Source organism: Ascaphus truei, chromosome 5, assembly GCF_040206685.1.
Source record: "Ascaphus truei isolate aAscTru1 chromosome 5, aAscTru1.hap1, whole genome shotgun sequence".
In the NCBI taxonomy this organism is placed as follows: domain Eukaryota; kingdom Metazoa; phylum Chordata; class Amphibia; order Anura; family Ascaphidae; genus Ascaphus; species Ascaphus truei.
The window spans coordinates 44,858,122-44,930,210 of record NC_134487.1 but is presented as its reverse complement, the minus strand read 5'-3'; the positions used below and the strand labels follow the sequence as shown (position 1 = coordinate 44,930,210).

Here is a 72,089-nt window from a genome sequence, read left to right as displayed (position 1 = left end):
GACCGCTGCCGCGCCGAACTGCTCGACCCCGCTCACGCATCGCGAGTCCTGCGGGAAGAACAACCTACGGATCCAGAGAGGGATCTCACCGAAAGCGAAACCTACGGGCCGATCGGAAGGCAGCAAGGAGAGATCTTCACATGCTGTCACAGATCCTCTGACGAGCCCAAGCCTGGTTTATAAAAAAAAAAAAAAAGTTTTAAAAGTTTTTTCCCAAGTTGTTGTTACCTACCGAGGTGCTGTTGCAGTGATTAAGAGGCCCGGGTGACAAGAGTAACCAGGATCTCATTTGCTGCGGTCTGGGAGAGGGGGGGAGAGTCTATAAAGCGGAAAAACAGCCGAACTGTAAGTAACTCTGCGACTTCCCTTCCCCCCCCCTCCCCCAGGAGAACCTGGAGATCACCCCAAAACGGGCATTGGAATCTGCCCCCCGGGCAGGCCTGGAGCTCAGTCAGAGCAGAGCCATAAAGCCCCCATAGATTACACTGGTGCGGGCCCGGGTTTGCACCGGGATAATAAGCCCCCCTCCCCCCATCCGTCCCCCCTGTTGGCCTGGAACTCCCGTGTTGCGGACGAGGGGGAGGGAGGGAGACAGCGGAGAGGAATTAACCGAACTGTGAGTGACTCTTCACCTCCCCTGCCCCCCCCCCCCCCCTCAGGAGAGTGTGGACCCAGGGTACGGTTAAAACTGAACTAAAAAACTCCCAAGGGCTCCAATGTTGCGGACCCATGTTTACAGAGTTGAGGAGCAAGGTCTCCCCCCCCCCATCCCCCCTATTCCTCACCCCCCCCATCCCCCCTATTCCTCACCCCCCCCATCCCTTAACCCCCCCCTCCCTTCCCCTCCCCCCCCCTCTCCCCCCTCCCTCTCCCCCCTCCCTCTCCCCCCCCCTCTCCCCCCCCTCTCCCCCCCTCTCCCTCCCCCCCCTCTCCCTCCCCCCCCTCTCCCCCCTCTCCCTCCCCCCCCTCTCACCTCCCCCTCCCCCCCTCCCTCTATATATGCTCCACAAGACTAAATCATAAGGTTTAAGTGTTAAGAATAATGGAATTGGTACACTAAATAAAGATGGGACCTCTCCCCCACTCCTCTTGAAAGAAAATGTCAAATGTTTCAAACAGCTGTCTCCATTGGAATTCAATAATGTGAAAGAGTGAAGTGATGACACAAAAATATATATGCCTAATTGCTAACTTAAAATGTATACAGTCAAAGGATGAACAGGCTCTGAACTACCTCCCCCCCCTCTCTCTTCTTCCTCCCCCCCTCTCTCTTCTTCCTCCCCCCCTCCCTATTTCCTCCCCCCCCCTTTTTCCTACCTCCCCCTCTCTCTTTCCTCCCCCCCTCTCTTTTTCCTCCCCTTCCCCCCCTTCTTCCCTCGCCCCTCCCTACACACCCCTTCCCCCCCCCTACACACCCCTTCCCCCCCCCCCTCTTCCCCCCCCCCAAAAGAGTTTATAAACTGCTGTTTATGTTGCCACTCAAAGGAGTGCAGGGGCGCAGAACTGAGAGGGGGGGGGGGGGGAATGGGTGTCTTTACTATAAATGAACGTTTCTACTGTATAATATGCCTGACTGATAACTGAGATTGTATGCACCCAGGAGTCAAACGTGCCTTGAAAGGATGTATCGTTAATCTTGCCCCTTCCCCCCCCTCCCTCCCGCCCCTTCCCCCCCCCTCCCTCCTGCCCCCTCCCTTCCGCCCCTCCCTCCCTCCCCACACCCCTCCCTCCCTCCCCATACCCCTCCCTCCCTCCCCTCCCTCCCTCCCCACACCCCTCCCTCCCTCCCCACACCCCTCCCTCCCCACGCCCCTCCCTCCCCACGCCCCTCCCTCCCCATGCCCCTCCCTCCCCACGCCCCTCCCTCCCTCCCTACGCCCCTCCCGCCCCCCCTCCCGCCCCTCCTCCCGCCCCTTCCCTCCCTCCCTCCCCCCCATCCCGCCCCTCCCTCCCTCCCTCCTGCCCCTCCCTCCCTCCCTCCTGCCCCTCCCTCCCTCTTCCCCCCCCTCCCCCCCCATGCCCCTCCCTCCCTCTTGCCCCTCCATCCCTCCCTCTTGCCCCTCCCTCCCTCTTGCCCCTCATGCCCCCCCTCCCTCCACCCCTTCTCGTCTCCCCTCCCCCCCCTCCCTCCCTCCTCCCTCCACCCCCTCTCGCCCCCCTCCCTCCCTCTCGCCCCCTCCTCCCCCCCCTCTTCCCCACCCTCCCTCTTCCCCCTCATACCCCCCCTCCCTCCACCCCTTCTCGTCTCCCCTCCCCCCCCTCCCTCCCTCCTCCCTCCTCCCACCTCTCCCCCCCCTCCTCCCCCCCAAAAAAGAAAACGGAAACTGTTTTAGTTAGACACTTAAGAGGTTACTCCACTCCCACAACGATATGGTTGTCTCTCTGAAAGGAGAAATGTTAGAATTACTTGAAATGTTCCTATGCCTTCTTTACTTCCCCCCACTTATGACCTGGGGATATATACAAAGTGGGTTAAGTAAATTCTATAGAGAGTCTGGACCCCGCTGACCACCAACGGTTGACGAACCCGGAACCACCCCCAAGGGACCCACCTGGTCCAAATGCCGGCCGTTCTTAGGGCTGGTAAAAATATGTTAAGGCCTTTTGTAGGCCTTAATACAACTTACCTCTATCTGCTGACTCTGTCCCAGCAGATCTCCGCCCCGCCCCCACCTACCCCTTCCCACGCCCCCCTCCCTCAGCTTAAGATACCTATCCTAATCGAAAAAAACGCACAACCTCTATACCCTCAGAAATTTAAACCAGAATCAGACTTACTAGACCATGGCCTCTCAAGTAGGAAAGAGAAGGCCTTAGGGTATTACCCCTCCCAAAAAAAAGAACCAAACTCGCAACTCCCACACCTACAGAGATATAAACTAGACCCAGACTTACTGAATCAGGGCCTCTCAAATGGGAAAGATGAGGCCTTACGATACCCTCTAAAAAAGAACCCAAATGGCTAGCCAAGCCACAATTAAATTCACCTCACTCAACGTGAAAGGCCTCCAGAATAACCGAAAAAGGAGGCTAGCACTCCAAGATATGAAAAGATCAGGGGGGGACATTATATTTCTACAGGAGACCCACTTCACGTCACAAGACCCCCCAAATTTATTCAAAAAAGTGTTCCCAATGTGTTTTTTCGCATCATTTACTAGCAAAAAAAGGGGTGTAGCTGTCCTGATCAGACAGGGCACCCCATTCAATCATATCAAAACAACTGTGGACCCAGAGGGTAGATTTCTAGTGGTATATGGCTCCTTAGCGGGCTCAGCGATCGCTCTTATCAATGTGTATGCCCCAAACGAGAACCAAACCGAATTCCTAAAGAAAGTACTCGAGGGCATAGACCCGGAATATCTGTCATCGATGATAGTGGAAGGGGACCTAAACATGGTCCTCAACCCTACCGAGGACAGATCGACCACAATGGGTCCCCCCCGTACAACCCCCTCCCAAATCACAGGGAAAAGGTTTAGGGGAATCCTGAGCGAGTTTTCACTGGTGGACATCTGGAGAACCCAACACCAGGGCCAGAGAGACTATACTTTCTACTCAGCACCTCACCAGACCTACTCTCGAATAGACCACTTTCTGGCCACAAAAAATGTGGTGGCGGCAACAACTGACTCCGACATAGGACCGATCACATGGTCTGATCACGCCCCGATTACCATAACCTTGACAACACCCTTCGAAAAGACAATAAATTACTCATGGAGGCTAAATGACTCACTACTCAACCATCCTGAGATAGAAAGAGAGATCAGAGCTGCCATTCGAGACTACTTTTTTTTTAACTCAGGATCCGTCTCCTCACCAGCAACCCTGTGGGAAGCCCATAAGGCAACCATTAGAGGAAAAATCATTTCCATCGCATCCCACAGGAAAAAAGCCCGCCAAAAACTAATAAAGGAGCTCACGGATGATATCAAAATAATAGAACAAACTCATAAAGCTAACCCCTCAAAAAAAATATATAAAACATTGACAACAGCTAGAGCAAAACTTAGACAAATCCAGCTGGAGGATGTTGAGAAAGCCCTCAAATGGACCAACCAACAATACTATGATAAAGGGAACAAGGCAGACAGACTTCTAGCGACTAAATTAAGAGGGGTGCATAAACGGTCCCAAATCACGGCGATCAAGAGTAGGTCTGGTGAGATACAACATAGTGACAATAAAATAGCAGCCGAATTCACAAAATTTTACACCGAACTTTATAACTTAAGATCCAAAAATGGCCGCCCCGAATCAGTAGCATCCGAATTAATAGCACAATACTTAGATAAGTGTCAGCTCCCCACACTAACGGAGGAGGAAAACACAGTCCTCAATGCTGAGATTTCAAAAGAGGAACTGGAAGAGGCGGTCAAATCATTAAAAATCACTAAGTCTCCTGGCCCAGATGGCTTCACTAATGTCTACTATAAGAGATTCTTGCCAGTATTATCCACGCATCTCCTAAGAATATTTAACGATTTTATGGAAGGAAATCAAATCCCTACGTCAATGTCCCTGGCCACCCTGGCCATAATACATAAAGAAGGCAGGGACCCGATGCAATGTGGAAGCTACCGTCCAATCTCCCTGCTTAATTGTGATCTCAAACTATATAGCAAAATACTCGCAAATAGATAGAATCCCATTTTACCAAGATTAATAGATAAAGACCAAGTGGGATTCGTAGCAGGCAGACAGGCCTCGGACAATACCCGAAAGATAATTGATATTATTGAACATGTCCATCTCACAGGGACCAAAGCACTACTCCTTAGCTTGGACGCAGAGAAGGCGTTCGATAGAATAGACTGGCTATTCATGGACCATGTTATGCGCAAATTCGGCTTCAAAGACGCATATCTAGAAGGAGTCCGTAGATTATATCAAAATCCATCTGCAACAGTAAAACTACCAGGGGGCAGTAACCAGAGATTTGAGATTACTAATGGAACTCGACAGGGATGCCCCCTATCTCCTCTTCTCTTTGCACTAACCATAGAACCCCTAGCAGCGGCAATAAGAACCAATAGAGACATCAAAGGAATAGAAATTGGACACAGGCAGCACAAAATATCACTATTCACAGATTATGTCATTTTAACCCTGACACAACCCCAAACATCCCTACCTAACCTCCAAAAAGAACTCCGAGATTTTGGAGATATATCAGGCTATAAAATCAATAACGATAAGTCAGAAGCACTAAATTTAAGCCTGCCAGAGCCAGAGGTGAAACTCCTCAAATTAAACTTTAATTACCATTGGAGCTCCTCGAGTATCAAATATCTGGGAGTAAAGATAGCGAGGAACTACCAATCCCTATATCAACAAAATTACCCGACCCTGTTCCGGAAAATTAAACAAGACCTAGCGAAATGGGGAGGATATCAAATATCATGGATCGGGAGAATGATCTCGGTTAAAATGAACATACTCCCCAGATTATTATATTATTTCCAGACGCTCCCGGTCCACATCCCTGGCTCAGAATTAAAGAACATACAAAAACTAATCTTCCACTTCATTTGGCAGGGTAAGAAACCCAGAACCGCTAGGACAGTTCTCCTGGCATCAAGGGGTAGAGGAGGACTTGGTGTCCCAGACATCACAAAATACTACCTAGCCGCACAATTGCGACAGGTGGTAGTCTGGAATGCCAACCCAAACCAATACTGTTGGCTAGATATAGAATCATACTACGCCGGAACGCCTTCACTACCAGCTTGTCTTTGGTCCCTGAGCAGGGAAGACATGCAGAATAGTAAACTTAAATTAGGCCCAATGAGACACACATGGGAGATCTGGACGAGATGCAAATATAAATTTAAGCTCACTTCGCCCCAATCCCAACTCATTCCAATTCACAAAAATCCGAAATTCCCTCCTGGTTGTGAGCCCAGACAATTTGACCAATTCAAAGCAAAAAATATTAGAGCGATCGCTGACCTCTTGAGTATTGGAGAATTCCTGAGCTATCAAAATCTACAAACCAAATATGAAATAGCAAGGTTGGACGTGTTCAAGTATCTACAAATTCGGCACTTTATTCGAACCTTATCCCCAACGTTGAAATTTCCCCCTCTCACAGTTTTTGAGCGGCTCTGTCGAGAAACAGGCCACCAGAAAGGTCTTATAACACAAATTTACGCAGAATTGGAAAGGGCTATAGAAGCCCCCACACATGACTATATGCTGCATTGGGCAGCAGAATTGGGAATAGTTATAGACCGAGAGGACTGGGAAAGAATTTGGGAGACCGCCTCAGGAACTTCCATATGTACCACAATCAAAGAAAATATATATAAAATACTGTTCCGCTGGTATCTTACCCCAGTTAGAATAAATCAAATCTACCCCCAGGCGTCCGATCTATGCTGGAGAGGTTGCGGTCAAAAGGGGGACATGGCACACATCTGGTGGACATGTCCGGAAATTCAAAAATACTGGGGAACCACTCAAAAATTAATAGAAGAGGTCACCGGCCTCAAAATCCCTGTTGACCCGCTGACCTACCTGTTGGCCAGGCCCCTAGAAAATGTGGACCGACCAACAGGTAAATTAATCTCCTTCATCCTAACAGCGGCTAGATGTGCAGTGGCGGCCGCCTGGAAGAAAGTGTCTCCCCCCTCAAAACAAACGATAAAAAAATAGGATACAAGAGGTAATGAACATGGAGAAACTATCGGCCTTTTTGAAAAGATCCACGGACTCCTTTAATAAAACATGGGACCCGTGGTTAACCCACATGGCACCCGCACGTCCCTAACCCAAAAACGAAAAGTAAACAGAACGAGTCTAGAAACTCCAATAGAAATATTCTGAGGACGCGATAAGCAACAGGTATCCCCCCCCCCCCACCTTCCCTTCTCCCCCCCTTCCATACACTTACTCTCTGTTTCCATACTCGCGCCCCCCTCACAACCCCAGGAGGGTCAGGGGGGCGATGAGCTTTCCTCTCTCTTTCTGGTTTCTTTAACCAAAAAATGGAGAAAACTTGTATTAGGCTGTATTAACACATATGACATGTACAATGTGAAATAAGTATTTGCCTAATAAAATTTTTTTGAAAAAAAAAAAAAAGATAATACTGACTGCAATTTTTTGTTTCTCACTCTCCCCATCCTCTCTCTCAACATCCCTCCTCAGCTCTCCCCCTCATCATCATCACCATTATCATCAGATCTCCCCATCATCATCATTAGATCTCCCCCAGTCCCCCTCATCATCAGATCTCCCCCAGTTCACCTCATCATCAGATCTCCCCAGTTCCCATCTTCATCAGATCCCCCCAGTCCACCTCATCATCAGATCTCCCCCAGTTCCCATCATCATCAGATATCCCCCAGTTCCCATCATATCTCCCCCAGCCCCCTCATCATCAGATCTCCCCCAGTTCCCATCATCATCAGATATCCCCCAGTTCCCATCATATCTCCCCCAGTCCCCCTCATCATCAGATCTCCCCCAGTTCCCCTCATCATCAGATCTCCTCCCAGTTCCCATCATCATCAGATCTCCCCCAGCCCCCTCATCATCAGGTCTCTCCCATCCCCCCTCATCATCAGATCTCCTCCAGTTCCGGTATTTTAGATGTTTTTCTTTTTCATCTTTTCATTTTTCCTTTGTAAGCAAAATATATTGTTCTAATATTTTAACATTTTTGTGGGGGGGGGGGGGAGGGGTGTTTGACAATGGTAATGTTATTCTAGCTTTTGATATTTTATTTTTAGATTGTATTAAGATGTTTTGGATTTGTTTCTGCCTCTGTTCTTTTTGAATCATAGGTATTTATACCAGACTATGTGAAGCTTAAAGAATTTGAGACTGTACGCTGAAAACCCCACAAGAATAAAGCTAGTGCGTAGAATTGTATGAACAGATGTTCTCTACAGCGCTTGTTAAATGTTTAGAAAAAACTATCTTTTTATTATATAACACATACAAATGCAGATTAAATCGGAAAAAGCACAGAAATATAGAAGCATCATGAAAGATCTACCCAACACATAAAAAATGACATGACACCTATTTCAGTTGAAACTCAGAAAATGATGCATATGTATTTCGATATCATACTGTATGTGCACCAACACTCTAATCTGGTAATACAGATGTAGCAAGACTCACTGTTTTTGGGGCCACGGCCACCCGCGGTCCCAACAACAGTACGTTTTGAGGTCCATGAGGATTAATGCTGCAGGGTCCATGCTTCTGAATAGGACACTGCAATCTCCCAGTTCATCACCATTATCATCAGATCTCCCCATCATCATCATTACATCTCCCCAGTCCCCCTCATCATCAGATCTCCCCCAGTTCCCCTCATCATCATCAGATCTCTCCCAGTCCCCCTCATCCCCCATGCCTACCTGTGGTTGTGGAGATGGTTGTGCGGTGGCGGGCCCCCAGTGTTAAAGGATAAGCAAGCCGGTAGAAGAATCAGCATCAGAATCTGAGGCAGAGCAGGACAACACGTGGTGAGGAGAGCCCTCTAACAGCAGACACCGGGATTAAGACTTCTGGGTCAGACTGCTAGAGCGCGCTCCTCTCCTGCCGTCCTGCTCTGCCACTGCCTCAAGTGATGATTATTCTATCGGCTTGCTTATCCTTTAAAACCGGGGCCCGGCGCCGCATACCCTCTCCCCTGCCTGTCTCTAAAGGGGGTGGGGGGGTTGAGTGGGAACCCCAAGAGCGCAGGCCCCCAGGCTATCGCTACGCCACTGCCTTCAACTGAGATTTCAAAATTCTTCCTATTCCATGTTTCTTTTAATCCTCTCTTTTGATACCCACAGTATTCCTTCTCCTAGTAGATTGTTGTCATCTTTATGACTCCTCGTTCCATATTTGTTATTGCCGTGGAGTTCTTGCTCCTCTTCTTCCTCTTCTCTAACTTCCCCATTGAGGTGGCTGTTACGGTCTGGTTAATTGTTTGGTTTACACCTATTCTTTGTATTTAATATGAACTTTTCCCTTTATCTTTACTTTATCTCCACTTTTCCACCAAATGTTTCCTTTTTGATACTTATCATTATAAACATTAAAACAACAGATGACGTATCAGTGAAATGGATATCTAATACACATTTCTCTAGCTACATTTCCAAAGAAGGGGTGTGTCAATTGTAATTAATAGAACATAAGCATGCATGGTCTATGCTGCATACAAGGACCCTGAGGGCAGGAACATTATAAATAAGGGGGCGATTGAATCCAAAGAGATTACAATAGCAAATTTGAATTCTACAAATGTAAATACCAATAAATTCATTAAGGACCTAATATCATTTATTAAACAAGTCACCCTCTGGGGTGCTTATCATGAAGTGATTTCAACACCATCCTACACTCCTGATGAAGCCGCTAACAGTGTCTACTGGGCGGAACGCGTTGAGTGGAGGAATTTTGGCTACCCAGACGATCCGTATCCAGAATTGCCTGCAGTGCGACCGAGCTGGCTGTAACTGTGCTGAGATGGAGGGAAGATATACTCTGTACAGAGATCTCCCCAGCTGATCGAAAGTGCCGGCTGAGAGCACTAAGGACGGGGGACATTCACAGCTGATGTGGGTGACCCCACACATTGCGGGAGGCGGTGGGAGACATCGTGACCGATACTGGGGTTCAATAAAAAGTGATACATGCCTATTTTATTGGCACTATTGCAAGTACGTTTTTTATATTTTACTATAAAGTTTTCACTTATTTTATTGATCTGTGCTATGTAGTTCTTATCTCCTTTTCATCTGCTGGAGCACCCATCCATCTGTGATATTGGAGGGGAGACGCATATCTGTATTTCGTGGGATTTATTCCCTCAACGCCCTTTGAACACCTTTATCTTGTGAGTAGGCTGGACATAGAGCCAAGACCACTATCTGATTAACTCCCACTGTGTTCCTACGTCTAAACTTATATTGCCTGTTTCGCTGTTTTTCTTCTCTCCCATATTGTCAGGATCGCCTAGACCTCCTGCTTAGCCATAGTTCTTCTTTGTCCACTGGGTGTGCTGCTGTCTTCTGTTTCCTCTGGGTTCCTCTGTCTGCCTGTCTGTCTTCTTGTTGCTCCTGTCTCTGTCCTTTATAGCTCTGCTTCCTGTCTGTTGCTTTTGCCTTTGCTTCTAGTCAGACTCCTATGCACATGCCTGTCTTTGATCTTGATCTGTTTATGTACCTGCACCTATATTATAGTCTGTTCACAGTAAAGGCCCTTGCTAGTAATCTGGCTTGTCCCTGTTTGTTCCTTGCTCCCCGGTCTCAGTCCCTGCTCCTGGACCTGTCCTGCCCCGCCTGTCCTGTTCCAGTCTCCTCGTTGCCGAACTCTGCTTGTTACCTGACTTCGCTACCTGCCGCCTGCCTCGACCCCTGCTTGTTACCTGACTTCGCTACCTGCCGCCTGCCTCGGACCCCTGCTTGTGACCCCTACTTCGCTTCCTGCTGTTCCTACCACCGAGATCCTACCCGCCACAGGAGTCTCCCGTGACACATATGCTCCCCCTGGATTTCTTGAGAATCATTCTTAAGTTTTGGAACACCATCCTATCGCCATTGTATAGATCGCAGGCAACACAGTTAATATCTCATATATATACATGGAGATTAATCTAATTCAAGGGCTAATGTCGACTCATACTGAAAATAGTATATACAGTATATAGAAAAATAGAAAAATAGTAATATATAGTGCAACAACGTATTGATAATGTGTATCCCTCCCACACGAATACCCCCAAAATATATTCCACCTAACACACTTCCCCCTCACCCCCACAGCACACTCCACCCTCCCAACAACACTGTCAGGGTTGGTAGTGCGAGTGACCTAAATTTATGAAGGGCAGTCCGTCAAACGGGACCTTAAAAAATGAGCACTGCACTACTCCTGCCTTGCCTTAAACAATAAGGAGATATCATTTACATGCAAAACGTCTTTAAAAAAAAAAAAAAAAAAAACCTTTTAATTTTTTTTTGCTTACTTAAGAGCCACAACTGAACTGGACAATGACACTCAGTCTACACCTACTGAGGACCCAGGGAAGGGCAACATGATAGCCCAAGCCCGACTGATGCACCCATTTGTTATGGTGTCCCCAGGGTAGGGCTGATGGACCGCAAGCATCTCTGGAATAGGTGCAGCTGCAGCAGCTCCAGCCATGTTTCTTTGTTTTTATTATTATTATTATCATTTATTTGCTTAGCGCCAACATATTCTGCAATGTGGTATAGAATTATGTATATTACATAAACAGTTACATACAAGTGAGGACAAACATGCACAAACAGATACAAACAGGTAATGAGGGCCCTGCACGTGAGAGCTTACAGACTAGAGGAAATGAGGGACAATGTTGAAACAAGAAGGTAAGGTGGCTGCTCATTGTAGATAAAGTGTGGCTCAGGTTAGAATATGGCCCAGTCTGACAGCTAAAGCCATTAAGGTTTTTTTTTGAAGGGGGGGGGGAAGGGGAGGGAGGGGGATAACGGGAGGGAGGGGGGAGGGGGATGTTACATAGGGTGGAGATTGGTCCAGCCACACAGCTGATCCTAATGGGGTTGGATTGGGAGGGGAGTTGGATGATAGAGGTATGGCGACTAGGCTTCCTTGAAAAGGTGAGTTTTATGGGAGTTTTTAAACATGTGAAAGCTGGGGGAGAGTCTGATGGTAAGTGCTAGGGAATTCCAGAGAGGGGGAGGCAGGAGTGGAGGATCAGGCTTCACGTGGGAGGTGGATGAGACCTCCTTCGCCTCCTCACGATGGAGGACTAAGATACGGCATTCTGGCTGCAGTTTAAAAGAAAAAAAGTCATTTAATTCACACCATCATTTGTGTACATACTATTGAATAAAGCAGTAACCCAATCAGCTCTCTGCATTTGATACATGTACTATGCAGAACCTGTAGTTACTCTCCAATTAACTCATATTTATTTTCACTAACCAACCATATGCAGCTTAATACAAACACCCTTTTTTCTCTAAGGGACTGCTGGTCTGACATTACTGAACTTGACCCAGTGCAAAGCTTGTATAACATTCAGCACTTAGTACAACACACAGAACTATACTCAAGGAATCAGTGTATAGTATCCACCAGTCCCTATCCGGCCCCTCATACAGATTCAGTCACCACTAGCCGATCATTTGCCTGGATAAAAACTAAGGCATCTCGCAGTAAATGCCTCAACATTTCTGTGAGATTCTGCTGCCAGACTAATAGCCCATCGGATTAACACAGCAGGGGTCCCTGCAGTCCCATCGAGTTTGAATGGGACTGCAGGGACCCCCCGCTGTGTTAATCCGATGGGCCATTAGTCTGGCTGCAGAAATCTCACAGAAATGTTGCAGTTTATTGGGAGACTGCCCCAGATTTTCCAAGGCAAGAGATCTCATTCTGGTGGCTGCATCTGTAGTTGCCGTACCCCTTCTTCAGGCTGTGGAAGGTCATTGTCCTTATCCAGCTGGTGCCAAGGAGGCCGTCTATGTTCACCCTCCTAGTCGCTCAGCCGTAGCAGGAGGAGCGTGTTAGCTCTGCCAGTGTCCCTCTACATAACATACAGTAATAGAGAATGAAAACAGAACAGTATTTATAATATATAATTCGTAAATAAACACAATGATTAGAGTATTGTAGGCTCCGTATTCACACACACTGGCAGGGAAAATGACCATCCATACGCAGACCATTGTGTCCGAATATTGCCACAGGAATGTCGGGATGCTCCATATTGGTGCCAGCAGACTTTGCGGGACATCCCACTGGTGTGCCTGCCATCTTAGAAATTATTACAAATTACTAGGGGGGGACTTTAAAGCAACAAAAGTGAAAATTCCTGTTATTTTAAAATAAATCCGTTCTGTAGTATACCTTCATATTTCATAGCTATATGCTGTAGAAGGCCCTGCATCCTCTAGGCCAGGGCTGCTCAATGCCAGTCCTCAAGCCCCTCCCCCCCCCCAACAGGTCAGGTTTTCAGGCTCAATCATTCCTAGTTTAAGCATAGGTGGCTCAATCAGTTCCTGCTTCAGCACAGGTGGCCTCTGATTGAGCCACCTGTGCTGAAGCTGGGATATCCTGAAAGCCTGACCTTGAGCACCCCTGCTCTAGACCAGCAGCAGAAAGGTCAGCGCTGGATACAAGCCATCAATAGTGTGTTACTCAAGCTGGCTATCTTGTGAGTGCCCAGATGTGAGTCATACTGATACTTGTTTAGCTCAAGGAAGAAATTAATTATAGATGCCTAAACAAAACCATCTTAGGTTGACACTAAAATGATTACCCATACTTATGTTGATGGTAAATTGCATTTGCTGAAAGAGCATATGACTAGTTACCAATAACACAAGTGGAAGCCAATCTGATCTGCTATCCTTAACCCCTTTGTGGGCAACACTAACCACATGCACACGTCTGAGAAATGACTCAGTGACTGCACTCATCACTGTAATGACTGTGCTTGATCCCTTTACAAAATAATCATACCAGTGAAAAAGTGAAATAAATAAATATTTATAGATTTTTTTTTTTTTTATGAAAACAGCAGATGAACATTGAAATAGATGACTTAGCATTTGAAGTTTTGCTGCAGGAAATCAATATTAATATTAAACCTACAAATACTTACACACACTCACTTTCTCAGAGGGGTAAAGAGCTTAAACGATATGGCAAATTATGGACAGGTAGTATTTAATGTGGTGCATTCCTTATGTTACTATATTTAAATTGTAAAACACAATATCCATGTTAAGAATAGAAAAAACCTTTCGATATATTACAGTAAAAAACAGAAAACACTCAAATGAGCATCAACGCCTTATATAGGTTCCTTAAACCCTGTTTAGTCTTTATAAACACCATTTGTTAGATTTTCTGAGACGCTACAAGCTTCAAAGACTATAAAATAGAACTGGCACTCACCACTTGCATCTTTAAAAGTGTAGATGTTCATTTTCTAGGTGCCTTGGTCTCACACGTCTGCCAGTTCTGTTCAGCAAATACACAAACACTATCACATGGGAAGGCAATCCAATTGTGACATGAAGGACGAAAGAACTCCCTTCTTCCGCTGTTCAATATAAAAGGATTCCATTTATTATTAAAGTACATTGCTTACACACTGTCAACACAACGGGCAACATATCTGGGCCCCTGGCCCCTTCATCAGGCTGGCATAGCCAGGGCAACCTGTTGTCCATTAAATAGGGAAGTCCCCACGAATCAGCCCTGGCAACGGCGGGCGCATGGGCCCTAGCGTAATGACGCAACCGGAACTACAATGCCACTTCCACCTATAGTTGAAACGCATAGCCAGAACCGCATACTTCAACCGCTGCCACAGAGACCTGAGTAACGAGACAGAACATATAGAATGCAATGACAGCCAGTGAACATACATGGGGATTGCTGATCAGGCCCCGAGAAAAGATTAAAAGCCCCAGCGCTACATCCAATGTGACAAATTATATAGTTAAATACTGTCCGTCTTTCTTTTCATGTGAGGGTCATTTAGTTAAATTCTTTGGCCACAGCATTTTAAGCTTGCCCTCTTTTTGCTAGTCCTAGCACTACTGTACCTACAAAAAGCTCTCCTAACCCATCCAATGGAGGGAGAATTGTCTCAAGCCTGGTCCTTCACTGGTGTGTAACAAGAACTGCCATTTAAAAGTGGAATGTATTGACACAAATATACTATGTAACTGTGGAAAGTCCGATTTGCCGATGATCCTCTGAATGTCTCCTGCACCCCTGGCACTGTCTCACCGTCTGGAGTCTGTCTACATCTGACTAGAATATCCTCTCTGATCAAGTGTCTATTATTGGTTTCTGGCTCCGTTCCCTATTTCGTTATCTCTTTCAATAATTTATGGAGGTTACCGATAGATTATCACCTAATTAGGATTTCATGTAACAGAGTACTGTATGCAGTTTACTTTTTTCAATGTTTTTTTTTTTCTCAACAGACCTTGATTTACGGATTGCTCCTTCCCCCCTCCCTCAGATATCCTATTTTTAGTGCATATTTGTACTGCATACCCCATAATTAAATCAATCATATCCTACTCAGACTATTGCTAACAAAACAGATTGATCAATCCCATGTATTGTGTGCAGACAGCATGGGTGGAATAGCTGTCAATTACTGCAGGTGCTTCCAAAGTCACGCCCTCAATGCCTTGCTGCTATGGATGGAAAGCATTCAAGGAAGCAACATTGGAAGCCCTTGCTGCTCTTGACAGCTATACCAGCCACACAAGTGCAGTTTGCAGCCTTACTACTGTAAGTGGGCAGTCCCAACACAGGTTTAGGAACCCATTATAATGCCTTGGAACCGCCATTACACATTTTTGTTGGAGAACCCCTTGAAGACACTTCCTGGACGTCCTTTTGGGAATCACTGCTTTAATGCATATATTTAAGGGGTTATAGAGTCTTACCGTTTCACCTCGGAAGCGGTTCTGATCTCTAAATTACCAGGACGATTACTCATAACAATAAACTTATAGTATATAGAGGGACTTATCCCAGTCACTATGACTATGTAAATGTGTAGAACCTAGTAATTATTCCTGCAGTACAACCTATGGATAGCCCTGGATATAGAGGAGTCCTTGTAGGGAATGCCCATTACAGGCAGCTTTATGAGTATTAGTACAGATAATTGCATTACAATTATAAGAAATATCCTCAACTCTGGAAGTGATTTAATATGCTATATTGGGCACCACTATTTATGTAGATTCAGAGAGTAAGATATAAGGGAAAGTGCTTAGGGACAAATGATATCCAAAGTAGTTGTGTGTGGCACACAGCAACAAAGAACAGGTCATGTGGCAAATGAAAAATATTTATCAAAGCTGCATTTAAAAAACGGTGGCGGGTACCAGATACAGGAACTACTAATAAATATTGAGTGAAGTTAAAATATGTTACTTGTCTATGCACTAATTATGGAAAGATTATCTGTATAAGAGGTGTAGAGAGCATAATGATGTATTTAGCTGGGATATTACTTTCACGGTGGGTTCGGGTATTGGGATTAAGTACGGCACCTACATTATTTTTGATTACTGCAAGTGTGTTCAGGTGAGTAATAAAGAAGCAAGAACCCACTATAAGCACTCAATACCCCCTGATGTATGATGTGAAAATTAAAAATAATTTTTTAATGCTATACTAATTAAAATAATGGGTGTTAAAATTCAACAAATGACACACATATATGATACCCTATGATGAATATATATGATATTCCGGGTAACTATGTAAGGCGACAATTTGAGGTTATTTGGATCAAACTGTCCCAGGGAGCCGGTATACAGTAATCCCTATTAGTGGTTAATTAGGTGTACGCTGGTATCAGTGAGGGGCTGTTCAATACCTGTCTCAGGTGTCAGACAGGTCCCAGATGGTGAAGGTGAAATGTGAAATGGATCATAATATGCTAGGTACAGACAGAAAGATCAGTATTTCAAACCAGTGTGTGCTCACTTTGCAAGTCATAAATCCATAAATGGAAAGTATAGACTCTCTCTACAATCCAACATGTAGCCACCTAACAGCAACTGGTTAACTCCTGAATAGTAAAGGAGTGGGCTGTTAAACACAGAACACAATGTGCAGAGGCTCAGACTCCTATAGGCAGTGTGGTTGTCAGTATACCTGTGCACATATTCATGAATGTGCTTCCACTGTCAGGAGTGCTAATGCCACTATAAAGCTGTGTATGATCGAAAGAAACCTATCTAGTATGCAGAAAAAGGTTTGATGGTGGATACTGAGTGAGAAAGAGACACTGTTATAATACTGCCACAAAGCAGCAGTAAACTGCTCAATGAGCATATGGTATACAGATCCAGTGTAGGTAAATCAGTGACATATGTACCATATAAATTCACATATAAATCACCTGTGTACTAGCTGATGAAGTCCATGAATACATAGAGCTAATACCACTCATAAATGCAAACACCGTGGCTAATATACCCCTAGAAACGGTGTGGCTGTTGGTATGCCTATGCACATATTAATGAATGTGCTACCACCGTTAGGAGTGCTGGTTACACTAATGCAACAAAATAACAAGGAAAATCAAGCAGCCGTCGCCTCACCATGCGTCACCGAGTCACCACAAAGACTCCTGCCCAACATTGAAGGGAGTACACGTTAGCCGTCTGGCAGCTGTTTGCTCTGCAACTCGATAATGCTACCACGTGAGTACTGACGGCGCGCGTGCACGTGACAGATGCCGACACGCATGTTTCGCAATTAGAAACGCTTTCTCAAGGCTTTCAAATCGTGTTTCACCATAGGTGGGAGCAGTATTGGACACAACTTTTTGCCGGCTACAGGCTCGACTCTCCTCCGCAGCGTACGACATCATGACACCATGCAACACTGCGTTATCACGGCAATGCATTGCTGAATTGACCATCACGCATGCCTGACGAAGGGGCTGGAGGCCTAGAAACGTTGCTGGTTATGTTGACAGTGTGTATGCAATGTACTTCATTACTAATAAATGGAATCCTTTTATATTGAACTACGGAAAGGAGTGCCTTTGTCCTTCATATCACAATTTGAGTGCCAGACCATGGGATACGTTTTATGTTTTAAGCTTCAAAGAAACCATGAAAAAAGGCAACATCAGGTCTCTTTAAAGCTGCAGACCAAGAAATGTGTTATTTTTTTTTTAAATAAATCCGTTCTGTATTGTGAGAAAATAGTTGTAGCATTTTTTTTTCAACAACGCTGAATTAAATTTTTTATGTATTATAATGTAACAAGCATTTTTTTGTTACTATAGCAAACATTTACAATGTCACATCCCCTTCTTCTGAAACAGGCTCTGGCACACCCCTTTTTGAGCCCTGCCTTCTCTCTAGCAGTGCACCAATTGTATCGAGTGACTGCCTGGCCACATGATCTTCCCCACAGAACTTTGTCAGTGCAGCGAAAGAGGAACAAAAATGCAGCCATTTAGTGAACCGCCGAGCCGAATCTTCGCTGATTGATCACAGGAGATCGGATCGATCGTCAACTTCGCCAATTACTGATCATTGTGTGGATTCTATTGATGCACATTAAAGGAAGAGGAAAGAAAAAAAAAAAACACGCAGCTTGGACTGCTGCTTTAAAATCCGTAATTTAACCATATAGTATACATATATCATGAAGAATATCCTAAACAAAACCAAAACACACAGGTTTCTGAAAGCCAATAGTGAAGGTTTTTGTTACCTTTGGCTGCGGCCCCGCTGTCTGCGCTGCATGCACGTCTGCCAGCGCGTGTAGCCAAGTTCTCCGGTTTGCAGTGAGCTGCAGGGGGAAAGACAGGGAGGGGGGCGTGGCCATGACATCACCAGGCAGGTTCATCCTCATTGGCTGAACTGCCAGGGGCGTGCCCTAGGGCTCCGTCACTAGTATTGAGCACAATTTGTGTCTGCAGGAAAAACTGGCCGCGTGGCGGTCGCCCCTTGCAGTGGGCCCGGCCTCATTGAGGGGCGGCTCTTGTCCCCGCAATGCCGCTACAGCGGGCACTGCAGCACACGCGGGACCTGGCCTTATGGAAGGGCCCGAATCACAAAGCTATTCAGTGTGTTGTAGATCCTCCCACAAAAAACAGAGAAACTAAACTTAGAAACAGACCTGAGCTGCACTATGTAGTGCAGCCATATAAGCCGTAGCACATATTCACTATTACAGCTTCACACACGGGACAATGTTACACATACTGTACCAATCACTGTGGTGTTGGTTATTACAGGGCAGTAGAGGAACATACAACAAAATCAATTTTTAAGTACATTTTTGCTACTTTTATTTTTGGAAGAAATATAAAACCTGTAGACCATAGGCCGTGACATAAAGATACCGTTTGTAATTGTGCATGTTCAATTTCCAGGAATGAGTAATACATGTGTCACCATAAGTGCAAACGGATGCTTTAAACCTCATGAAGAAAGGGATAGGCCAACTAATAATCCCCTCGAACCCCAGTTAATTAGAACCCCCCTATTTCACTGTACAGGACAAAGAAGCCAAACTCCAAAAAGGGCTGTTCACAAAACATCTTTCGTCGCCATTCTGCAGATAACGTCCTCCAACATGTTGCCAATTTTTTCTTCCTGCGCAGTAAATTTGTACACCTGTAAATAAAAACCAAGAAATGTAAAGGCGATGGTATGAAAGCTTCGACAGCATCAAATCACGCTCTTATTCTACCCTTTGCTGCTAGATACATTCTAAAGCAGTCTTGAAGAAAGAGCAGTAATTCTGCAAGACGGGGGGGAAAGTCACTTTAACCTCTGTGTCAAAGTTAAATTCCCAGCAACCTGTTGCACGGTTTCTTTGTGCCGTAAATTTCTAGATATAAATCTGCATACGTCAGCATTGTATAAGCTGAAACAAAGTGCCAGCACCATTGATCTTACAGCTGTTGGCTTCACATTAAATGATTGTTTTTAAACACTTAAAATGTTTCATAGATCAATGTGATTGAGCAGAAACATAGTTATTCTAGTCAATTAATTAGATTTCTGCTCAATCTTTGAAGAAATAGCGTTAGAGCACGAAAGAGACCCCGTAAAACAGGCCACGGCCATTGTAATTTCAAAGCCAATCAATACATAAAATACTCAAAGGTTAGATACCGTAATGACTTTTGGTAAATAAGTCTTGATGTGCATGCATAACAGTATCTTGTGCAACAAAGTTCATACCATGCTACTATAGACTAGAATGGAAAGGCACCAGCACATGCTAGGACTTAATCAGATTTGGATTGTGTAAATGCTCAAGATGCTTAAAGGATTAGGACCCCCTGCATAAAGAAAATATATATTTTTAGCAATCTCCCTCCCACACATGTATAGGGGGTCTGCAGAACTGAATCGGTTTCCTGAAATACTTAGGCCCGTAATATAGTGGGCGTGCTTCCTCCGCCGTGCGTGCGCGGCACTGGTTAGCTATGGTTAGCCAGCCATTGTATGCTAGGGCCGCACACGCGTACGGTAGTGAACATGGAGCTGGGCGATCTGGGGGGGAGGGGGGGAGAAGACTCCGAAAAGTATACATTCGCGCCGCTACTGCTCAGTGTATGTATGTATATTTATCAAAGTTGCACAAATTAATAAATAATTTATTCAAACAGCATGTTTTTTTTTTTACATTTTACACACACACACACACACACACACACACACACACACACACACACACACACACACACACACACACACACACACACACACACACACACACACACACACACACACACACACACACACACACACACACACACACACACACACACACACACACACCTTCAGTAAGCCGGTCGCTCACAGCAGCACGGACCGTATACACAAAAAGTGTGCGTCGTGCACGAGCGTTCGCACAGGCACACGGGCCTAACTAGGAAAAGTGCCACTGGAGGTTTAAATCTCCCGCTGGCCAATAGGAAGCCCCAACGTCATAAGTCACCGCTTCTTATTGGCCCAAGTGACTTCGGAGATTTAAACCTCTATGAAGTATCGGTGGCAGCTTCTCCGGTACGTAGGGAGTCCCCGGAACTGGAATTAACGTGGTACAGCTCCAGAGGCCCCCTGCTTCCCACCCATGCTGATAAAAAAGGGGGACATTTAACTTCAAATGCTCTTTCAACCTCCCCAAATAGAGCATAACATATAGCAACACACATTTTCCTTTTCTCTGTTGTATGAGGAAGTCATTGAGGCACTAGTGACGCAGCCACGTTCATGCTGCCTCATGTCCACAAATAAGTTAACAGAAAAAACAAAATAAACGTCAAAATAAACGCCAGACCTTGTTTCCCATACAAGTAACAAAAAATACCCAGGGAATTCTCTATTATTGTATTTAAAAGAATAGCATGAAAATCTCCACAAAAATCTCAAATGTAATACAGCTATTTACAACCTCCATGAAAGGATTGTGATATTTTTATTTTCTCAGCAAATTAAGAATTATATCACTTGTGAGCACATTCACATCTCAGACAGATCTGCCAACCTGCTTTTCCCCATTATCTCCCAGCATACAATGCTCCCACTGCAGCAAGGGATTCTGGGAAATGACATGCAAAACATATTCTGTATGGAGAACAGAAATCCCTAGTCTACTAGCCTCCTACCCCAAATATCTTCTAATGCCCTCCAACATTCTCCTAACACCACAGATAAACCAGTATTGCGAGATAAAAACTTCCCAGTTTGGTCTACTTAATGGCATAGTATTCCCTCTTACAGAAATAATACATCGAGAGAGATGAATATGTTAACATACTCAATATCATTAAACAATAAGTGTATTTTCTAGATAGGGAAAAAAAAAAAAAAATCACCTAAACATGAAATGATATGTGAACTCCTCATTGGCAGTGGCTTACAAACTCCAGGATTGAAGGGGTTGAATCAGCACACCAACCAAAAGTTCTTTTGATGCCTTTGCTGCCGCTGCCCTAAAAGGGCACTTTGTGCCTCGAGGCAGCAGGGCTTGCTTTGTCGTTTCATAAGAAATAGAATTATGTAGGGCAGAGATAAGATTAGGGGCAGACTGCTGGCCACAAACCAGAAGGAAGCAATTAATAAAAACAAAGACAAAAATGTAAGTGTAGAGCTGACGGACTTTGTACCTTTCTCACTTTTGCGAGGTCTGTGAGCTCTAACAGTTCTGCCACAGGAACTTGTTGGCCTTCCACGTGAGAGATTATTTCTTGGAGATTTAAGGTTTTCGTCCCATCGTCCATCACAACAATAAGAACTCCAGAATCGCAGTCTGACAGGCCAAACTTTTTAAAAGCTTCCGAAATCTAAACAGAAACAAATTCAAATGATGTTGTTTACACACAACGGAGTAAAAAGTGAAAGAATACAAAATATATTTTTATATATATATATATATATATATATATATATATTTAAAGGAATCCCTTTAACAAAAAGCTTATTATCTAATTGTTCATTCATATTAATCTCTCCGTATAATGTGATTAAAAAATAAATTAAAAAAACCCCACATTTATCCAAATAAACCACACAGAAGGATGAAGACTAAAAAAGTTATATTCCCATAAAATTAAGACGGTCTTTTTCAATACTGATGATTTGGTCCAGCATCAATAACATGTATGAAAATATATCTTGATAAGGGTTAATATAGACAGAACATAACGTTTGCCTTATTTCAAATCTTTTCAAATTTGCAATCTTTCAGTTTGTACAGACCTTAGCAATATAGTATTATATTGATATAACACTTCTAATGTGATGAACACAACATACAATATGAAATACATACATATACTATAACGTATGTGTATAGAAAATAGTTTTGCATTGCTCTGCAATTCTATTTGTGAAAAGCCTTATTTCAGTAAGAGAGAGGTAACTGCCTCTCCAAAACAGGTTATTAACACATTGAACCATTATAGTAAATGTGCATAGTAGGAGCATTCATCTGTGTACAAATGCATTGGCTGGTTCTAAAACTAGGTGTGTGTGGATGTCCCACCGAAGAGGTTTAAAGGCGCTGCTCTAAAGCCATGTAAATTAGGTGTTTTTAAACAGATTGGGTACTCTAGCTAGGTTTCTGTGAGAGGAGAGTTGTCTCAGTGCTAAGCTGCTGTGATGGGTATTATGTCGTAGATAGAGCAATGTTTCTCAACCAGAATTCCGTAGTACCCGGAGGTTCCGTGAGAGGATCAGAAGGGTGACCTGGGACCCCCCTTGCACAGCATGGAGAAGGCAGACAGGCTGCTAAGGGGGTGGCCAGTTTCTTCCAATCAGATTGGCTGTGGCTGGGTAATGCAGCCAATCAGGAGCACCTGACTTATGTACAGTATAAAGGTGCTTTGAGAGTAAAAAAGGTGGAGTCTAATAATATTGAGTTATTATCCACAACAGTAAATTTAGATAAGTTTACAGATGTAATATTACGGATGTCAATGTATCTTTTTGGATAAAAGTTATTTTTTTAATTCTTGCCAACTACCATGCATTTTTGATAGTGGACCATTTCTTCAAATATTATGCATTTCATTTTGTTTGCCATTTGTTCTTCCATCACTATTTCATAGGATCTAGCTGTAGCGGGGGTCTCTATACAACGGATCTATTTTGTAGTAAACGAATGTTTCTTGGATGCAAAAATGTGAAAAAATAGTGCTGTTTGCTGCTCTGCCGTTTAAGTTCTCTCTACCTACCGCTTAGATTGTAAGCTCTTTGAGGCAAGGACTCCTTTTCCCTAATGTTTACTTTTAAGTCTGTTGAGTTTATAGATTCCCATTATGTCTCATAATTTTTCGTCACGTGTATTACTGCTGTGAAGTGCTATGAACACGGAAGGCGCTATACAAATAAAGATATGCATACAAGGCACAACATACACACATTTGTATGCAAATATGCTGACAACTAACCAATAATAATACAAATAAATCACCTACTTTTTTAATGTTAGGGTAGGCGTTGCTCATTTTGTAATATATTTATGTATGGCATCTTTTTCAGTTCACTGTATTAGCTCACTTAGGTACCCAGGAGTGTGTATACTAAATGCAGCCAACAGATATAAAATAATGTACCATAGAAGAGTGCCATAACAATTTACTAAACAAAAAAATAGAGTCAGACTCCCCTGCCCCCTTCTCTATCCTTTAATACCTTATGATGTCCCAATTCTTTCCACCAGCCTCCTCCAGCATTCTTACTTTCTCCTCGTGTCAACTGACTTCCTCTCTTCCTTCGTCTGCTTTATGTATGAACTTTATAGCTATCTGACTTTCCTGATCTGCCACCGGGCTATGTGCATTATGATGTCACCAGTATGATGTCACATTCTAGATACATAGCCTATCATGTACAACACCCAGTGGCTGACTTGCTTGAGCAATTGTAATAACTCATAGAATTAAAAATAGAATGTATCCAATTTCCTAAATAGACAAAAACCTGCTCCTTGATCTCAGGAACCACCATTCTAAATATGGTTACGATATTTTAAGAGGTGTCCAAATGCACAGCGGACAAACAACTTTCCAAAATATATAGTAGATTACATTTAGAAATAGAACATTCTTTTTTTTGTTCCTTAATTAACACTATGTCCAAATGTAGCATTTTTTTTTTAAACAAGTGAGCTCACTATCTGAAAGTTAATACATGGGTTAAATGGAGCTGGCCTTAAGCACGTCATGAACCATGTTGCCATGCATACAAAAGGTGCTTCAAAACAGTCAATCCCGGATTACAATCAAAGTTAGACAAAAAACAGTCTGCATTCACAAGTAGGGTTGCCAGGTGGCTTCTCCAAAAATACTGGACACAATGGTGAAAGATCCGACGCGCGCATGTCTCTCTGCTCCATGCAGTTTCCTCCTCTCCATGGCCCCAGCCCCAGGCTCCTGACACCTTTTCCAGATTGGCTGCATTACTCAGCAGCAGCTGGATGGAGGAAGCTGCCCAGCCCCATAGCAACAGCCCTGATCTCTCCCTGCTCTGGGAAATACCGCAGGCCCTCGAGTCGGTCAGGTCACTATGTCCAGAGAGGTAATACACATACATATCCAGTACAGGCATACCCCGCTTTAAGTACACTCACTTTAAGTACACTCGCGAGTAAGTACATATCGCCCAATAGGCAAACGCCAGCTCGCGCATGCGCCTGTCAGCACTTCCTGAACAGCAATACCAGCTCCCTACCTGTACCGAAGCTGTGCGCAAGCGGGGAGACTATAGAGCCTGTTACAAATGCCTTATTTACATCAGTTATGCACGTATAGGACGATTGCAGTACAGTACATGCATCGATAAGTGGGAAAAGGCAGTGCTTCACTTTAAGTACATTTTCGCTTTACATACATGCTCCGGTCCCATTGCGTACGTTAATGCGGGGTATGCCTGTATTATCTCATTTTTTACTGGACATGTATGCAAATACAGGACAGTCCGGTTCAATACTGGACACCTGGCAACCTAAAAGGTAAAGATGTGTTCCACCAACTCCAACAAAAGTCAGAGGATGTGTGGAATAATTTAGGACTAGGTGGCTGATGCCTATAAATAATAATTATAATAATAATAAAGAGCCAAAGAGAAAGAACCCAGCTTAGAAAGCACTCCGGTGCCAGAAGATGAGTATATAAATTATAATTAAAAATAATTTTGAATGAAATCCAAGTTAAAATAAAGTGTACAAAATGACAAACAAAGTGACAAACAATAAGACCTTGGATGTTGCCTAGTTAAGGGTGTATCTAAACACTTGACACTCTTTATATAGAGTGATATTCCTCAAAGTATCAGGGTAACTAACTCAGTGGTCATAGTATTGTTGCCCAGTGAGGACAGCACATTAACTCCTCTAAATGTGGAGGGAAATGGCAGCAATTTTCCCCCTACAAGTGTTTGAGAATAGAAGTGCAATTGAGAGGGTGAGTCCAATTACTCAATCTGAACTAGTTTTCCACACACCACACTCAGTAATAACCTTTAGATACGTCTGGTTGCAATTGTATACCCCAGATAGTATCATGCAGTTTAATGCTCTCATGTAGTGAAGCCTCTCCATCTAAAGTTATTGTGTAATTCTCTATTTAGTGGCAATTACAGTTATAGTGGTGTGTTGTGATTGCTTCATTAAGTAGTTTAGAGGTAAAGGAGCTTACCAGCTAAGTTTCTAATCAGTTTGTTATCTTAGTCCTGAGAGATCAGCTGCATGGGTAAATACACTTATAGATTCAACCATAGTAAATTGATAATTTGGTAACCTTGTAGCTCCATATTATGAAATTGGTATGAATTACATCCCACCCTGGCAACAAACGGCCAAATAAAAGCAAAAGTGATCAAGTTTAAGTTGCTGGAATCATATGCAAGATATGCCTGAGGCCAACTGTATTATCTGGAGTTCCAAACCACTAGCCTCTCGACAAATGCAGCATTTATTTGTATAATCCGGTTTTGGCAATTCCGTGTGCTCCAAAATAATGCTGCCTGCCTGTCTGTCAATCCCAGTTAGGGTTACGGGAGTTGTATGGAAACTAAGCCAGAGGCTAACTGTGTTATGTGGTGTTTGTAACCATTAACCTTGACAATCGCAAACAATAAGCTATTAAGGCATTAGAGATTCAGTAGGCTCAGACTAGTGCTGCCTATGTGCCTGCCAGCCGACGATCGTTTTGTGCGCATGCGCGCTTTGTCATGGCTTCTGGGTTAATAAACAAGTATTTTAAAATCATAAAAAAAAAGGAAAAGAAATGGAGTGCGCCAAATAAAGATGCAACTTAAAATAATGGACTAAATCTTAATATTAATTGAATATACAATAAATCATGTGACATGAACCAATCCGGAGCACAAAGGGTCTGGCAACATTTATTTATTTTTTTTCTTCATTTTAAAATCATGTTTGCTTTTTGAAAAACGTCATCTCTTAATTTACATTGGCGATTCTCAATTGGGGTGTGATCATCAATCTTGTTTGCCCCAACGTAATGGCACAAGCCTTCCCTGTTCGAGTACCATTAAGAGACGTATGCAGAACAGGGAAGATAATGGCAGTAAACCTAATCCCAATCTTTATGTTTTTAGGATAAATGTTCCGAAATGATTAAATACTTACACCTCTGATTTTAGTAAAAAAAAAGGAGCCTGCGATGCATGGTAGAGAAAGGAGTTGCAAGCCCGTCTGCCAGTAAAATAATTGAAAGCCATGGAAGTGGTGAGAACTACTTTGCAAGATGTCATGTTCCACCAGCCAGCGGTACGTGTACTATATTTTGAGATACCGGAGCAGGATGATATTTTGTTTGTTTTGAATCGAAAAAAAGTGTTTGAGTGAATCTTATGAGATTGCCAAAAACCAATGCTATAGCACTAAAACAAATTCATCATGGTAATTCTGCAGAACTAAAGTATTATAAGGGGAAGGTCATGAACTACAAGACGGATTAGTTTAAAGGCTTTGTAAATGTTAAATGTTGTTTGCCAAGTCTATTTATGACCAGTGAAATAGGGCCATTACTCAAGTTGAGATACACAGTAATAGGTTTATCACAAGTTATTCTAGGCAGCTTCTAAAAGTGCTACCCAGGGCGATAGTCTGATGGATAACAGCTACTAGACTGCCAGGCTTACATTGTTGGTGGGCGAGAGGTTGAATATAACCTCAGAGTTGAGGCTCCTTGTCTTCATTTTCCCCAGCATCTGTAGATGAATTGCTTTGTTCGTTGCCACAAGAATCTGAACTGGATCTAGGATCTGTGGAACAAAAAAAGCATTACATACATAACAAATTCTGTTCCTCATCAGATGGTGCAAGTTAGCCCTTAAAAATGGCAGGAAAAGGATAACATCTGAGTTCTTTGCACTTATTTACAGATCAAGTATATGTTGCTGAATGGGACTGAAGCACTCATGAATGTCAATGTGAAAAAAGCAACATGAAAAAATTGCAGTTTCATTGCTTTTATATTACCAACCTCCTTCTCTTACCGTGCACCCCAAAACTGGAACAACCTACCAGAGACCCTCACATCCACCACCAGTCTAAGTTCTTTCAAATCTAAGGCTGTCTCACATTTTAATCTGGTCTGTAACTGTTTCATTCGCCCATAATATAAATTATCTTTAACTGTGCATGCAATGTCTTGTATATAATGTATATATACCCTGCTCATTATGTAACTGTACTTGTAAACATGTATTATTTGTCTTAACTCTGTGCCCAGGACATACTTGAAAACGAGAGGTAACTCTCAATGTATTTCTTCCTGGTAAAATATTTGATAAATAAATAAATAAATAATATTAATTTAAAGCAGCATTACAAACATATTTATCCTCCCTGGAGAGCCACTTTCCTCTTAGATTGTAAGCTCTTCAGGGCAGGGTCTCCCTTTGCCTTAGGTTATCACTTGATTGCTTTTCTTATCCCCATTGTTTGTTCTTCTTTGGGCTATGTACTGTACTGCATCCACGGTTGCTATATAGATACAATAGGTACACACAAAGCTTTTAAAGTTTTGCACATTTTTGTGCACCAATGCAATAAAAACCATTATACGCAGAAACATATTTACTCAATATTTATCAGAAAAGATACATTGAGATATGAAACGTATTTTACATTTGTGGTTTAATACGAAACAGGAGCGATCACGATTGCAACATCACTGATGGGTGAACACACGAGAGTCCGGACGGGGCAAAGAGACACCGAACGGAAAAAGTCCCTATAAAACGTGCACTCGGTGCTTGTTAGTGAAAAGTACCCTATCTAAAGCTGTCAAACTGATAATCTAAAATCTAGGTCCAGGTGGCAATGCGAGTATGATGCAATTAAGATCAAATGTAATGGATATACGTTAAAATAATGGAGGACCAATCAGATGAGAACAGTAAATCTATATCAAACATATTCAGCACTATACGGCTGTTTATAGGATGCCTGTATACTGCAGTCACGCTAGCACAAGTAGAAATGAGCCCAAATTAGCACTATAGAGCTGTATGGTGGATGCCTGTAAACAATAGTCACGCTAGCACAAGTGGCTATGGGGTGCAGTAAACCCGAATGCGATAGGTGTGCGGCGATTGCCACTGCTGTGGGAAGGGACCATTAAATAAAATGTCCGTAAGCACATATCCCTACGCACAGTGGGAAGGTGTGGAGCGGTAAGTGGGAGAGTTGGGGGTAAGGGAAGGTGGGACCGGAATAGTGCCCTGTATGCTAGTTCCTCTCTTGTCCCTAAGGTCCAATTCCTCATAGCATAGGACAAATCAAATTACTGCCAAGAGTAAAAACAAGAGGTAGCTACCAGTGAAGCCGATGAACACCACACTGGTAATCAAGATATGCACATACAATAGGTGCCAAACCATATAAGTGACGGCTACCTGGTATCAGTAATGTCTCTAATTCCTATATTGTCAAATATGCCCACAGTGCATAGACAGCTGTTCATGTGCAGTAACACAGTTGGTGCTTGAAATCAATGTGTCTATGATATGCAAGTCTAGGGCAAAATATGTAGCACAGTGAGACCTCCCATACAATCTCACCCTCAATAACCTACCCCTACACACACACACACACACATACAAGAGGAGGGAAGGGGGGGGGGGAGGGAGAAGCTGAATAGATGTCCCCGAGATCGACTGTGCTGTCCCTGCGGGAGCGATAGAAATAACCTGTATGCAGCTTCCCATGTCCCGTTCGCCAGATGTGCCAGTCTGCTAATGACCGGGGCTGCTGTGTATGCCCCGGGACCGAGATATGCTCCTGAACCCTCGTGAAGTAGTGAAATTGCTGTAGCGCAGCTCCTGGCTATCCGACCATTGTCCAGTTGGTCTCATTAGTCTGCACATTGTCGCACGATACGTGACGTCACGGCGCTTTCCTCCGACGCGCGTTTCGCATAGGAAGAGAGGGTTCTTCAAGAGAGGGTAAGATCATCCTCCATTGCGGATGCCACACTATATAGGCACTGGCTAAATGGAAGGGGGCGGAGTAACAAATTATTGACGATTCAGTTAACTGTTACAGTACCAGACAAAAAGCATCAAGAAGGACAAAACACAGTACCAGTGGTAATGTTTGTGTGTAGAAAGAGCTCATATTTAGTGGAAGAATAAATGATAAAAACTGACCAAAAAACACAAAATGGATGACCAATGAATATAAATCCTAATGCATAGTTAGAAGGTGCCAATGTCAGTGGAACCCTAGAGGGTGGCATTAATTGCACACTCTTTAGGGTGGCCATATCATATCTACAAAAAGGATGTATATAAGAATCCTTCATTAAGGCCATTCAGGACAAGGGTATGGAGATCATATATCCAGCGGCTCTCCCTTTCATGACATGAACGAAAGAGCAGTTGTCTCATTTCTCACAATGATAAGAGGGCAAATCGCACAAAAGATGGAGGCACATAGTTAAAGTTTAAAAAAACGTGACGTCACAGCCATGGCTCCAGCCCCCGATCAGCCCTGTACTTTTACATTTTAGATTGGTGATGGGTCACAGGTGGCGAGTACTCCAGGGGTATTTAAGGGAGTACACAAGGGTATAAGCATCACACAGGTGGCAATAATCTGAGGAAGGGGCTGTGTCCCCGAAATGTTATTTTGTCTGCTGTGAGCATGTAGTAAAATCTTTGCAATCGTTTTTGCAACTTAAACTGTGTGCCGCCATCTTTTGTGCGATTTACTATGTTTATGCCCAGAGTTGGAACGTTCGAGCTTTGATGGGTTAGTTTGCACCAAGACTTGAATACTGTCTCTTTTTTGTCAATTGGTGTGCCTCTACCTATCCTTATAATGATGAGGGCAGCAGATGAAAACACCAGATTGCAAGGAGATTTGAATTGTATGGTAAAATCAACAAGGAGGACGAGGAGAAAACAGTAACAGGATGTTAAAGAAGAGCAGGAAAAGGGATAAAATGTGGCAGGGGACAAGAAACAACTGGTATAGCAACAGGAAAGGAGTTTAAGTGCACCCTTATCCTGTTGACAATTCCCAAATCACAAGCTGGCAACACATGGGGCACATTTTGTCTCAATCTGTCAGAAGTGGAATAGTATTTTCAAAGGAAAAGTTCATGTTTTAAATGAAAATATGAATGGATTGCAGGTGAAAGGAAAAAGTACAGGCAAATAATCCAATGTACAGTACAGTACAGTCTCCCTGCAGGAGTCACCTGTGAGCGCCATCTAGGGAAGTTCAGGGAAATAGCAGGTATGCAGGAGCTTACTGATAAGAAAACGTTAAGTACAGTTTACTCCAATATGAGCTTTTTATTGCCCTTTTGTTTGCAGATCATTTAGATCATTTTCATGTAACCAACACTAAGGGCCGTTATAGTTAACACAATGCTCTTTATGGGAGAAAACATGACATATCGTTATATTATTGTCCTTTGGAGATATGCAGCTCTGCTTATGGTGACATTAAGTGAATTAGCAAAGCTTTTTGTATCTGGATCTAAGTGAGAGGGGCTTAGCAACTATATTCATTTATGTTTCTGGCTCCTTTTTTTAGGAATTAAAAAAAAAAAAACCCCACATGCAGGGGGAACTGTTCCTTTAAATAGAAATACACAACAAGATATATTGCCGCTCTCCACCAGTAATGAATAATGTAAAAAATAGGGTGCATACAGGATAGGTAAGTACATATAAGGGGGGAGGGTACAGAGAGAGTAGCCCAAAAAGGACCTATTTGCACTCGCTATTTCAAATAAATGGTTAGGAACAATTGAATCCTTGGGAGGAGCCCATACACCATTTAAAAATACATATTAAAACAATTTATTGAACATCTATGCAAAGACATATACCAACTAATGGGTTAAAAATTGATCAGGGGGTAAGTGGGGACAGAGGGTAATGTACTAGGTGCCTCCTATGTGTGCTTGTAGTAATACCACACAGGTAATCCTATGGCACCAGTGGTTGAGTCGGATAAATATATCTATTCCCTTAATGGGATGTGCGTAGTTCCCTATTTCTCACATGAAGCAGAGGAGCAGGCATATAATGTTTACTACCGCTCTATATCGTCATACATACACTGCACAGAAACACACATGACCTGTTATAAAACACAGATGTTGTGCAGGCCTTCCAGTTATCCGTTTTATAATGACTACTGTCATGCAATGTTATAATCTGACTGGTAGGCACATAGTCTGCTGTAGTATATACTCTGTAATACGTGTGTACAAATGTATTCCTTATTTTATCATGGAGCAGAGAAAAAAACGACTCATGCAGCTATAAGCTGCTTACTGCGCCAACCAGTGTTTGCTACAAACAACCCAGTCTTAGTATAAACCTTGAATAGGTTCGATCGCAGGCTTGCGATCCTGCTGCGAAGGTAGTATACAACCTGGTCTCTCCGTCTTTCAGTCACCACTCCGACCCCGCGCCACCTGATGACGTCATGATTTGGACATCATAAAAGAAACCGACGTACGTTTCGCGCCACCTGGCGCTTTCTCAAGGTAATGCAGGCACTCCCTCGGATGTCTTCCCCTTTAGTATATCAATATAAAAGTTTTCTACAGGATAACTTTGCCTCCTCCCCTTAGTGGAGTTACTACGATCACGGAGACTTTGCGCCGGAGAGGAGTGGGCGGGTTATATGTCTAATCCCCTCCATGTTTGCGTATTTTTGTATGTCTTATATTTGAAGAATGTTATGCTAATATGATTTTCACCTATCTCCCTTTTTCCTAATACCCCAAAATTGAGAAGTTCAATAAAAAATGTGTGATAAAAATAAATACAGACCAGATTTTGTATCATCTATGGCAAAATCCTCAGAAATATCCAATATGCAACCATGCAGCATGGATAGTCAAAATGTTCACGTAAGAGAACAATTATTTTCCTTACTTTTATATACTAATCCTTGTGGCTGGAGACTGCAGAGTGCACTGGAGTTTATAGAGTTGTAATCTTTGCAGCCAAGTACTAAGCAGCCTCTGTGTTAGTGCCATTTTGCAAAATACTTAATATTATAGGCTAAAGATGTTAAATTCCAGACATTATCCATTCAGTAATGGGCCAGAATTTTTGGCGCCCTGCCAAGTTTTTCAGCCAATCAGCTTTGACTTCACATACACACAGAGTGAGAGCAGCTGTCAGACAGGGGAGGTGATTGGACAGGAGGCAACAGCAAGGCACTGACTCCTCCCCCAACCAACCTGCAGAGAGCTCTGCACAGGAGGGGAAAGGTGTGTGTGTGTATGTTTTGTGGGTCTAGAGGGGGGCAGCAGAGTTTTGTTGGTGTATGTGTGTCTGCATGCAGTGTGTGTTTTGTGTGTGTGGAGAGGGGCAGCAGAGTGCGTTTTGTTGGTCTGTATCTGTCTGCAGTGTGTGTTTTGTGGGTGTAGAGGGTGGGGGAGGGCTGCAGTGTGTCTGCAGTTTTGTGGGTTTACAGGAGGCTTCATTATGTGTTTGTGGGTGTAGAGAGGGGGGCTTCTGGTGTGTGTTTTGTGGGTGTAAAGGGGGCAGCAGTCTGTTTTGTTGGTGTATGTGTGTTTTTGCAGTGTGTTTTGTGAGTGTAGAGGGGGCTCCAGTGTGTGTCTCTTCAGTGTGTGTTTTGTGGGTGTAGAGGGTGGAGGAGGGCTGCAGTGTGTGTTTTGTTGGTATTGTATAGCGCCATTAATGTACATAGCGCTTCACAGTAGTAATACACGTGGTAATCATATAAATAACAAATAATATAAATAACAGGCCATGGGAATAAGTGCTTCAGACAAACGTAACATTTAGGAAGAGGAGTCCCTGCTCCGAGGAGCTTACAATCTAATTGTTATGTAGGAGGAACGTACAGAGACAGTAGGAGGGCATTTTGGTAAGTGCTTCTGCATGGGGCCAAGCTTTATGTATCATATGTCTAGTAATATCTACGGTGCTACTCATATGCTTCTTTAAGCAAGTGTGTCTTAAGGTGGGTCTTAAAGGTGGATAGAGAGGGTGCTAGTCGGGTATTGAGGGGAAGGGCATTCCAGAGTTGTGGGGCAGTCAGTGAGAAAGGTTTAAGGTGGGAGAGGGCTTTAGATACAAAGGGGGTAGAGAGAAGACATCTTTGAGCAGAACGCAAGAGTCGGGATGGTGCATAGCGAGAAATTAGGGATGAGATGTAAGGAGGGGCAGAAGAGTGTAAAGCAGGCCTGCACAACATACGGCCCGCATGTGGCCCGCCCAGCCTCTCTGTGCGGCCCGCAATGAGATTTATAAAAAATAAAAAAAACTTAAAAAAAAAAAAAAATGGCGGCGGTTCCCCGCGGTCCCGGGGGTGATGTGAGGTGCATTGAGGTGAGGTGCATTGAGGTGAGGTGCAGGGGGGTGAGGTGCAGGAGGAGTGAGGTGCAGGAGGAGTGAGGTGCAGGAGGAGTGAGGTGCAGGAGGAGTGAGGTGCAGGAGGAGTGATGTGAGGTGCAGGGGGTGAGGTGCAGGGGTGATTGGAGGTGCAGGGGAGGGTGGTTGGAGGTGCAGGGGAGGGGAGAGTGATGTGAGGTGCAGGGGGGGAGAGTGATGTGAGGTGCAGGGGGGGAGAGTGATGTGAGGTGCATTGAGGTGAGGTGCATTGAGGTGAGGTGCATTGAGGTGAGGTGCATTGAGGTGAGGTGCAGGGGGGTGAGGTGCAGGAGGAGTGATGTGAGGTGCAGGGGGTGAGGTGCAGGGGTGATTGGAGGTGCAGGGGAGGGTGGTTGGAGGTGCAGGGGGGGGAGAGTGATGTGAGGTGCAGGGGGGGAGAGTGATGTGAGGTGCAGGGGGGGAGAGTGATGTGAGGTGCAGGGGGGGAGAGTGATGTGAGGTGCAGGGGGGAGAGTGATGTGAGGTGCAGGGGGGGAGAGTGATGTGAGGTGCAGGGGGGGAGAGTGATGTGAGGTGCAGGGGGGAGAGCGATGTGAGGTGCAGGGGGGAGTGGTGTGAGGTGCAGGGGGGGAGTGATGCCAGGTGCAGGGGGGGAGAATGATGTGAGGTGCAGGGGGGGAGAATGATGTGAGGTGCAGGGGGGGAGAATGATGTGAGGTGCAGGGGGGGAGAAGAATGTGAGGTGTAGGGGGGGTGGGATGTGTGTAGTGTGCAGGGGGGTATTGTCTGTTTGTAAGACTTCTTGGTGAAGCCAGTTTCCTGAAGTTTGTGGTTCAATACTATATCAACACCGCTGATCGATGAGGAGTCTGTTCCTTCATCCGGGCATTCAGCAGATGCATTTCCACCAATCAGAGCTTCATCAATTCCACCTTCTGTTCTGGTGACCATCTTGTCTTATGTTTATGTCTGTGTTTTAAATATTAAAAAGTAGTTGTTCTTTTGTTTTGTTTTTAATATACATGCATTTGAATATTTGTACCACAACAGGTAACAGTGCTGCAGGCCAATGCAGGCTGCAGGAGAGGGAGTATTATGTGTGTGGGTGAGGGGGAGAGATCGGGGTATGAGAGATAGATGGGGAGTATCGCAAAGGTTGATAGTGAGGGTTCTGGGGGAGGATGATGAGAGGTGGTGGGGGGATATGAGGATGATGATGAGAGGTGCTGGAGGAGAGATGATGATGATGATTTTACCCGTGCGGCCCAATTTTTTTTCCCTTGGAGCAGTTCGGCCCTTCTCGCTTTACGAGTTGTGCAGGCCTGGTGTAAAGCTTTAAAAGTGAGGAGGAGAATTGCATGTGTGATACGGGATTTGATAGGAAGCCAGGAGAGGGATTTCAGCAGGGGAGATGCTGAGACAGATTTAGGAAAGAGTAGAGTGATTCTGGCAGCAGTGTTTAGGATAGATTGTAGGGGAGACAGGTGAGAGGCAGGAAGGCCATACAGCAGGTGGGTACAGTAGTCGAGACGGGAGAGAATGAGGGCCTGAGTCAGAGTTTTAGCAGTCGAGCAACAGAGGAAAGGGCGTATCTTTGTAATATTGCGGAGGAAAAAGCGACAGGTTATAGAGACGTTTTGAATGTGACCCCTAGGCAGCGTGCTTGGGCTACTGGGTGAATGATGGTACTTCCAACAGTAATGTGGAAGGATGTAGTAAGGCCAGGTTTGGGAGGAAGTATGAGGAGCTCTGTTTTTGTAATGTTAAGTTTAAGTCGGCGGAGGGCCACCCAGGATGATATCGCAGAGAAGCATTCCGAAACTTTGGTCTGTACAGCAGGTGTAAGGTCAGGGGTTGAAAAATAAAGTTGTGCCTTCAACTCTTCAGCCAGGGCATTATTGGTCAGTAATGCCCTGTTCTTCAGGGATTATTACTTAATTACCACTTTACTGGATCAGTCATAGGAGTGCCACTTTACACTATGATGATATTACTGTATCTCTATGACTGACCCGTGCATTACATATTTGCACACAGGAGTATAGATTGATGCTTACCATTGCAGGATTTAGCAACGCACCCTCAATAGCTCCTTCCATTGCTTTCTTTCTCAGGACGGAAGCATTTTTTACATCTCTAAACAGCAGCAGTGTCACCTTATACTCAGGAAACAGTTCCAATTCATATTCTGCATTCATTGTGACACTATGGAAACATATATTAGCTATATATATATATGTATATAAAAAAAAGTTAATATCGAATAGAATTTATAATAAATAATGATAAATATCTCATCTTCAGCCCCCGTCAATCCACTGCTGGATAAAGGCCTCCCGAGGATCTTCCAGGTATTGCAGTTGGCAAAACAAAAAAAGACAGAAGAATCCCTAATGTAATGCACTCTGCCTCACTCTATGATGTAGCTCTAGTTGTAAACGTAGTAATTCACTGGAAAGAGATGGAGCGCTTGTAAAGGCAAAACTCCACCTCCATTGATATAATATATTTGTATTTAATGAAACACATAAGAAGTTTTAAAACCTAATAAGCGCTTGATACCTGAGCTAGTATGAGAAGTACAAATGTCCTCAGTATGACATGAAGGACCGTAGTAAAATAATAAGATACTGTAAATAGCATTATAATGGGTTAACTGAATGACAATCCTAATTCCATCCAATGATATTCCACTGTGAGCGACTATACAATTATACAGTGAATATGTAGGTGCTTATATACAAGGTGAAAAAGTGTTGTGGGGACATGCCCTATAGATCTAAATGGCAATCTGTTGCTATGTAGCAGCCACTTCACAACATAATATAAAACTGCAGAAAAACATATTGCAGCTTATGTGTGAATAAGATGACAGTGATATCACTATTAGTGGACACTGTTCAGCCAATTGAGTACTGAACTAGTAATATGTCTGCTTATGGCTACCAGATGAAATCACAGTCTAACAAGCCAGCTACATTAGTGTCAAACACTGCACTAAAGAAAACGACTGAAACTCATGCAGGTAATTGCTAAATACAAAGTTTCAGGGTTAATGCAATTCCCCTAACTGTGATCCAGGAGAAAATAGCAATGTGTTCCCTGTTTAGTGTATTACATCCATGAGAGAGCTACATTAGTAGCCAATACTTTCAATACTCAGAAGCCACAGCATATTGATACTTAAAGCTGCAGTTCAGGCAATATCCTGCATGTGTGTTTTTTTTAATAAATCAGTTCAGTAGTAAGAAAAAATACTTTTAGCATTTTCTGTTTTAAAAAACAACAACTTTGAAAGACCAATTTTCTTGTATTCTATTTTAACAAGCATGCTTGTTCCTATAGCAATGATTTACATTCCCCATATTTAAAGATATCGCCAAATTTTGCCGATCAATAGACGGAGAACGAATTGACCTGCAGCTATGCAGTTCTTTAGGTAATTAGAGATTGCCCACATGAAACTATTGAAGTAAAAAAATAAATAAAAAATAAAAAAAGACTGAACTGCAGCTTTAAGTGACGGTCACAAATCAAAGTAGATAGACAGAGCCCATACATGTTGTAACCCATATCAATTCTTGCGAATAATGACTACTAGTGGTTGTCTCGTAGGCCCACATCTTAGGCTGAGTTCAGGGTAGAAACTACAGCTGCGAGCTTCCGTGCGCGCCTCCGCCGCGCGCTCCTGCAGCCCTGCGATCGGTGCTTAGCTGCAGGAATTAGGTCGCGGCGTTTGGTGAACGAACCAGCTCACGTGACGTGACTGCAGCCCCAAAAATCAATTTCGGTTGTGGCAGCAAAATGTAGCAGCGTCAACGCTGTACTTTGCCGCCGGGTGTAGTTTTCATTTTGAAAACTTCCACCGAACAACCCGAAATTGTGACGAATGTGCGCGCGCATGTCACGTAGTATTCACCCTGAACTCAGCCTTAGTTAGCTTGCTCTGTTACACAAGGTCTCTACAATATAAATCATACGGCTGTCTAGAAGACCTGAGCGCACCCGCGCTATAGACCTGATGACAGTTACGTCATCACTACCCAGATAGGAGAATTAAATGCGAAAATGTTTTAGGTCAACATGATGAAGAGACGCGTGCAACCCCAATACCTGGAAGATCATTGGGGAGGGTCTTCATCCAGTAGCGGATGGACAAGGGCAGAAGATGATGAGATATAGATATATATATATATATATATATATATTGATATATATATATATATATATATTGTTACATATAAAACATAAAGCAGCAAAAATCTCGAATTTTATATCCAGGACCAAAAAAGCTCCCTGACGCTGATGGACCAGAGACATATAGAAAACAAGTTATCACCCATTACTGAGATATTAAGTTATTTCTGCCCAACTATATGTGACACACAGCAGCCATGATCATCCCCTAGATAAGAGCGGTCATAAATAAATACCTTTATAACTGAATTGATACTCAGATAAAGGTACCACTTAGGATAACTGACCTCAGGAAATAGCATGTATTCCGTACAGAAAGGCAAACAGCAGTGATCCAAGCTCCTCCTCCCCGGAGTGACACTGTGTGTGCGGTCTGTGATAGTGTGATACAGGGGGACTGGCTGACTGGGACAGGATTTACCATGAGATAAGTCGACCTGTGATTGTGCTGCACTCACAGCCCGGTGCACCCGCTTAACCGCTCCGACAGGAAACTCCCGCTCCCCGTCTCCTGTTTTACTGCTCCGCCCCAGGGTTTCTTTGTATTCAAGTCCCCTTGAAACGGCGTGTGCAGTCAGGTGACTCTCGGCGGGTCGCTGTTTCCGCCCGGCTCCCTCAGACTGGAGCACACTTCTGTGTATGACGTCACGCCGTGCTGGGTGAGTGCTGCAGTGAGCAGGGCTGTGCGAACTAATCAGAGGCTGCAGCAAGAGCAGCACGGGAGCCATGTGCAGCGGCAACATGTATACAGGGGGCAGCTTATCACAGGCACCCAACGGCGGCCGGAAATAGTACCGCATGAATAATATAAATAGGGGATGGTACCGTGTTAGCCACAAGAATAGACCAACACAAGCAGGGTGGAAGTGACACCTTTTAATGCAGCGCTTTCCATTTTGTTTTGTTAAAAAAAATATTAATATTATATTGTAAAATTCTGAGGAATCCCAACTCTCTCTAATAGCGCGTCTCAGATCAGATGTATTATTAGGAACCCCAACCATCCAATAGCGCGTCTGAGATCAGATGCATTGTAAAGAACTGCTCAACCCTCTCTAAGGCTGGGGCCATAGAGGGGTGAGCAGTTCCGAGCCGCGCTGACGCTGAGGCACGCCTGCTGAAATCTGCACGATTTCATGCCCATGCAGGCGAGCCAGCAGGCGCGATCGGGAGGCGGGGGGAGACTGAGGGAGGCGGGCAGTGACGTCGCTGGGCCAATCACCCGCGACGCGTCAACGTCACGGCGCCGTGACGTTGACGCTGCTCCGCGATGATTGGATGTTTTCAGCCGACAGCGCTCTGAAAAACAGTTTGGCTGTCGGCTGAAAAATCCAGCGCCTCAGCACGCTTGCGGATGCTCGCGTGAGCCCCCTCTCAAGGCATCCTCATTGAGGATGCAGGGGCTCAGCGCGGAGCATCCGCACGGCTCAGCGCGGCCTGTCCTTCTATGGACTCGGCCTAATAGCGCGTCTGAGATCAGATGCATTTTAAATGCTTCTGTATTTGGTACAGTTTTCAAATGACCTGAAAATTGCAGAGAACCCTTAGGGATACGCGCAGAACCCAAGGGTTCCTAGGAACCCCTGTTGAAAAACACTGCATTAATGGTTAATCCATGATTAAAAAGAGCACAAGCTTTCATGGACCACAATGATCCCTTCTACATAACCAAAGGCCCATCATGGGCTTGGGTAAAAAAAAAAAAAATCTGCCTGAAGTGACCTGAAAGCTTGCACTCTTTCTAAGGCTTCGGCCATGTTCCCTGCTTGCTGGCGGAAGCGCGCGTCAGCACTGAGCCCCTACAGCCGCAATTAGAGCGGCTTTAGTAGGGGCTCACCTACGCTTCCGGAAGCGTAGGTCTTAGGGGAATTTAAAATTCCCCCGCTTGCCGGCGCGACAGGCCGGTCACGTGAGCGGTTCGCCCAATGAGGGCGAACCAGCTCCGTGACGTCACTGGCCCGCTCCCGGCCAGTGACGTGCCCGCCCCCTGGTGTTTCCTGACAGCGCGTGCGGTAAGCAACCACAAGGCCAGGGAAAGCACCCGCTTTCCCTGCGCCTCAGCACGCCAGCAGGGAGCCTGGCCGAGGCCTAAGGCTGAGCCCATGGTGACTCAGCCCGTGCGGAGGCGCGCTGAGGGAAAGCGAGTGCTTTCCCTGGCCTTGGTTAGCGCGCCGTCTGGGGGCGTGTCGGGGGCGGGCCAATGACGTCACGGAGCCCCTACTAAAGCCGCACTCATTGCGGCTGCAGGGGCTCACTGGTAAGTGAGAACGCACCTTATGCGCTGACCATGCCCGAGGCCTAAGGCCGCGGGCATAGTAAAAAATAGCGTGCTGAGCCAGCACACTTACCTCCTGCATTTTGTATGTGTGTGGCTTTAGCTGGCGCATGCGGAGGCGTGCTGAATTGCAGCCAACATAAAATTAAGTTTTCGTGCTTTCCGGAGTGGAGGGCCAGTCACGTGACCGCAAACATCCAATGGGAACGAGGGACTAGCCCCGTTTCCTGCCACGCCTTTGCTCTGCCCCCAAAGCGCGCTCACTGCATCGCCTGCCAGGACGCAAAAAAGCGCCAGCTTGAGCAGGCGAGGCTGAGCAGGAGCACAGCTCAGCGCGGCCCGAGGCACCATGCCTGCGGCCTAACCGCGGGTTAACCATTAACCCTTTATGTGTCCAAAGACATAGGCACTAATTCATTGTGTCTGGCACTCCAGGAACTTCATGATGTGGCTGTAATGTCCAAAGAGTGCTCTTTTTTTCAGCGTAGATCTCATTCAGTGTTCCCATGGAGCGCAAGGATGCAATATGAAGGGAAAGGAAAGAGGAGGAGGACTCCTGATCCATTTTCGGGTAAAGGGACGCTGTGGTCACATGACCATGCTTTGCTGGAGGACCTTGGCTGTCAAAGGTCATCACTTCCACCCGACTTTGGTTACATATATTTACCTACAGTAAAAAATCTACCTGAAGAAGGGACCTCTATGGGTCTGAAAGCTTGCACTCTTTAATCACGAGTTAGCCTTTAAAGGCATCACTTCTACCCTAGTTTTTGTTTCTATATATTTATATCTAGGAACACACATGTAATATTGAACTATACATCATATAAAATGTGTACACACATTCATTTTAAATTCCATTTCTTGCATCCGATACGCTTCGGTAAATAACCCCCATGGACTAACATGTTGAATAGCAGTAATAGTTTCTAGGTGACATGCTGAAGAGACCACAGGATGATGTCCCCAGGGGGTGCATGAGACTTTAGGTAGTGCAATGTTTTTTCCCGGCAGGGAGCCTCACACTAAATGAAAGCGTTCTTCTGTATCGGAAAACAAATCAATGACGTCATTTTAGTGTATTGTCGCAGAAAGATTTTGCAGTGTGAAAACACTTGTTTTAAATGTAATTTAAGTAGTAATTAGGTATTTAATTTCAGTTTCAAACCAATTTTAAGCTTTAATAAACATTATTATTAATAAACTGCTTGGGCCTTCGCACTCGGGTCTATAAAGGGTGGATTCTTGTTTAGCAAAAAATGTGTACTGTAAAACATCGTTGTTCAGTATTGTGCTCCCTCATTTGCTGCCTATGTATTGTCTTCATATGTATCTCTCGTGTGCATCCAGTATCCTCCCACCTGTGTCTCGTGCATTCCCTTCCCTCTGAGTGACATCTGCCCCCTCAAGTCTCCCTGATGCTTTATTTATCCCTTTTTTTAATCTCTATCACCCACGTGGCCCCATTACCTGCCCCATGAGCCTTTCACTCCTCTCTTTATATTTTGTCCTCTTCATCTGTGTCTCTCTGTCCACTTATGCATTATGTGCTTTTGCACACTTCCCCTAATCTTTATTTGCCCCATTTGTCCCCCACTTCTTGTGTCTTTGTCCCCCTGTATCTCCTGTGTAGTCGTGAAGTCTCGTGTCTTTTTTCCATTGGTTCCCCTGTGGCTCGTGTGTCCCAGGTTGTCCCCCGTATGTCCTCCAAGTCGTGTGCCCTACTTGCGGTTCTGCCTCATGTAACCCCCCCCCCCTTCACAAACCCCCTGTCTTTCAACTCCCCCTGTGCTTTTACCCATCTCTTGTCTGCTTTTTGAAATTTTTTACTACCCACATTTTGTCCCCGTGGTCTCCCATACGTGCTTACCACTTGTCCCTCATAGTGTGTGCATTCATATTCTCTCTCCGCCTATAATCGTCTTCAGCTGTGGTTATATGCTGCTCTCCTCACCCTTGCAGACGTTGTTACTCGGTTCTCCAGCATGGACAGGCTGGAAGGTTACTACTTCTCTGCTCTATTCAGCGGCTGCTTCCTGCTCTCCAGTTTTCTGTTCTCCAAACTCACCCGGGAGCAGAGGGATCCTTACATGGATGAGATCTTCCACATACCCCAGGCTCAGCAGTACTGCCAGGGTCACTTCAATCAGGTAACACAGGCCCATGCGTACAGGTAGACGTTCAGGTTTGTTTAAAGGGACAGTCTCACCTAGGACCAAAGTAAACTAATGGCAGTGGCATGTTTAAAGGAAGGAGTTTACCAAATACAAATCCAACGAGTAGAAGTATTGTTAAGTAATCTATTCAATTTATTATGGGCTACGTACTGTATGTAATTCTGTGGCGAAAGACTGCACTAGACGTAGAAACCAAATGTTTAAGTGTTTTACAATCTACCTAATTTCATTAAAAATGAGACTGTATAAAATCTTATGTAACGGGGTTTCCCCCCCCCCCCCCCCAATCGCAGATTATACTGTGGGGGTGCAGGAACATACAATGTTACTCGGGTGTGGTGCGTTACCTGTTGGCTCACAGGAGGGCTGAGCTTCCGCCACGGGGAACCTGGGGCAATAATACTATAGGTGCAGCGCCTCCACCTGCGATGGCTCCCACCAAAGGGGGAGTGGTTGATCGCAGGACAAACACAATAATCACATAGACAGTGAGTTATAACTAAGGACTTTACTACATGCAAGAATAACACATCACATGCATAATAACCTGTGTCCCTCTCACGAGGAGACACTAACCGTGACGTCTCGCAGGACGATTCCCCAACACCAGGTGATCCCACCCAGTGTCCAAAGAACCCCACCCAATGTCCCGCACTCTTGCAGAGAGTCAATGGGTGACTGCGCAGTCACTATTTAAGCTAAGGGGCCGGTGGTGCACGTATGATTGTATGATACGACCCGAGCACTCCGGTACTCGGGTCAGCAACTCTTCACAAAGGATCAGTCGGGCGATGCCTCCTTCTGATCCTCCAACCGAACTCCGGGCACGTGGACCGTCAGGGCGGTCCCACTCTGGAATAGTCTCTGCGGACCCCAACGTGGGTCCGAACCGCGTCACAGGAACAGCAGCAGCCGCTGTGTCACTATCTAAGTGGCACGCACTATACTATAGGCCGTCCCTATAGCACAGCAACCTGTAGTGGCTTTGGGGAAACTCCTAGGGGCCTACAGGGGTTAATGACCTGTCCCACTCCCCTAACTCTCCAAGTCCCCTAAGCCTCACTAATCCCAGCGCCTGCAGCAACAAGCTGTGACCCACTGGATGTTGGCAGCCAACGTGCTGCGCAACAAGGTGCCTGCCTGTCAGACCTCACAGCACTGACAGCCGTGACTCTGACAAGGCAGCAATCTAACAACACTAAGGGCAGCGTCCCTATCTTGGGCCTCCCTCAGCAATTACCCACTACCCTAGTGGGGGGTTGGGGCCTATCTGGGGTGTGGGTACCTATAGGGCCACAGGAGCTGCACTCGCTCCCCGCGCCCTTCCTTCCCTCACAGCTCCCCTGCTCCAACGGACTAACCTGAGTGACAGGGTCCCTCTCTCTAGGGCAGTCCCTGGCAACACTCTCTCTCAGAGGATACTCAGCTACCTCAGACCCTGGGGGTGCTGGCCTAGTACAGACAGTGAGTCCTGGACTCCTGTACCCTACCTCCTTCCCTGGGCTGCTCCGGTCTGTGACTAACACCTAACGTGGTGCAAGCGCGCGAAATGTATTTACTTTGCAGGGATAGCTTAAGCCCTATTGGCTCCCTGGCATCAAGTGGGGCGCGCAAAGGCTCTTGGGATCTGTAGTCCCAGCTCAGAGCCTTCCCTGGTAGGCTAGGGCTTCGCGGGCTTTTCCTACCCTGCACTGCGCTTGCGCAAGCTTCCTCTGGCTGCCCTAACCTCCCCTGGGCCTTCCCTGCTCTCGCGCGACTTCTCTGGTGGCCTTCCGCGCTATCGGGTCAATTGCGCATGCGCAACACGCATCGCAATGGCGGCGCCCTGCTTCCCGAGCCGCCGGGTCCTTAGAGACGCGACCGCGGCCTTAGCAACGGCCCGATCGCGTCCCCGGCAACCGGCCGCATGCGGGGGAAGCCGCGCTGCTCCCTGCACCAGCCCCCACCCTTGGAAGGGTCCGTCGCTGGCTCCGGCGGCACCCGCGATCGGGCTGCTCCAAGGGAGGGGGGTCTCCAGGACCTGATGGGGCCCAGGGCTACACTTACATATCTATATTTTTAAATGTATCTTGCCATAGAGATAAAGGAGAACAACAAATGCTACATAAGATTAGGAATACAGGAGACCCAAAGAAAATGGAAGCTTATCCTCATATGTCAGAGGAAACAAATATATGTCAAAACTTGAACTACAAATTGGTTAAGAACTTAGGGCCTCATGCAGAGAGCAGCGCTATTTAAAATTGGAGAGGGGAATAAAAAGTAGCTTTAATGGAGATTTTTTTTCTCCATATGCAGAAAGGTCCGAAAACTGCATTTAGAATCCTGTCTGCATATGGAGAGTTTCAACCGGCGATATGAGCGCTGTTGAAACTTGTGGAAAAAAAATCGCGTTTTTTTTTTTTTCTCCCCCACCGGCCGCCGAGCTCCAGCTTCTTGCCAAATTTTTTTGGAGAAGCAAAATGTTGAAAATCGCGCCATTTTTTTGGCGCGAACAGCCGCTAGATGGCGATCGCGCCTCTCTGAATACGGCAGTTTTCAACACTGGAGAGATTTAGGTTCTCTCCAGCCGCGCGGCGAAATTTGCAAATAAAAAAAAAAATGGCGCTTTTTTTTAAAACTCGCCAGTACCTGCCTTTCTACAGGCATTTTTCTCCAAAAAATGCCGCTATTCCCCTTACCGCTGCTCTCTGCATAGGCCCCTTGGTCCTGATCACTGCAGCTTTGATATTTTTGCTGTTTTCTGCCCTCTGGTTCATCAGAACCACTAACCAGCGGTTACAAAAAAAACCCATGTATGAACTGTGATGGTTTTTTTAAGCTTTTCACAGTTACACTTTCATCCTAGTTAAATATAATACTTAGCGCTTGCAGAAGTGCAGAACTATAAGTCTTTATTTAATAGCAGGTACATACAGTTCCCCCATCTGCTTAATCACTTTTTAAAGATGCAATCAGTGTTACTTCATTGTTGAAACATATTTATATATTTTTTCAACTCTTAATGGGCTCTCTTACCATTATGTGTTTGTATAATGCCAAAAGCAAACCCCCTCCCCCCCAAAACAATGCATATTCAACTTCACTAAAGCACATTTCATCATTTGTTAACCATTTCTTACTATGTGTATAATGCTGCATAGAAGCCTGCATACCTTTAACTCCTAATATTTCATTTAACTTGTGGTTAATGGTTGCATCATTTGGCCAAAGCGTCATGAGCTTTCCACCACGTCAAAGGGACTCCAGCTTTGTTGCGACCCATTTGTTGAACGGGGGTGCAAGGGATAGCCAAGCAGAGGAAGGCCCCCCTCCTCTGTGCTCACAGGTGTCCTACCTTCACCTCTCCTCCTTACCTCCGTCAGTGACCCTGTGTGTGTGTGTGTGTGTGTGTGTTAAGGAAGTTAACAATAAACTGGCCACCCAGTACTCTCACCAAAAAAGGAGCGCACACATCCCCTAAATTCTCATACAACACCCTAATTACACTGCCATCAACAGGACTAATGTAAGGTCTCACATCTAAGGAGTCCTTAGTCTCTCTCTTCCCCTCCCCCACCCCCCAAATGCATAAATTAAACAAAAATCCAATTGAACAAAACGGGGGGTGGGGGGGGATGTGGTGAAACATGTCCAAAAATTAGGACAATGTCTCCAAAAGGTTCAATTAGACCTCAAAGACCGTACTTGTTATATTTAAGGCTGCGCTCACGGTGGTGAGGTGCGTGCGCACGATCGTGACATTCTCATGTTAGAGAATGAGCTATAGCATGCTAAATGCTCTTCCGGGCGGCCAAGTTTCGCGTCGACGCGGCGACATTTTGCCAAGACAAGTGAAATTGTCTTTCAGGCTGCAGTAACATGACGTCAGCATCACGTGAGCTGGTTCAGCCAATGAGGGCGAACCAGCTCCGTGACACGTTCGCCACGCCCCCGATCACCTCCTTAATCTCCTGCAGCCCAGTACTGGGATGTTCACACATCGCCCGGGAGACGGGCGCGCGCATGGGCTGGTGCACGCACTCTACCCCTCATTAACGTACGCAATGGGACCGGAGCATGTATGTAAAGCGAAAATCTACTTAAAATGAAGCACTACCTTTTTCCACTTATCAATGCATGTACTGTACTGCAATCGTCATATACGTGCATAACTGATGTAAATAACGCATGTGTAACAGGCTCTATAGTCTCCCTGCTTACGCACAGCTTCGGTACAGGTAGGGAGCCAGTATTGCTGTTCAGGGCGTGCTGACAGGCGCATGCGTGAGCTGCCGTTTGCCTATTGAGCGATATGTACTTACTCGCGAGTGTACTTAAAGTGAGTGTCCTTAAACCGGGGTATGCCTGTATAGAAAACCTATACTTTATCACCTGATAAAGAACAGGCATCTCGGATATATTCTAGCAGGTTCCCCAGGGGATCATGGGTAGAAAATGAGATTAAAGTGTATCCCCAGATTTATCCAACTCCTATACTTCAGACCTGAATGTTAATACTCCATTTTCTGTTTGATCTTGTCAGAAAATCTCTGTCCCTTCCATCCAAGTAGACATGTCCTGACATTTGTCTGTCACTGTCTCCTAGCTATTTGACAGTTTATGTGCAAATCTTTTATTTCAAATGTAATCAGAATATTAAAGACTCTGACTAGGGTGACCAGATTTTGAAAATGAAAAACCGGGACACAATTTTTTTTTTTTTTACATTAACAGTTTATATATTGTATTACACTTATACTTTACTACCATTAGTCCTAGTTACGTGTGTGTGGTGTGTGTGTGTGTCTCGGATGGTCTCACTAATCGAACAAAAAAAAAAGCCAGATGTGAATGACTTCTGTACCCCTAAACAATTGTCAGGACGCCCCCTCTTCACAATTTCTAAAGCAGCAATCCCGGATGGGATCTTACCTGATCCGCAGTCCCTCAAGGTACTATACTGGAGGGGAGGTGTTCCCTACCTGTCTTCCGATGTCTCCCGTGTCAAACTTGAGTCAGATCTGGAAGAAAGCAGGGCGGGTTACTTCAGTGTAGGTATACGGCAGTTAAGATGAGACAGAAAGGGAGATAGAGGGGGAGAGAGAGAGGGGGGGAGAGAGAGGAGGGGGGGGAGAGAGAGGAGGGGGGAGAGAGAGAGGAGGGGGGGGAGAGAGAGGAGGGGGGGGAGAGAGAGGAGGGGGGGGAGAGAGAGGAGGGGGGGGAGAGAGAGGAGGGGAGGGAGAGAGAGGAGGGGGGGGGAGAGAGAGGAGGGGGGGGAGAGAGAGGAGGGGAGGGAGAGAGAGGAGGGGAGGGAGAGAGGAGGGGAGGGAGAGAGAGGAGGGGAGGGAGAGGGGGGGAGGGAGAGGGGGAGAGGGAGAGGGGGAGAGAGAGACGGGGGGAGGGAGAGAGAGAGACGGGGAGAGAGAGAGAGAGACGGGGGGAGAGAGACGGGGAGGGAGGGAGAGACGGGGAGGGAGAGGGAGGGAGGGAGAGATGGGGAGGGAGAGGGAGAGACGGAGAGGGAGAGACGGGGAGGGAGGGAGAGGGAGAGACGGGGAGGGAGGGAGAGGGAGAGACGGGGAGGGAGGGAGAGGGAGAGACGGGGAGGGGGAGAGAAAGGGAGGGGAGAGACAGGGAGGGTGAGGGAGACACCCACCCACTGATACACACATACATATACACACACACACACACACACTGACACACCCACCCAGCCCACTGATACCCACACACCCCCACCCACTGATACCCACAACCACTGATACCCACACCCACCCACTCATACTCACACCCACCCACTGACACCCACTGATACACACCCACCCAACCCACTGATACATACACCCCCCACCCACTGATACCCACACCCACCGATACACACCCACACACCCACTGATACACACACACACTGATACACACAGATACACCCACCCACCCACTGATACACACACCCACCCACTGATACACACACCCACCCACTGATACACACACTCACCCACTGATACACACACTCACCCACTGATACACACACCCACCCACTGATACACACACCCACCCACTGATACACACACACACCCACTGATACACACACACCCACTGATACACACACACACCCACTGATACACACACACACACTGATACACACACACACCCACTGATACACACACACACCCACTGATACACACACACACACCCACTGATACACACACACACACCCACTGATACACACACACACCCACTGATACACACACACTGATACACACACACACCCACTGATACACACACACACACACACCTACTGATATATATACACACACACACACACACACACACCCTGATACACACACCCCCCCTGATACACACACACACACCCTGATACACACACACACCCCCTGATACACACACACCCACTGATACACACACACACCCACTGACACACACACACCCACTGATACACACACACACACCCACTGATACACACACCCACCCACTGATACACACACACACACACACTGACACACACACACTGACACACACACACACCCACTGACACACACACACACACCCACTGATACACACACCCACGATACACACACCCACGATACACACACCCACGATACACACACCCACGATACACACACCCACGATACACACACCCACGATACACACACCCCACTGATACACCCACTGATACACCCACTGATACACCCACTGATACACCCACTGATACACCCACTGATACACCCACTGATACACCCACTGATACACCCACTGATACACCCACTGATACAAACACAGACACTGATACACACACACACACACACACACACACACACCACTGATACACACACACACACACACACACACACACACACACACACACACACACACACACCCACTGATACACACACACACCCACTGATACACACACACACCCACTGATACACACACACACCCACTGATACACACACACCCACTGATACACACACACACACACACCCACTGATACACACACACACACCCACCCACTGATACACACACACACCCACCCACTGATACACACACACACTGATACACACACACACACACACTGATACACACACACACACCCACTGATACACACACACATACAACCACTGATACACACACCCACTGATACACACACACACACACACACACACACACACACACACACACACCACTGATACACACACCCACCCACTGATACACACACTCACCCACTGATACACACACTCACCCACTGATACACACACCCACCCACTGATACACACACCCACCCACTGATACACACACACACCCACTGATACACACACACCCACTGATACACACACACACCCACTGATACACACACACACACTGATACACACACACACCCACTGATACACACACACACCCACTGATACACACACACACACCCACTGATACACACACACACACCCACTGATACACACACACACCCACTGATACACACACACTGATACACACACACACCCACTGATACACACACACACACACACCTACTGATATATATACACACACACACACACACACACACCTGATACACACACCCCCCCTGATACACACACACACACCCTGATACACACACACACCCCCTGATACACACACACCCACTGATACACACACACACCCACTGACACACACACACCCACTGATACACACACACACACCCACTGATACACACACCCACCCACTGATACACACACACACACACACTGACACACACACACTGACACACACACACACCCACTGACACACACACACACACCCACTGATACACACACCCACGATACACACACCCACGATACACACACCCACGATACACACACCCACGATACACACACCCACGATACACACACCCACGATACACACACCCCACTGATACACCCACTGATACACCCACTGATACACCCACTGATACACCCACTGATACACCCACTGATACACCCACTGATACACCCACTGATACACCCACTGATACACCCACTGATACAAACACAGACACTGATACACACACACACACACACACACACACACACCACTGATACACACACACACACACACACACACACACACACACACACACACACACACACCCACTGATACACACACACACCCACTGATACACACACACACCCACTGATACACACACACACCCACTGATACACACACACCCACTGATACACACACACACACACACCCACTGATACACACACACACACCCACCCACTGATACACACACACACCCACCCACTGATACACACACACACTGATACACACACACACACACACTGATACACACACACACACCCACTGATACACACACACATACAACCACTGATACACACACCCACTGATACACACACACACACACACACACACACACACACACACACACACCACTGATACACACACACACCACTGATACACACACACACCACTGATACACACACACACACACTGATACACACACACACACACACATACACACACACACCCACTGATACACACACACACCCACTGATACACACACCCACCCACTGATACACACACCCACTGATACACACCCACCCACTGATACACACACACCCACTGATACACACACACACACACACACACACACCCACCCACTGATACACACACACACACCCACCCACTGATACACACACACACACACTGATACACACACACACACACACACTGATACACACACACACACACCCACTGATACACACACACATACACCCACTGATACACACACCCACTGATACACACACACACACACACACACACACACACACCACTGATACACACACACACCACTGATACACACACACACACCCACTGATACACACACACATACACCCACTGATACACACACCCACTGACACACACACACACACACACACACACACCACTGATACACACACACACCACTGATACACACACACCCACTGATACACACACCCACTGATACACCCACCCACTGATACACCCACCCACTGATACACACACACACCACTGATACACACACCCACCCACCCACTGATACACACACACACACACACCCACTGATACACACACACACACACACACCCACTGATACACACACACACACACCCACTGATACACACACACACACACACCCACTGATACACACACACACACACACACACACACACACACACACACACACACACACACACACCACTGATACACACACACACCACTGATACACACACACACCACTGATACACACACACACACTGATACACACACACACACACATACACACACACACCCACTGATACACACACACACCCACTGATACACACACCCACCCACTGATACACACACCCACTGATACACACACACCCACTGATACACACACACCCACTGATACACACACACACACACACACACACACACACCCACCCACTGATACACACACACACACCCACCCACTGATACACACACACACACACCCACTGATACACACACACACACACACACACTGATACACACACACACACACCCACTGATACACACACACATACACCCACTGATACACACACCCACTGATACACACACACACACACACACACACACACACACCACTGATACACACACACACCACTGATACACACACACACACCCACTGATACACACACACATACACCCACTGATACACACACCCACTGATACACACACACACACACACACACCACTGATACACACACACACCACTGATACACACACACACCCACTGATACACACACCCACTGATACACCCACCCACTGATACACCCACCCACTGATACACACACACACCACTGATACACACACACACCCACCCACTGATACACACACACACACACACCCACTGATACACACACACACACACACACACCCACTGATACACACACACACACACCCACTGATACACACACACACACACCCACTGATACACACACACACACACCCACTGATACACACACACACACATACACCCCGCCAGCCCCTGCACCGCCCGCACAACGCGCAGCCACCACTGCCCACCAAGTGGACGGGGGGAAGTGAGCGCAAAGGCAGGGGGGCAAAGGTAGGCGCGCGTGCCGGGGGGCAAAGGTAGGCCCGCGCGCCGGGGGGCAAAGGCAGGCGCGCGTGCCGGGGGGCAAGGGCAGGCGCACGCGGGGGCAAGGGCAGGCGCACCCCTGCTACCACCTCCTATTGCGCACCCCCCCCCCCCCCCCCCCCCCCCCGGCTGGGACCCGGGACAGAAGGGGGACACTCACCGCGCACAGAGCAGAGGAGCCGGGAGCGGGAAGGCAGTCAGTCACGTGTGCGCTTCACAAAGCGGAAGCCCCGCCCCCGGCTTCCTCTGACATGCTGCGACCAATCCCCTGCGGGCCGGCCGGCATTCTAAGTCCCGCCCCCGGCAGCATCATTCATCCAATCCCCTACGGGCCGGCCGGCATTCTAAGTCCCGCCCCCGGCATTCTCCTGCATTTAGTCCCCCCGGCAGCATTCACACGCACATAGACAATACTTACCGGTCGCCGCATTCTCTTCACCGCCGCTGCCCCGCAATACCGGGACCAGGGACAAAAACCGGGACAGACTTAAACCGGGACAGGCCTCAAAAAACCGGGACTGTACCGGTAAAACCGGTACGAATGGTCACCCTAACTCTGACGCTCTCCTAGTAAATACCAGAGTCATGATACTAACATCATCAAATCTAAGGCCTCGGACCTTACATTGACAGCGCTCAGCAGCGCTGACGCTCATGCTCTCCTGCTCAAGCAGGAGTTTTTCTGTTCCTGCATGAGTGTCAGCGTGCGCGCTTTTGTGCCGGGCGGGAGGCGGGGCTAGCGCGCCCGTCACGGCGCCGACGTCACGGACTGCCATTGACTTTTGGCAGTCACGTGACCGGCCCTCCGCTTCCCTCAGCGGGAAAACTTAAATTTCCCAGGCGGCTGCAATTCCACACGCCTGCGGAAGCGCAGACTAAAGCCGTGCTGATAGGGATAATGTTTCGCCTCAGCATGGGTTTTTTGACCATGGCCCTGACCTAAGAGAAGTTCCCAGTCGTACACACATGTGTTTTATGTGGTTTCTTTGGAACTTTGAGGGTGAAATGTAATTATCTGATACGTGTCACAGTGGAGTTCTATTAACGTATGCTCTAGTGCAGGGGTGCCCAACTCCGGTCCTCTAGCCCCCCCCCCCTTAACAGGTCAGGTTTTCAGGATATCTCAGCTTCAGCACAGGTGGCTCAATTAGTCCCTTCTTCAGCACTGGTGGCTCAGTCTTCGCTAAGCCTCCGAGCCACCTGTGCTGAAGCTGCTATATCCTGAAAACCTGACCTGTTGGGAGGGGTGGCTTGAGAACTGGAGTTAAGCACCTGTGCTCTATGGCAACTGATTATGGCCCTACTACGTAGACATAAGTGACAATGCTAACGAACTACTGCATGAAACCAATAAGAATATAATGCCGTTTGTATAATCTTTATGGGTATGTCCCCGGGGGCGTTGTATAACTGTCTTTGAAGTTGTCCACATGGTACCTTACAGCAGCGCTGCGCAATCTTTCCTGCTCGTGCTCCCCCTCCCTAACCTTCTCTTTGCTCCCGGCGTCAAATGACGCTGCGGGGTCATGTGATGTCACGTTGCCATGCCAACGTAACGTCATTTGACGCCGAAGGGAGAAGGTAAGTGAATTTGCAGAGGCCTCACGCGATCCCCCGGCATTAATTTAAATGCATGGGGGTAGAGCGCCGCTCTGCAACCGCCACGCCCCCCCAGACAAATCACCCGCCCCCTGGGGGGTGCGCCCCCAGTTTGCGCACCGCTGCCTTACAGTCTTCAAGACTCTGAGTAGGTTTCCTCCACCCCTAGTGTCATCTAAACATTGACAGCTGGCCATAAAGTGGTTGTCCTGCATCCTCTTTCTAGGACAAGGTATTTATTTAATCGCTTTGATTACTTGTCGCTGTAAAGAAATACAGTGCCTCAACAAAGTTTAACCCTCTGGTTGCCATACTGCATTCACAAACAACACTCTCACAGCCACTTGTAAAAGAGAAACCTCTCGATGTATTTTTTTCCCCCTGGTAAAATATTTGATAAATAGACATGACTTATTTTGCCTGAATAAGTAATGGCTTTTTGGTAATGATTAAATACATGTCATTGTCATAATCATTCAATCATATGATTTAAATAGATATTATCTTAACTGATGTCGCTGGCAGATATGTTGCATGCTTCCATTTCTCTTCTGCGCTGCAGACATAGAGAATTGATGAGTGTATCCCTGGAACGGCTTCATTCACCTCATTATCGTGTCACACAGTGCTTGAACCGCAGACAAAGGGTCCAGGGAATGATATGCCCGTGAGCACACCGATTGTGCCATCCCATCCATTTTGCCACTGGCTCTCTCTAGCTGTGTTTTCTACATGACACGGATTGGATAGTACATTCAATCTTTAAAACATTTATATCGCTGGAGCTGAGGAGTTCCTGGAGTTAGGGCTGACGTGGTCATTAACTCAAAAAAAAAAAAACCACCCTCCAGAAAGATGAATAGCAAAATGCATGCAGCAATATTCCCTTTTATTGTTTTAATGCTATTTAAAAAAATAAATAAATAAATAAAAAATTAAACTTGGGGGAGGAAATGATTGAATATGAGGAAGGGGGGAGGGGATCGATCACCAGGGAAACTACACTATTTTATTGACATCTCCTTTTCCTGACTTACTTTTTCGTGTGCCATTTTGTACCCCTTTTACTGCCAGTGGGGCACCGCTAGCAGAGAAGGGGTATAACTCACGTTGAGATAACAATAAAAGTGAGGCAGCCCTTGTGGCTGAATTATGTGGCCAATTTTAAGTCTGGAAAAAAAGGGGTTAAATGAAGTGCCTAAACTGCTTCTTGAACCCATGCTGAGGTTTGAAACGATGTAATGTACAGCACAATAAGCATGAAGTATTTGTAAGCAGAATGACAGTAGTTTTAATACAGTTATTTTTGTAAAGGTGTGTCCAGCACTATAATGAGGAGGGAAGTTGAGCTAAGGAAGCGTGTGAATAGTTATAGTTAAACTACAAGGAGATGCAGCGAAACAAACCCACGATAAAAGCAAGTAAGAGCGATCATTTATGGGTTGGAGTTTAATGGAGGTTCATAGAAAAGGAGCCATTGTAGCATGAAGAATGAACGTGTTTAAAGTTAGAGGGAATAGACACTATAGAGGAGGAGTGGTCAACTCCTCCAGTCCTCAAGCCCTAGGCCCGCAAAAGGTCAGGTTTTCAGGATATCCCAGCACAGGTGGCTCAATCAGACAGAGGCTTAGCGAAGACTGAGCTTCTAATTGAGCCACCTGTGCTTAAGCAGGGACTGATTGAGCCACCTGTGCTGAATCAGGGATATCCTCAAAACCTGACCTGTTGGGGGGAAAGTTTTGAGGGCTGGAGTTGAGCACCCCTGCTATAGAGTGATGAAATAACACACTGACGTGACTAAAATCTAATCAGTCAGGCTGAGGCCTAGGCCTGAGGCACATAGCGCCCACGCCATGGCAGGTTTCTGTATCGGTTAGTAACCCTGTGAATGTGATGTAATCATTTCAGACACTTGAATGCCGACAATTTCTGTTCTTTAATTTTAATAATGCTTTCCCTGGTGAAATGAATATTTATGAATATAGATAAGAGGGTGGAAAATGTGTTTGTACAAGATTTTATTGGCTCTCCAGAAAGTTATTACAGCAAGAGCTTGTCTATTTTTCTTTTAATTCAAAGGCTGTCTTTTTCTTTCTTTAGCTTTCAAACTCTTACATTGGGACGCTATAGCAGTGGTTTTTAATCTGTGTTCCGTTGAAGCCTTCAGTTCTGCAAGATCTTTCTAGGGGATCCCTAATAAAACTTTGATATTGGTGGATCTTTATTGTTTAATACCGAATCATATATATTTTTGTTGTTGCTTCTTCTTCATTTAATAATTCAAAAATGTCATTAACTGTTATACCGTAATATTCAACATTTTATACAATTGTAGCACCCCTGTGGGAGCCTAATCAAAGGTGTTTAAAGAAGTTAGCTTCAAGTAATGACCCTTAGGCCGGGTTTATAGTGGGCGCACATGCGCAGCGCGAACAACAAACCTCTTCTTTATGAGGCCGCCCATAGAGCGCGCGTGATTCTTGAGAAAGCAAAATTTGTTGTCTTTGCCGCGCGACAGCCGGGTCACGTGAGCGGTTCGTCCTCCATGGCTCGGACCTCAGTGCAGGTTTCGTGCGCGTGACGTCATGCGCTGCGTCGTGCACGGCCACTATAAACGGGGCCTTAGTTTAGATAGTATGTTGCAAAGAGATCAGGCAGGTGCCAGGCTACACCTCGTTCTTGAATATGTTGGAAGGGTCACCTGATCTAGGGTGACTTGGCATAGGTTAAGCCCGCCCTTCTTCTTCCCAGAGACGGGTAGGGAGAAATGTAATAAATAGGCGGGGATAAGAACTCCACCCTCAGATCCCAGGAGGAACCAGAGGAGGGGGTCTCGCCTGTAAATATGTATGTATACAGTTTTTTAGTAGGTAACCAGGGTAGCAGCCAATTTAGCTATTTTCCAGACAGGCAAATATCACTACCAATTATAGAGTCCCCTATATGACCCTTAGGCGTGTCCTACTCACAAGAGGAGATGGCAAGGCACTTCACCATAGGCTCCTCGGCGATAGAGCCTTAGAGTATAACCTCATAGCTGCCAGAGGGAAAGGTTCATAGCTGTCCTCAAAAGAGGGTAAGCACTTAAGCTGTGTTGGGGGGATATGGTGTGCAACCTCAAGCGTGAGGGCTTTCTGCCAACGGGTCCCAGTGGAGGTGGGAGCAGCCATTCATTAGGAAAGTGTGTTGCTCTGAAGGTGACGGCAAAGGAAAGATTTGTTCCTCTTTGGAATGTTCAGACCACATTCCCAAAGAAGAAGTTGTGTTTGGACTGTTCATAATAACGTTTAAGAAAAGTTCCTGGCGCCCTCTACTTATTTGCTCACCACCCCAGCCAGCATGGGTGCCAGCACTCTGAGAAAAATAAGGTAACAAGCCACTGAGCACCACCTGCACTTTAATGCACCATCTAACAGACATTGGGACACTTTGCTGTGGCCCCTCTTCTGTTGACCATGGGAAGAGGGGCTACACAATATAGAAAGCAATTCAGTTGTTTAAAAAATAAAGTCCCATCACAGGAGTGGTATTTTACAGGCATGGTTTTAGTGGTCTAGACTTCTGCAAAGTCACAGTACATTTTCAAGGGTTTGCACAACAGTGACAATACATTAGTAAAGGGTTCTGCATGGTTCTTAAAAGACTGGAAACCAGTGCTCTATAGAGTTTACAGTTACTGGAGTTATGTTTTCTCTATGGACACAGAGGTTGGAAGTGCATAGAGATTCTATTCGATAATGATGCATTGCTACATGTTTTATTTAAGATGGGTATGAAGAGTAAAGGCTTTATGCTACAAACATACAGAGCAACTTTTTAAATTCTTCCTATTTTAATAGCTAATTTTTTTCCCCTCTTTTGTCTTGTTGGTTCGAAGTGGGATCCGATGATCACGACTCTTCCTGGCTTATACCTGCTATCTGTGGGCATAGTGAAACCCGCTGCCTGGGTTTTTGGATGGAGTGGAAGCGTGGTCTGCTCCCCTGGGATGCTGCGGTTCATTAACCTTCTGTTTAGCCTTGGCAATCTGTACCTGCTCTATTTAATTATTTGTAGGATACACCATAAAAACAAGGTAAGCGGCAAACCTCGGTGCATGTGGTTAAATCATTGGAGAAGTATTGACGTGTTGACTAACAGCTTTCCTGACTAGAGTTTGGAACTGGACTCCGGATTGGTGGGCGGAGAGGGGTGCTGACAGGTTGTTGAGCAGGGGGTTCTGCTCGCCCTGTGTGCAAGGACCACAGGACCCAATGCCTGTAATCGGCCGGCCAGGTCCCCTTCTGCTGCAGTTGTCCTGACTCTTTCCCCTGTAGGTGGACATGTGATTTAAGAGTCAGAAGTTGCTTGGTCACATGAGAAGCACCCAGGACTACTTTTCCAGTTCTACCAGAACAAAATGTAGCAACCTTATTGTAGAACAGCCATAAACAATAATTGGATTAAAGAGTAAAGGAAATATATACTTTTTAGTTGGAAGAGGTTACTTAAGGTGTCAGTCTTCTGAAAATTCAAATGCCCATAACTCGCTTAAAATCATTTTGAAGTTAGTTTGTTCACATTTGTAGGGGTTGAATTACTTCTAGCTAATCCCCCTTTGTGTGATGTCACGTTGTAGATCAGGACTTGGCACAAATAAAATGCCCTTTCTACCCCTGGTTAACCTTGTGACAGAGCGAGAGGGTAATGATGGAGGAAACAAAAAAAAGAAGACTATTGGTGCACTCTTAATACAGTACCTCCCAAAAATATTTGATTATATCATAACAATCCTTTATTGAACACACAACTAAAAATCATAAGTGTAACCCCCCTCTTAAGGGTTACTAGTATGGTTGGTGTATACCGGGCCCCATCCTGTGTTGTCATAGGATCATGACATCACGCAGAGTATATAAGGGGAAGGACAGTTGAAGAAGGTTAGGTTGCAGGAGAACAAGAGGAGAGAAGCCTCGGAGAGAGTAGACACGCAGAGTATATAAGGGGAAGGACAGTTGAAGAAGGTTAGGTTGCAGGAGAACAAGAGGAGAGAAGCCTCGGAGAGAGTAGACACGCAGAGTATATAAGGGGAAGGACAGTTGAAGAAGGTTAGGTTGCAGGAGAACAAGAGGAGAGAAGCCTCGGAGAGAGTAGACACGCAGAGTATATAAGGGGAAGGACAGTTGAAGAAGGTTAGGTTGCAGGAGAACAAGAGGAGAGAAGCCTCAGAGAGAGTAGATAAGTAATGTTTATAAAGTAATAGTGCAGACCAAGCCCCCCTGTTTATTATGTTGTAGTTTGGGACAGTACCCTTTAAGCAAGGATGCCCAAAAGAAGAAATGGAGTCCTGAATATTACAGGAAAGGGAATATGGTGCACCACACAGGGCCTCAGAATAGAGGGCTCCTGAGTGTCCGCGGATCAGCTCCAACTCCGGATCTGCACTAATATTCCTCACCAGTCTGGTTGGAAGTGGCAGTTCCCAAACAGGCCAAAGGTATTGAGTCACGGGATAAAGACCCACCGGGACTCCTGTAGGGGGCCTATTGAGACCAGCTTAATACCGTTTGAGATTCTGAAGCAACAGATCCAGCTGGGTCCCATATCTACGTAGAGCAACTAAGTAATTGTACCGCCATTTGAGTATTAAGAGTGGGCACTAATGGAAGAACCGTATTCATGTACGTCTGATATAAAATACAGTGCAACGTTGTCAAATGTGAATGAGGGGTCCCTGAGCTTGGGGACACAAATGACCGTTGTACTATAAAAGTTATTATTTTACAACCTTGCTACCTCATCGCCCAACCGCTTTAATCCAGCCCATGAGTCAAGGTAACCCATGCGGAGTAGCCATACAACACACACATGTAATCTCCCCAGAAGCCAGACAGGGAGGGTTACATATGAAAATGCAAAATACTTTCATAAATACCACTGGTACCAGTTCCCTACAATATGCATAAAATTCATCCAAATATCAACTTCGGTATAAATACACTTGGTTGTACCAATCCATCATACATGCCCACGGTGTATCACATGTATCACATCGTGGCTGCTCCACAGCATTCAAAAGCATTTATGCCATAGCTTGAGTGTTGCGTGATATACATTAATATTAGCTCCACATGAAATGCATCAGGCAAATATAACTTTAATTTTATATACAGTTTACTGTGTGTTTTGGTGTAGTAAGCCCTTCAGAAACAGTTCTGTGGCATACTGTAAGCCTTGGGGCTTAATAACAAGGTTGGTGAGAAGGTGAAAAGTACTATTCATTGTAGGATTTTTAGCAGAAAACGAGTTAAAGCGTGTAGTGTAATGCCTAACTAGGAAACAGTCAAATGTGTCGTGTTATGGACATAGTCATTGCTGACTACATCATCTTGTCATCCCTTCATGATTGCCAAAGCCTATATTACACACTGTACTCTCATGTCATATTAGCTAAAGGTGATGTGTCTTTTTCAGGGTTGTCAGTTGTGTTATGTTCCTGGATTTTAGTTTAACATATTGAGGTGAATGTGCACACAGTAATGTCCTGTCTATCTTCTTTTCTTTCACGCTTTTATTTTGTCATTACTTTGTGTTATGGATGCTAGTGTGTATATTTACAATCACTCCTATGTATGGCATGACCAACACAAATGCAGGCAGTTCTCAGGACTAATTTTATGAAGGTGTAAGTGTCCTCCTAATACAGGGATGGGCAACTCCAGTCTTCAAGGGCCACCAACAGGGATATCCCTGCTTCAGCACAGGTGGCTCAATCTTGGACTTCATGATTGCTAAAGCCTATAATACACCCTGTACTCATGTCTATGACTGAGCCGATGATTGAGCCACCTGTGCTGAAGCGTGGACATCCTGAAAACTTCACCTGTTGGTGGCCCTTGAGGACTGGAGTTGCCCACTCCTGTCCTAATGCATCAATATTTCGATTTTGGTTTGGAATTTACATTTAATGTACATTATTGATGGCAAGTATATGACCATTTGTGATGTTTTAGGGGTTATTTGGTCCTATAACATCATAAAACAGATTGTAATCGGAGATGGAATCAAAAGGAAGGGACAACCTGTTGTGAGTAATCACTGGAGCCTAATTAGCTTCTTCCTCAAACTGTAATTGAGATCCGCAACTGTTCTGATTTTGCTTTGTCATTAGAAATGATTCTGTCATTAGAAATGATTCTCTCCTTTCATTTCCATTACCTCATCTCCGATCATGGAATGGTACTTTGGTGGGTTGGGAGTTGTTAGTGGTTTTTTTTTTGTCTAATTATCTTTGTTCTGTAATTCTGCAATGTCTGTTGCACGATTCTGTAACATGTTTGATATTTCAAGATTTCTAATCCATGTTTTTGAACAATTCCGACATCCTTTCCATACCACAATGAACTGTTTTATATATTGTCTTTTTTTTCCTTTTTTCTTCCTAGGTTTCAAGCTTTAAGAGAATCTTGTCTACCCTCAATTTATATATGTTTCCTACACTTTATTTCTTCACATTCCTCTACTATACAGACACAGGATCCACGTTTTTTATTCTTTTTACTTATTTAATGTGCCTTTACGGAAACCATAAAAGCGCAGCCCTTTTGGGGTTGTGTGCCTTCTTGTTTCGACAAACAAACATCATATGGATTATTTTTTGTGCTGGAAGTATCGTTGCGGAAAACCTAACAGAAGCGTGGGCGACCCAATTAAAGAAGAGAGATGAAAAGTCCTTAGCAAGGGGATCATATTCAGAAACAGTGGAAGCTGTAATGTTTCTTGTTCATTACACCATGTCTTTCAAGAACGTAATAACACTTATTCTACTGACCTGGCCGTATATCATTTTAGTTATTGGTTTCCTTGCTTTTGTTGTAGTTAATGGTGGCATAGTTGTTGGAGACAGAAGTAGCCACGAAGCCTGTTTAAACTTCCCGCAACTGTTTTATTTTTTCGCTTTTACCCTTCTGTTTTCCCTTCCTCACCTACTTTCTGTACAGAAAATAGCAGACTTCATTAGGTCTGTATGGAGACGCCCTCTTCTATATACAACACTGACCTGCATCTCTTTGTTTCTCGTCTGGAAGTTCACTTATGTACATAAGTACTTGGTCGCAGATAACCGCCACTACCCTTTCTATGTCTGGAAGAAAATATTCCAGAGACACGAGCTGATACAATACCTGTTGGTTCCAGGTTATCTCTTTGCTGCTTGGAGTTTTGCTGATGCACTAAAGGGCAAGTCCTTCTTCTGGCGTCTAATGTTTCTTGTCTGCTTACTCGTTGCCACGGTCCCTCAGAAATTGCTGGAGTTTCGTTACTTTATTCTGCCATACCTTATCTTTAGGTTGAACATATCCATTCCTTCTCAAACCAAGCTTCTTCTGGAGTTGGCGCTGTACCTTACTGTGAACGCCTTGACTTTTCACCTCTTCTTGAATGCAACTTTTCACTGGCCCGATAGTGAAGAAACGCAGAGATTTATGTGGTGAGTTGGTGGACAGGACTTATTACAATAACGGGAAATTAATTTTTGGCGTCCTTTGTTCATTCTGCTCTACGCGCTTTTCTGGGCAAAATTTTTCGCTAATTCGCTAAAATAAATTGTATTACTTTTTTTGTTGAGATTTTGAATTTTTGTTTATATTGATTTTTTTTTTTTTTTTTGAAAGTCATTTATTTAGGTCAAAACGGACCAAATTGACACGTCAGTATTGTATATTGTCAAAATGCAACCAATTATTTGGCCGCATAAAAATGTTTGCTATTTTATACATTGTGGTGAAATGGAAGTCTATTGTTTCGGGAGAGCAGCTGGGGACGTGAAGAGATTATTTATTGAATCTTCATGTAATTGCTGTCTGTCTGGCTCAGGTGATTCAATTTAGCCTTGTATTCTTAACATGTCGAGTTATAGAATAGGTAACCACAATTTCATGTGACTTGTAACGGTTCTCCAACTTGTACACGGTGTATTCTGAATCTTGCATACAAATGTTGAAACCCTGTCATCAATTTTCGCTAACAAAGCATTGTAACTGCGTTCATTTATCATAGAGCTGTTAACGTGTATGGCAATAGTTGCTTGATTATTTTTTTTTAGATGTCATAGAATGTGATTTAGCACTTTTTTTTTTTCCAAATATTTTTAAATAAAAGTGACTGGTCATGGAAAAGAAAACTAGAATACCCCCCCAAAAAATCAACGATTAAAAATAAATAAATTACTGAAACGTATTTTATATACTTGTTTCAAAACTGATCTCGGCAAAATTTGGGATTTCTATAAAGAAAAAATAACTGATGGGCGGGGAAAGTTTGACCACTGTATTGGCAAACACAACATTTGCTGTGTGTGATTCCCGTCAGCCATGTACAGATGTAGTCAGAGTTACTGCTCTCGGTGCTGGGATTTTCACTGGGCCGGTGCAGCTGGATTGCGACTAGAGACCTCACTGCCCCGAGGAAAGTAAGCTGCCCAGGAGGATTAATGCTGCAGGGTTTCCATGCTTCTGAATGGGACCCAGCAGCTTTGGGGCTATCTGCAGGGAGAAAATACAGGAACTCGCCTTTCTGATGAGCTGCGCAGCTGTGTCCGGTGCCCGCCTCTGCTGTCTGCAGCTGTGTCCGGTGCCCGCCTCTGCTGTCTGCAGCTGTGTCCGGTGCCCGCCTCTGCTGTCTGCAGCTGTGTCCGGTGCCCGCCTCTGCTGTCTGCAGCTGTGTCCGGTGCCCGCCTCTGCTGTCTGCAGCTGTGTCCGGTGCCCGCCTCTGCTGTCTGCAGCTGTGTCCGGTGCCCGCCTCTGCTGTCTGCAGCTGTGTCCGGTGCCCGCCTCTGCTGTCTGCAGCTGTGTCCGGTGCTCGCTGAAGGTAAGAGATGCAGTGTATTTCCCTCCCCTGGATGATGTAGATGCCCTTATATGGGGCTCTTCATCATGCAGGGGAGGCTATATGACCATATTTGGTCATCTACATCCAGGGGCTAAGAGTGTCTGCGAGGGGGCATGGATCCAGATGCAGCGGCGGCTGCAGACAGGCACCAGACAAGGCTGTACACATCAGAAAGGTGAGTTTCGGTTTTCTCTCTGCGGGGTGGCTCATTAAGCAAAAGATTAACGAAGCGGTGTCCCATTAAAAAGCATGGATCCCTTCAGCATTAATCCTCCCGTGCTGCGACACTTGTCCTTGTGGCCGCAGAGGGGCCATGGGTCTCCGCGTCCAACAGGACAGTAAGTCTGGCTACATCTGTAGTTGAGAGAGTGGGGCAATAGAATTTTATAGAGAAAACAAATCCCCATTTCAGTGGAACTTCTTTATTTTATAAATGAGGTGCGGGAGTATTCGCCACTTTTTTTGTCCTGCTTTTTTTATGTGAGAAACTTTGAGACATTCTATAGATGGGCAAAGTTTTCGCAGAAATTCGAACATGCCGCGAATTTGCAAGTCCCTTTCAGTCGCAAAAAGGCAGGCTCCGTTTGCGGTTCCAAACCCTGAAATATGGATTTTGGAGTAGGAGGGGCAGACGTATTTTGTCAGTCCCAAGCACTAGATATGTATCCCCTCAAACCTTCAAATAACATACGGAGAGACAACTGTGCTCATAAAGAGGCACCCTTTAGATACCTGGGAGATATGCTAATGAGATAGACAAAGTATATTTAAAATGACTCACATCCCACACTTCTTTAACAGACTTCCATAAAAACTATTTGACAAGCCTGAGGGACCTTGTGAGGAATAGGGTACTGGTGTCAGACCCACTAGCTCTGCTCTTCTGGGCTGCAGCCCTAGCAGTGTGAGCTAAACCAGCCGATGGGTAGCACCACTGTCAGCACTGATGGTATCTTCGCACTTAGACCATTGCTGACGTGTCAGACTGTGCTAGGAATTTCCTAACAATATTCTCCTGCCAGGAAACAATTTGGCCATGTGATGGCAGTCTTTCACCAGGCTCATGAACGTTTCCAGTATATTGCTGGCTGTTAGAAACATCCCTCAGTGTCACTTCCCTACAGATGTAATGACAAACGATTCTATTTTCTTTCTTGCTTTGCAAACTGTTGATGTGTACAAACATTATTTTCTTTTTATTAATAAAATGTTTTTCTTTCAATTCATCTGTGGTTTGCCTTTGGAAATCTTTTGTAATTGTTTCAGGCAGAATATAAAAACAACAAAACAGACACGACGAAGGTTAATTCAGGAGAGAGCACAGCACATTCCTTATTTCCCATAGAACAGGGGTGGGCAACTCCCAGTCCTCAAGACCCCCTCCTCCCCAACAGGTCAGGTTTTCAGGATATCCTTGCTTCAGCACAGGTGGCTCAATCACCTGTCCTGAAGCAGGGATATCCTGAAAACCTGACCTATTGGGGGTGGAGGGGGGGGGGGGGTGTCTTCAGGGCTGGAGTAGCCCACCCCTGCTTTCGACATTTCTACCATGTTTGATCTGTAATCCGTATTTGGTGAATGGTTTACAAGCCTGTTTAATGTGTGCAGCAGCCTGTTTGTTTGCCTGCCTGGGTTCTATTATACTGTGCAAATAACATTCGAAGGAAATGGTTTTTAATTTTCCAGAACACATAAGCAAAGAGTCATTCCTGTCAGGGTGCCATGTTCATGACAGGAAGCTGACAGATTGGACAGGGAAGGGAAGCCAAGTAATTGCATCTTTAATGTGGTTTGAATGGTGCAGAACGCAGCTTTCTCATATATTTGTTGCTCAGTTTGGAGCAAAGGCTCGTGATGCACGGAGACTCAATCCTGTTATACTAAAGGGCACTGAGATGTAATGTAGCCTGAATTACAGTGAGTGAAATGTCTGGTTTTGGGAGATGAGCCGACACAAGCACTAAAGGAAATGTCACATATTTTCTTTAGTTAAAACAAGCTTCTACAGGGGTGGCAATCAGGACCGCAAATGAAACGGCGGTATACAAACTTTTGTTTCATATATTTAAAGTGGCAATCCTGCCTGAATTTTTAATTTTTTTAGTTAATATTGGAACCGTGGGGTCCTCTGGAGCTGAGCCGCACTATTTATTATCTCTGGGTACTGGGAACTGAAAATAATTGTGTTTTGAAGGATCCCCCAGTCCGTAAAAACAAATAAAACGAGTAGGTGGGGTTGCTACTCTCATATCATTTGAAATACTAATAACTATTTCATACTGTTCTTTTCTCCCAATGGGACTCCAGGCACTTCACAGTTACAGTATACACTGGAGAGAGATTCTTGTAAAATCATGTGTGGAGCATCATTGTTGAGTGCTTTCTGCTCGTTACATCTTGCTAAGAATGGGGCTTTACAAACTGCAGTGCTAAGCCACATATTTTACAGCTGAGAACATTTCAAGCCACATATTTTACAGCTGAGAACATTTCAAACGAGTTCTGCTGACTGACCAACAGATCCAAAATCCCAGGGTGGGAACAAAACAGTGTCTTCGAATCTTTCATTTAAAATTGGCCTAGGTTTTCTGTATGTTTAGTGCACACTTCTCTATACCAATTGATGACAGTAATTGGTGCTATGTTGCCTGCAAAGTTGTGAATACAGATCTTTCTCACGTTTCATTTGCTTTCAAATTTGTTTTTAATAAGCTGTGTGCTGCTTCAGTTTGGAATAAACCAGCATTGGCAGGACTTTACGCAGTATTTTCTTCACCATGTGAAGAAAACCATAAATATTTCAAACTTGTAACTGCAGAATATAGAACATAAATCTGTTTTAAAGCAATGTGGGTTGTTTAATGGTGCCTAATTTGTTTGATTTGGAGAAGTAAAAGCAGCTTATGAAAAAGCTGCAGAAGCTTCACATTCTCCAGCAATGTGCAGCAATAATTAAAGGTGAAATGCTGCATAACACATCATATGGAAAAGCAGCCAATTTCAAGTACTGCCCTAATTTATCTCCTAAAAAATCTCATTATATACAGCGGATAATTTATCAAGGTCTCCTGCCTGCAAGCTTTGCAGCAATATACTGCACTAGATTTATCAAAGGAACTGGATAGTTTTTTTTTTTTTTTAAAGCAATTGGATGTTTTCTTATGGTAAATCAGACACATTTTTGCTGAGACATTCCAGTTTTGTAACTGGGAGAGTATAATAAATCCCACTGACTTATAATGGCAACACATTTTAGCTTTACTCTTATTCAAATGGGTAAGCAGTATAACTGTATCATGGAGACTGTTTGCTGTTACCTCTCCCAGAATCCTGTCTTCTGATCATCGCTGTTTATTGGCTGTCCTTTCCAGGTAAAGAATGCACTCACATATTCCAAGTCCGTTTAGCGCAATGAGTGTTTTAAGGGCATACTCTAGTCTCTCTGGAATACACCAAAAACCGCTGCAGCTCTGCCTCCAGTATCTCACGCCATTCCTCTTGTCGGCGATGGCCTTGCCGGTACGGGAACTTCCGCATCTGCGCACGCACCACAGTATGGTGTCCCAGTGGATCAGGATGGCTGGTCAGTGCAGTGTCCTATGAGTGACAAAAAACCATACGCGTTTCGCCTTCGTCTGGATATTGCCTTCCTCAGGAGTTCTAATGTCCTGACTCAAAGATGCCTATATAAACTCATCTAGTTCAGGATGGCACCAATCAAATTATCCCAAATCCCTTTCAATAAATCAAGTAATTCCGGTGTTGGGATAACTATGCAACTTATGCTAATCAGATGGTATTAGCCAAACATACAAACTTTTTAATACAACATAATCTAAAAAATACAAATGACACTTTATTTTAAACAATGAAACAGTATTATTCTAATCATAAAATATCTATAAAAGAGGAGACAGTGTTAGTTGCATGTTCACTAGAATTGTTACATGACACTATACAAAAATATTAAAAAAATAACCACAGATTTCAATGCAATTTAGACAAAAATTGTTCTCTATAAAAAAAAAAACAACTAGAATATTCTTTAAAAATACTCATAACCTTATAAAAGGTCATTAGTACAATACAATGGTAATAAATATAATATTTAAAACAACCTCTTAATTCATTTAAAGTTTCAATGACCCAATTGCATTGGAAATACATTTCAGCTCAAAAACCGCTTCAGCTCAAAAAAGGGCCTAAATCAAAATCCAAGTTTAACCCCAATGGTTTTAAAGTTTTTAACTTATAAATCCTTAGGGTTTCTTTTTGGGTTAACTCCTTTTCCCTATTCCCACCTCTCCAATTGGTGGAAATAAAATCAATGCCTTTATTCAGAAACCCTTTAGGATTAGACTGATGGTGCAGTGTCCCCCCTCAAGGAAATCGGAGGTGACTGGTACAGCGGAAGGGGACCGTGGACTCTACAATATGTGAGCAACATTACCATCAAAGCTGAGTTACTACCACACGCTGGGAAGCTATCCAAAAACGCTGTATTGTATTGTATGTCTTTATTTATATAGCGCCATTAATGTATAGCGCGCTTCACAGTAGTAATACATGTGGTAATCAAATAAATAACAGATAATATAAATAACAGGTCATGGGAATAAGTGCTTCAGACATAAAAGTAACATTAAGGAAGAGGAGTCCCTGCCCCGAGGAGCTTACAGTCTAATTGTTAGGTAGGGAGAACGTACAGAGACAGTAGGAGGGAGTTGTGGTAAGTGCATCTGCAGGGGGCCAAGCTTTATGTATCATGTGTTCAGAATATCCACAGTGTTATTCATATGCTTTTTTAAGCAAGTGTGTCTTAAGGTGGGTCTTAAAGGTGGATAGAGAGGGTGCTAGTCGGGTACTGAGGGGAAGGGTATTCCAGAGGTGTAGGGCAGTCAGTGAAAAAGGCGTGAGAGGGCTTTAGATACAAAGGGGGTAGAAAGAAGACTTCCTTTAGAAGAACGCAAGAGTCTGGATGGTGCATAACGAGAAATTAGGGATGAGATGTAAGGAGGGGCAGAAGAGTGTAAAGCTGCGGGATTTGATCGGAAGCCAGGAGAGGGATTTCATGAGGGGAGATGCTGAGACAGATCTAGGAAAGTGTAGAGTGATTCTGGCAGCAGCGTTTAGGATAGATTGTAAGGGAGACAGGTGAGAGGCAGGAAGGCCGGACAGCAGGAAGTTACAGTAATCAAGACAGGAGAGAATGAGGTCCTGAGTCAGAGTTTTAGCAGTCGAGCAACAGAGGAAAGGGCGTATCTTTGTTATATTGCGGAAGAAAAAGCGACAGGTTTTAGAAATGTTTTGAATGTGTGGGGCGAATGTGAGAGAGGAGTCGAGTGTGACCCCTAGGCAGCGTGCTTGGGCTACTGGGTGAATGATCATAGTTCCAACAGTAATGTGGAAGGAGGTAGTAGGGCCAAGTTTGGGAGGAAGTATGAGGAGCTCTGTTTTAGCCATGTTGAGTTTAAGGCGACGGAGGGCCATCCAGGATAATATAGCAGAGAGACATTCAGAAACTTTGGTTTGTACAGCAGGTGTAAGGTCAGGTGTTGAAAAGTATATTTGTGTGTCGTCAGCATAGAGGTGATAATTAAGCCCAAAAGATGTTATTAGGTCACCTAGAGAGAGTGTGTACAGAGAAAAGAGAAGAGGTCCCAGGACAGAGCCCTGGGGAACCCCCACAGAGAGATCAATAGAGGAGGAGGAGGTGTTAGCAGAAGAGACACTGAAAGTATGATGAGAAAGGTAGGATGAGATCCAGGATAGAGCTTTGTTCCGAATACCAAGAGTATGGAGAATGTGAAGGAGAAGAGGGTGGTCCACGGTGTCAAATGCTGCAGAGAGGTCGAGTAATATGAGCAGAGTGTAATGACCTCTGTCTTTGGCAGCATGGAGGTCATCAGTTATTTTAGTGAGGGCTGTTTCCGTGGAGTGAGCAGTGCGGAAGCCAGATTGTAGAGGGTCTAGGAGAGAATAGGTGTTAAGAAAATGGAGCAAGCGAGAGAATACAAAATGTTCAAGGAGTTTAGAGGCAAAAGGCAGGAGGGAGACAGGTCGATAGTTAGAAAGACAGGTAGGGTCAAGCTTGCTGTTCTTGAGTAATGGTATGACTGTTGCATGTTTGAAGAAGGATGGAAAGGTTCCAGAGCAGAGGGAGGAGTTAAAAATGTGTGTGAGCGTAAGGATTATAGTAGGAGCAAGAGGTTTTGGGAGATGGGAGGGAATGGGTCAAGAGGGCAAGTGGTAGAGGGAGAAGAGGCGATCAACAGCGACACATCCTCCTCTGAGACAGTGGAAAAAGAGTCAAGGAAGGCAGGAGGAGAGTTAGGAAGAGGTGTAGGATGGGAGGAAGAAACGTGATGTTCTGCCGTATGGATTCCACCTTTTCCTTAAAATAGTCAGCAAAGTCCTGACCGGAGATGGAGGAGGGAGAGGCAGCTGAGGGTGGTTTGAGTAGAGTATCAAAGACATAGAACAGTCGGCGTGGGTTAGACTTGTGCATGTTGATTAGAGAAGAAAAGTAGGCTTGTTTAGCTTGCAAGAGGGCAGAGTTGAAACAGGATAGCATAAATTTGTAGTGAAGGAAGTCTGCGAGAGTATGAGATTTCCTCCAGAGGCGTTCAGAGGAACAAGTGGAGGAACGCAGCATGTGCGTGTGGGAATTTAGCCAGGGTCTAGGGTTAGAAGGGCGAGTGCGGCAGAGAGAAAGTGGGGCATGTAGATCAAGAGAGGAGGACAAGGCACAGTTGTAGTTCCTGACCAGGTTGTCAGGGTCTGTAGCAGAGCTGAGAGAGGAGAGGGAGGAGCGTAAAGTGGACTCAAAGTCAGGTAAGTGAATAGAGCGCAGGTTTCTGCAGAACCGGGGGGTAGATGGAGGTGGAGAAGGGGAGAAGCGAGATAGAGAATGAGATGAGGTGATGGTCAGAGAGAGGAAAAGGGGAAATGGAGAAATCAGAGAGAGAGAAGTTTTTAGTGAAAACCAGGTCTAAGTAGTGGCCATCCTTGTGGGTGCTGGCTGCAGTCCACTGTTGAAGGCCAAAAGAAGAGGTTAGAGAAAGAAAGCGGGAGGCCCAAGGGAGAGAGCGGTCATCAATGTGGCAATTGAAGTCCCCAAGGAGAAGAACAGGGGAGTCTGAGGAGAGGAAGAAAGAGAGCCAGGATTCAAAGAGAGAAAGGCAGAAGGGGGATGAGTAGAGGTAGGTGGGCGATAGATGACCGCCACATGGACAGGGAGAGGAGAGAAGATCTGAACAGTGTGAGCCTCAAAGGAGGGAAAAGCAAGAGATGGAGGAATAAGAAGGGTTCGGTAACGACAGAGAGAGGAGAGCAGGAGCCCCACACCTCCACCCCTGCCATCAGTGCGCGGAGTGTGGGAGAAGGAAAGGCCACCGTAGGACAGGGCAGCTTCCAGCTGTTTTTGATTATACTGGCTCTAAGTGCAATATTGTTCTTTATCTGGTCTTTTGTAATAAATTTATTGTGCCATGATCTTTTCTCTCTTATTTCCATTGCAACTCTACTATATGTATTGGAGACCTAACCTCTGACACTCCGGATAGGAAAAGAATTACAACACAAGCGAGGCAAAATTGTAAGTGCATGAATTCAAATGTATGAACTTTAAGGGTTAATTAACCTGTATTGATATATTGCTAGCTTCTCTTATTTTTATTTTGGACTAAACCGAATATACTTGAGACAACGCGCCGGAGGACATCTTTTCTTCTTTGATGGTGCAGTTTAAAGTGCATAGATACACTGCGATTCCAACCCTATCTTAATATTTCGGACATGCTCTGGCACTCTAACTTTGAGTTGCCTAATCGTGCAGCCCACATACTGTAGGCCGCAAGGGCATTCCATAAGATAAACTACAAAATTGGTATTGCAGTTTATCAGACTGGAAATTGTAAAAATGACTCCAGTGACATTGGATGTGAAATCCTTCGCTT

At 45.2% G+C, this 72,089-nt stretch overlaps 2 protein-coding genes across 5 annotated transcripts; one reads left to right on the top strand and one right to left on the bottom strand.

The window, feature by feature from the left end:
• Positions 1-13,496: 13,496 nt before the first annotated feature.
• TPRKB (TP53RK binding protein) lies at positions 13,497-38,616 on the bottom strand. Of its 3 annotated transcripts, none has more exons than XM_075599774.1 (5): positions 38,479-38,616; positions 35,918-36,065; positions 27,162-27,284; positions 21,659-21,835; positions 13,497-19,151 (listed from the first exon to the last, which is right to left on the bottom strand). In XM_075599774.1, the coding sequence occupies exons 2-5, from the start codon at positions 36,056-36,058 to the stop codon at positions 19,065-19,067; spliced, it is 528 nt and encodes a 175-aa protein (XP_075455889.1). In that variant the 5' UTR covers positions 36,059-36,065; positions 38,479-38,616; the 3' UTR covers positions 13,497-19,064. The 3 variants fall into 3 exon arrangements, with proteins under 3 accessions (XP_075455889.1, XP_075455887.1, XP_075455888.1); XM_075599772.1 differs by lacking the exon at positions 38,479-38,616 and adding an exon at positions 38,345-38,478; XM_075599773.1 differs by lacking the exon at positions 38,479-38,616 and adding an exon at positions 38,294-38,397.
• ALG10 (ALG10 alpha-1,2-glucosyltransferase) lies at positions 38,425-65,357 on the top strand. Of its 2 annotated transcripts, none has more exons than XM_075599770.1 (4): positions 38,425-38,716; positions 42,295-42,482; positions 58,142-58,339; positions 61,689-65,357. In XM_075599770.1, exons 2-4 carry the CDS (start codon positions 42,318-42,320, stop codon positions 62,733-62,735), a joined length of 1,410 nt encoding a protein of 469 aa, XP_075455885.1. In that variant the 5' UTR covers positions 38,425-38,716; positions 42,295-42,317; the 3' UTR covers positions 62,736-65,357. The 2 variants fall into 2 exon arrangements, with proteins under 2 accessions (XP_075455885.1, XP_075455886.1); XM_075599771.1 differs by lacking the exon at positions 38,425-38,716 and adding an exon at positions 39,332-41,321.
• The last annotated feature ends 6,732 nt before the right edge of the window (positions 65,358-72,089 follow it).

Excerpts from the sequence above, each read along its gene's own strand:
- TPRKB (XM_075599774.1), bottom strand. The coding sequence starts at position 36,058 with ATGAATGCAGAATATGAATTGGAACTGTTTCCTGAGTATAAGGTGACA. Across the intron at positions 21,836-27,161 it reads ACCTCTCGCCCACCAACAAT|ATTTCGGAAGCTTTTAAAAA; the intron begins GTAAGCCTGGCA and ends GTTTCTGTTTAG. Across the intron at positions 19,152-21,658 it reads ACCTCGCAAAAGTGAGAAAG|GTGTACAAATTTACTGCGCA; the intron begins GTACAAAGTCCG and ends TTTTATTTACAG.
- ALG10 (XM_075599770.1), top strand. The coding sequence starts at position 42,318 with ATGGACAGGCTGGAAGGTTACTACTTCTCTGCTCTATTCAGCGGCTGC. Across the intron at positions 42,483-58,141 it reads GCCAGGGTCACTTCAATCAG|TGGGATCCGATGATCACGAC; the intron begins GTAACACAGGCC and ends GTTGGTTCGAAG. Across the intron at positions 58,340-61,688 it reads GGATACACCATAAAAACAAG|GTTTCAAGCTTTAAGAGAAT; the intron begins GTAAGCGGCAAA and ends TTTTCTTCCTAG.